This window comes from Manihot esculenta, chromosome 12, assembly GCF_001659605.2.
Source record: "Manihot esculenta cultivar AM560-2 chromosome 12, M.esculenta_v8, whole genome shotgun sequence".
Taxonomy (NCBI): Eukaryota; Viridiplantae; Streptophyta; class Magnoliopsida; order Malpighiales; family Euphorbiaceae; genus Manihot; species Manihot esculenta.
Window position 1 is genome coordinate 13582370 of NC_035172.2, and position 72089 is coordinate 13654458.

The following is a 72089-nucleotide window of genomic DNA, read 5'->3' on the forward strand; positions in this document are numbered from 1 at the left end:
ACTTCCTTTCGCAGTGCATTTTCGCGCAGCCTTCCTTCTGAAGCCGAAAAGCGCGATTCTTTCCTTTTCAGACACATCTTGGGCAGAAAATACCTCTTGGGCAGTAAGTATGACCTAGGGCAACACTTTTCAACTATAAAAAGCCACATAAGAAGCCTCTACATGGTCTTTACACTCCCCCTGGGAGACACCTACGGGATTACAAGTGACATCTTCTCTTTTTCTTCCTTTCTTTATTTTTAGTTTTTGTTTCAGCCATGAGTGGCTGAAACCTTTTTTCTAGTTGAGGATTTGGTGAAACTTTGGTTGTATTTTTGGATTGAGAGACTTGAACTACATGGTTAATCTTTAGTTGCTTTTCAATATTCATGTAATTTGGTGCTTTAAGATATTATTGCTTTGTCGTGCGGATCTCTATTGATCTTTGATTTCAAGGTAATATATTGTTGTTTGAATAATCTTAGTCCGTATTTGCTTGGATTGCTCAAATATAAGAACACTTGGTGTAAAAACCAAGGAAATTGCATGATCTAGTGTTGTCTCCATGCATGTGGGTGACTAGAATTGGTTCTCTCTATTTATTTATGCGATTGACTATTGTATAAGGCCTGTGGCTCAAAGACGTTCTTTGGCAATTGTTAATTAGTAATTAATTGGAGGACTATCCCTAATTGATTTAACCTAAAAGAGAGATAATGGATGTGAGAAGCTTCTTCAATCTCCATGGCCAATTTATTGAATCAACAAAGGAACATATGAGTCAATGATCAATCCCATCAACTTAAAGTGAATCCGAATCTTCAACTAGAGTTTTTCTCTTATTTGTTTTCTCTTTATTTTTATTATTTGCTTTACTTTATTGTTTCCACCATTAGTTTAATCAAATCAATCTCAAACCCCCCTTATTTACTTTACTCGCAATTTATTTTCATTGTTTATTTATTTTCTGTTTGTTCATTTGGTCTACTCAAGGAAGGTAAATAAGTATCAATTCCCTGTGGATACGATCCTTTTACCACTGTCTACAGTTTCAATATTGTTGGTAGTTAAAAAGGTTATTTATTTTGACCGGCTTCGACAACCGTTCTGTCAAAATTGGCGCCGTTGCCGGGGAGTTGATTTAACTTATTTGTTTTTCTTTAGGACCAAATTTAAAAAAAAAAAAAAAAAAAGAGAGCACGTCATCGCAGACCATCTTCTGAAACATCTCAATTGCACATCTGAATCATGAATGAGGTAAGTAGATCTGATCTTTCTTTTCTAACATCTTTATTGAAAGATTTAACCATAGAACAAGACGCGGTAAGTACACCTTTCCGCCTTGTGGAACTTTATGAACAAATCGCTGCTATGAGAAGTTTTGTTATAGACCAAGCTGAACAAGCTTTTGAAGAACAACAACTCCAACAAGTACATGCATGTGAAAGATTCTATGGACAGCCGAGATATGCAATACCTGAAGATACCAGAACTAATCTTTATAAGATGTTGGAGACTTTGCACAATTTCCAACAGGAAGTGGATCGAGTAGCCGCCAAATGGAGAGAAGACATGGTAAGAAAAGAGGAAGAGCGTCAAGCTGATGATGAAAGATGGCAAGTACAAGAACAAGTTGCTGAAGAAACCCAACCAGAAGATAGTTTGTCCAATCAAACTGATCAAACAGAACTTGTTGCTTTAGATATCATTGATTTTATGAGCCAAGATGTTTTTTATGTAAATCAAAATGATATGCTAAATGATGATCCTTGCAGGAAAGAGAGCCAGAAAGAGCCAGAACTGAAAGAAACTGACTGTTGCATCCAACAGGTGGACTGCAGCCATGCGCAGAATGAACAGAAGTAGATCGCACCACTTCAGCTTGGTGCGCAGATCAACCTTGCGCAGGACAGTCCTGCAACACTTCCAGTCACACTTCTTCAGCTTCCATCGCATGAAACTCCTTCCAGCCTCCCATTGCAGACCAACCTTGCGCAAGAAGGAGTACCTGAAAGCCTTTCAGTTGTGTCCTTTCAGCTTCAATCGCAGATCAGTGGTCTTCTGCCTCCCTTTCAGGTAAGTTCTGCGCAGAAAGAAGAATCTGAAACTCCTTTCAGCCTTCCAATGCAAACAGCCCGGGCTCACAAGGAACAAATGGTATTCCAAGCACCCAAACCAAAGGAGCATGCAGATCTATGCTTGCCCAAGCCTCCAGATAAGGTAGAATTTGTTTTGCCCGAACTCAATGCTAAACTGCAGCTACATATGGAGAAATATCAATTGAAGCCCGAAGTGCTAAAAAATGCAAACATAAGGGCTAGAGGCACACCTCATCTGAAAGAGGAGAAACTGATCATGTTACTTCACGAGTACATGAAAGAAATAAGATGGGTTAAGACTAAATCAAAAGGCGTGCTACACTATTCACTTAATTCTGTTGGGACCCTTTTTCCTCCCCCAATTACTTGAGGCAACTTGCCAAGTGGATCGCACCATACAACACCACACCAGGGGAGTACTCAGTTTCCTTTGTTCTTTTATGTTTTCTATACATTGAGGACAATGCATGATTTAGGTGTGGGGGTGCGGATCTCTGAAATTTTTAATTTTTTTGCTTTAGACACATTTTTCCTTTCAGTTTGCATTTTCCTTTCAGTTTTTTTGCTTTCAGTTTGCGTTTTCTTTTCAGTTTTCCTTTCAGTTTGTGTTTGATCATCCACAATCTTCTTTTTGATTTGCTTTACTCAAACTGATGAACTATGTTGGATGAGCTTTCTTTCCATGACCCCATTGATGTAATGACTCTTTAAACCTAGGTTGAATCAATTGCAATGAGATATATTCATGTTTGGGAATTGCCTTTGAATTGAATCTTTGAGCTTGCCATGGTGAAAAATATATTGATGACACTCATTTGAGAGAATGAATTGAGAATTGTGTGAATGAACTTAACATGACTTGTTTTAGCAATTGGTGTTGATTTGCCTAAATCATTGAGAGAAAGAAATTCAGAAAAGGCCTAGACTTCATAAGCACAAATTGAAAATTGTTCCAATGGTCAAAAGACTATGAATAGAGCTAGTAGCCACTTGGACAGGTGACCAACTGAGTAACTGGGGGTGGGTATCACCAATATGTACCTTCACGTCAAAAGGTTGGTGACTTCTTCAAGCAAGTTTAAAGTGTAAAAAGGCTGAATAAAGTACTTCAAGGTAAGGGCAAGTCACTCTGAAAGCTAGAACATGTCTTAACTGAACAAATGAAATGTGCATGTATGATCTCTCTCTTGAGGAAAACCAATCCTAGCCATGGTAAGTAAAGGGAAACAAGGAAAGAGGTAAGTAACCTTGATGCATATATTCTTTATTGCAATGCTTCAAAATAGGGGTTTAGAGTAAGAACTTAAGTGGACATAAAGGATCAAAACAAAGAGAGCTTGTTTAACTATGTTTGTTTGCTTGAGGACAAGCAAAAGGCTAGGTGTGGGGGTATTTGACAGAGCATAATTTAGCCCACTTTATCATGATAATCTTGATGTTTATTTACACCTTTTCTACCTAATTTTGTGGTTTTGTTCATGTTTTGCAGAAACTAGGTGTGAAAAGACAATCTGGAGAAAATGCTCTTAAAACTGCCAAAAAGTGCCAAATATGGAAAGTTCCAGAAAAGGAAAGTTTTCATATATGGAAAGTTCCAAATAAGGAAAGTCTTCATATATGGAAAGTGCCAAATAAGGAAAGAGTCAGAAAGCACAGTCAGCAAACTGTCCGAAATTCGAACTGCAGAATCTTTCCTGCCTTATTTAGAACATGTGCCAAGAAAGGAAAGTTTTCAAATAAGGCAGGTTTTCAGAAAAGGAAAGTCTTCAAATGAGGAAAGTGCATAGATAAAAGCAAATAAGGAAAGCTCAGTCAGGAAATTATTTGAATTTCGAATCGCAGATCTTTCTTTCCTTATTCAAAGATGTGCACGTACTGCAGCAGTCAAATCTTCCAATTTAGGCAGCAAGGTCTCATCAAGGCACACTTGCCTCTTCTGCATTCAGCGTTTAAAATTCAAATGAAGACTCCACCTAAAAAGGAAAGACTGGACATATATCTTTCCACTTCTGCACATTAATGACTGCATTCTCCTGCCTCTTTTGCAATCAATGCGCGCGCCACCTCTTTTGGAAGCATGATCTGCGCGTCCTTCCTCTTCTGAAAGCCTTAGTACGTGCATATTTCCTTATGAACATCAAGCCACGACTTTTCTTCCTCTATTGGCAGCCTTGGATCGCTCTTCCTTCCTTTTCAAGCACAAGGTACGCTCCTTTCCTATTCTGAAGGCAATCTGCGCGCCAACTTCTTTCTGAAGCCTTGCAGTCCGATTCTTTCCTCTTTTGCAACAACTTGGGCAGCAAGTTGCACATGGGCAGCACCTTGGGCAGCCTCTACACTAATTAGGAAGCAAGGTCAGCATCTAAACTTATTTAGGAAGCACAATCTGCGCCTCCTTCCCTTTCTGAGACCAAACCGCGCGCATCAACTTCCTTTCGCAGTGCATTTTCGCGCAGCCTTCCTTCTGAAGCCGAAAAGCGCGATTCTTTCCTTTTCAGACACATCTTGGGCAGAAAATACCTCTTGGGCAGTAAGTATGACCTAGGGCAACACTTTTCAACTATAAAAAGCCACATAAGAAGCCTCTACATGGTCTTTACACTCCCCCTGGGAGACACCTACGGGATTACAAGTGACATCTTCTCTTTTTCTTCCTTTCTTTATTTTTAGTTTTTGTTTCAGCCATGAGTGGCTGAAACCTTTTTTCTAGTTGAGGATTTGGTGAAACTTTGGTTGTATTTTTGGATTGAGAGACTTGAACTACATGGTTAATCTTTAGTTGCTTTTCAATATTCATGTAATTTGGTGCTTTAAGATATTATTGCTTTGTCGTGCGGATCTCTATTGATCTTTGATTTCAAGGTAATATATTGTTGTTTGAATAATCTTAGTCCGTATTTGCTTGGATTGCTCAAATATAAGAACACTTGGTGTAAAAACCAAGGAAATTGCATGATCTAGTGTTGTCTCCATGCATGTGGGTGACTAGAATTGGTTCTCTCTATTTATTTATGCGATTGACTATTGTATAAGGCCTGTGGCTCAAAGACGTTCTTTGGCAATTGTTAATTAGTAATTAATTGGAGGACTATCCCTAATTGATTTAACCTAAAAGAGAGATAATGGATGTGAGAAGCTTCTTCAATCTCCATGGCCAATTTATTGAATCAACAAAGGAACATATGAGTCAATGATCAATCCCATCAACTTAAAGTGAATCCGAATCTTCAACTAGAGCTTTTCTCTTATTTGTTTTCTCTTTATTTTTATTATTTGCTTTACTTTATTGTTTCCACCATTAGTTTAATCAAATCAATCTCAAACCCCCCTTATTTACTTTACTCGCAATTTATTTTCATTGTTTATTTATTTTCTGTTTGTTCATTTGGTCTACTCAAGGAAGGTAAATAAGTATCAATTCCCTGTGGATACGATCCTTTTACCACTGTCTACAGTTTCAATATTGTTGGTAGTTAAAAAGGTTATTTATTTTGACCGGCTTCGACAACCGTTCTGTCAATGCCCAATGGGCAGCTTACTTTGGAGCCTTTCATTATGTCATCAAACATAAGGCTGGCCATAGTAATAAGGTGGCAGATGCTTTGAGTAGGAGGGCTGCTCTGTTGATTACAGTTAATCAGGAGGTTGTAGGTTTTGAATTCCTGAAGGATTTGTATGCTACAGATGATGATTTTGCTGATATATGGGCTAGAGTCCAGACTCACCAGCCTACTGATGGGTTCTTGATACATGATGACTTTCTTTTTAAGGAGAACAGGTTATGCATCCTTCGATCTTCCTTGCGGGAGAAGTTGATTCGCGAGATCCATGGAGGAGGTTTGAGTGGTCATTTGGGGCGTGACAAGACTATTGCTGGGTTGGAGGAATGTTTTTACTGGCCTCAATTAAAAAATTATACAGGTCGAATGGTTCAGAAGTGCCCAGTGTGTCAAACTCAGAAGGGACATTCGCAAAATACAGGCTTATACACTCCACTGCCTATTCCAGCCCATCCTTGGGAGGACTTATCTATGGATTTTGTTCTTGGTCTTCCACGTACTCAACGTGGATCTGATTCCATTTTTGTTGTTGTTGACAGGTTCTCTAAAATGGCGCATTTCATTCCCTGCAAGAAAACTAATGATGCTTCCCATGTAGCAAAACTGTTTTTCCAGGAGATTGTTCGCTTACATGGTGTCCCCAAAACCATTACTTCTGACAGAGATGTGAAGTTTCTAGCTCACTTCTGGGTGACTTTATGGAAATGCTTCGGGACTGAACTTCGATACAGCAGTGCTGCTCACCCCCAAACTGATGGACAAACTGAAGTGGTAAACCGCACGCTTGGCAGTCTTCTACGCTGCATCTGCAGTAACAAGAAAACTGCTTGGGATCTTGCTCTTGCCCAAGCAGAATTTGCTTACAACAGTGCAATTCACAGCTCCACAAAGATGTCACCATTTGCTGTTGTGTACAGGAAAATCCCAGCGCATACAGTTGATCTTATCGCACTTCCCACAGGTTATCACAACCGTCTTGCAGCAAGCAACCTGGCAAAGCAGCACGTGGATGTTTTCAAGCAAGTACAACAATGCCTTACGGAAGCCAATGATAAATATAAAGCTACAGCTGATAAATATAGGCGTTTTAAATCCTTCAATGTCAGTGATCAAGTTATGGTGTATTTACGCAAGCAGCGTGGTGGAGGACAGAAAAAGCTTGACACCAAGAAGATTGGTCCATTCCGGATCATTCAGAAGATTAATGACAATGCCTATGTTCTTGACCTTCCACATGAGATGAAAATTTCCAAGACGTTTAACGTGGCGGATCTATTTCAGTACTATCCTGCTGAAGACAACTCGAGGTCGAGTTCTTTACAAGTGGAAGGGAATGATATGGAACAGTTAGACTCCTATTAGGATTAGGATTATTTTTGCATATTAGGATTTTATTTCTATTGTAAATAGCCTCCCTTAGCTATTAGGATTTTAGACTCCTATTAGGATTAGGATTATTTTTGCATATTAGGATTTTATTTCTATTGTTAATAGCCTCCCTTGGCTATTAGGATTTTAGACTCCTATTAGGATTAGGATTGTTTTTGCATATTAGGATTTTATTGTAAATAGCCTCCCTTGACTATTAGGATTTTAGACTCCTTTAGGATTAAGATTATTTTTGCATATTAGGATTTTATTTCTATTATAAATAGCCTCCCTTGGCTATTAGGAACTCACTTTTCAATCTTTGAGAAATTTCAATAAGACTTTTCGTCTTTTAGCCTATCTTTTCTCTTATTTCGTCTTAACCAAACGATATTGGTTGAAACTCCTGACGGAGTCTAAATAGTCATGTATCACCATCGCAAATTCGTCGCAAATCCATCAAAAAATTATTCATATTTTTAATAATATTCATAGCCTTCAACAAAATAATATTCACAACTTAGTAATCTAAATAATTAACAATTCAATCATATTCATAATAAATGAAATATTATCTCTCATATTTCTTGAGTTCTAATAAAATTCAATGCATACGTGAAAAAGTACTTAACATATCTAAAATTAAAAATTTTTCAAAATTCCATAGTTTATAATATTTAAAAATCAACAATATATAAACAACATAATATTGATATCCTTTTTCACTTCCTTTTACATCTCCTCTAGTATCTTTGCTGATTTACTCTCGTTCTTATTTAAGTTTCTTCTATTATTCATCACACATGCTCTAAGGGTACCCTAAAATAATTTTATTTGTCTTAGTATAGACAATATCCTTTACAACCCCAATCCATGAGAATTAAGAATATATAATTAATAAGTTTACAACCGAGGAAATAAAAAAAAAATGAAGCAAATAAAAGGAAAAAATGTGAAAATTGAAAAGGATGTAAAAATTTACAAACTAAAGAACATAGTATTTACTAGAATAGGGATCTTCCTTAAACTCTACGATTTTGAGTTTAATCATATTAATTATATAATTTAATGAACTCAACCATATTTCTCCTTGAATCAAAATAAGAGTAAAACTAATATAAAGAACTTTGCATGGGTTTAGGATCGTAAATTTTGTAAGAGGGAAAAGAAAAACTCAGAAATTCATTTGATAAAAATTGCAAAAATAAGTGAAATTAAACATTAGAAACTGAAACTTCTTTATGCATATGAATTAAGTAAAAAGGCCCTCACTTGATTGGTTGAAAATATTTTACAAAATCTAGTAATCATTAACATGTATATAAGACAAGCAATAACACTATAATACAAAGACCATAATTAATTCTCTCCCTACTTACTAGATTGATGATGTTAAGCAGGCCACTTGGATGAATAATAAATACTTATCCTCAATGAGGAGTAACTGAGCTAAGATTTTCACTATGTGGAAAAAAGTAGATATGAACAAAATTCACCAATCATTAAAATGAGACACATAATTAATAATGATATACAGTAATATCTAGACATTCTTAAGCATGTAAGGTAATTTCAAATGTACGCTTCCAGCATTGTTTCAAATTCCTTGATGACGTTTCTAAACCACTTGAATATATAAATGAATAAGACTATTCTGAAAACTTATTCTAAGATTTGAAAAAAAAAACTCATAGCGTCCCTCTTACGGCTATAACTTAGGTCAATAGATAAATTATCATCATGACTATTCAGCCATAATTTTTAAAATAAAAAGGAATAAGGCCATAAGAAAAATTACCTTGCCCAGATTTTCAGGTGTTAACTCTTGGTATTATGGCACTATTCTTCCACCTATAAAGACAAGATACCAATATACCATCATATTGCTGATAATCATTTAAATCCCTATAGCAGCTATATTTTGCTTAAGCACTTAACCTAAGATTGCTAAGAAGCTGAATTGAAACAAACCTGTGGCTATTGCTATTGGCTTTTACTCCATACCACTAACCCATCTGACAGCAAGCAAGTTCTGGTGCATTAATAAATGATTTGCCTCATCATCAAACTCCCATTGACGGATAACCAAGGTTGCATCAACATCCTGTACTCAAATTTTTAGAAAGAAAAAGGTGTAAGCAAAATGAATAGATGGCAAGCCTCTGTCCAGTTATTTCAAAAATAAAAAATGAACGAGTTCCTATCACAATTAAATTTAATAAACTGCGTCACGATAGGGGCGATAAGAGAAGGGAGGGACGATGGCTACAAGTGGTAGTGGCGCACGATGGGGACTGTCTAAATCGCATCGCAACTGCTGCAAGGATAAATGAGCATCACAAAAGTTGTTGCAGAACATCGGCAGTATTGTAGAAGGCTTCGACCGGAGCTCTATCAGCATCGCCAGCAGTCAGAGAGGCTAGGAGGAGCAGTTGTCGCATGGGGAAAGAGAGAAGATAGAGTCTGGCCGCTGGTCTTCAAGATGGACAAAGAGATTTTGTTTTAAAATTTATGATGGATTAGCAATGGACAAAAATCATTGCTAATTAATTATTTTTTCATTGCTAATCCATAAAAAATAGTTTATTATATTATTCGTCGCAAATCCATCACTAATGTCGTTGGTAAAAATTATTTTTCCAACGGAAACAAAATCAATCGCCAATTCCATCACAGATACCTTATTTTTTTTAGTGAATACCCGGCTAAAATCCAGTATCAGAAATTTAAATTTTCGATGGAATCTCCGTTGGAATCAAGAATCTCAAAACTAAAAATTTTAAAAGGGTAAAATAGAATTTTACAAAGAAATGTTTAAGTATATTTGAAAATGTATTTTAAGTATTTTAAAAATGGACTACATAAAATTTAATATTCGACTGCCAAACAGTAGTTGGTAGACCCACCTATAAATAGAACCTCAAACCCCAAAATAGGAAAAAACTCTCCTCATTTCGAGCGAAGGTAAAGCTTTACCATCCTCTTTGAAATTTTTGGTCATCCTAGATTAAAAAAAAAAAAAAACTAATTATAATAGGATTTATGTTGAGATTGTAGATTTGCAAGTTCTGAATCCAAGTTTGACACGTTTTAAAGTTTTCTTTAATAATTCTTACCTTTTCTCTATTATTATATTTGCTCTAGGCCATTATCTTGGATCTTTTTGTATGTCATTTTGGTTATTAATAAAATAGGTTTTATTATCATTATTATTTGTTTGCATGTTACATAATAATGATTAACATCCTTGGTTACTTATTATCATTATTATGGTGATAATAATAAAATATGACTTGTAATACCCGGCTAGACTCCGGTATCGGAATTCCTACCGTCCGGTGGAATCTCGGATGTTGGAAACCTCTAGAAGGGTAAAACCATGTTTTCATAAAATGTTTTAATGTATTTTATGGTTTTAAGAAAGAAAGGAAATGAGTTTTGTATGAAAATAACCTTGGAGGAAGACCCAGGTTCGGCTGCCGAACATGCATGCATTTCGGGAGTGCTTTAGGCCCCCGAAGGCATGAGAGAGGAAAGTCCAGGTTCGGCCGCCGAACATGGCATGCATGCGGAGGCACGTTAGGCCCCCGAAAGTGGCCTGGCCAGCCACCTATAAAGGGGTCCCCATGTCCGAACGGGTGAGCTTTTCTCCCCGTTTTCGGTCAAGGTGAGTTCTCCGCCGTCCCTCATCGATTTTGAGCTTCTTCCTTCGAATCTTCATGATTTTCTTATGAGTTTTCACTTGGTTTGAAGATATTTGAGCAAAAGAGCAAGTTTTGAAGCTTGGAGACCAAAGAGGTGATTTCTCCCCATCTTCAAGCTAGGATCGTCTTTCCTCTCGATCTTCAAGAGGTAAGCTTAGATCCAACCTTCCTTGTATGTTTTAAACAGGTTTTATGAAGATCTATGGGGTAGAAATGCATGTTTAGGTTATTGTTGAGTTTATGGGTTTATGTTATGTTTATGAGCAATATGGGTTGTTTGAAGTGTTTTGGTTGGGGTTTAAGTTAGTTTGAGACCCCTATGTGCTTGTTGGCTTGAGTTTGCATGTTGTAGACTAGGTAAATGCATGATGGAATGGATTGGGAGGCATTTGTGCATGAAAGAGGCTGAGTTCTGCCCTTTGGAAGAACTCAGGTTCGGCAGCCGAAGGAACTTTCGGCCGTCGAACCTGCCTGTGGAGGCAAGCCTTCGGCTGCCGAACCCTGCCCCCGAAAGTGGACTTTCGGCTCTGGAAGGGAGTTTCAGCCGCCGAAGGTGCCGCCGAACATGCATGAGTTTCGTCTCTGGAGGGAACCTTCGGCCGCCGAAAGTGCCGCCGAAGGTGCATGACTTTCGGCTCTGGAGGGACTTTCGGCCGCCGAACCTGCCGCCGAAAGTGCCCTGTTCAGCCTTCCTTTGCATGATTTATGTGATTGTTTTAAGGTGTTTTAGGGGGTTTTTGGGGAGTATTTTAGAGTCATGTTCATGGATGTTTGGTCCCTCATTTGAGTCCACCTGTGTAGGTTCGGACCCGAGGAACCGAAGACCTCAGCAGTGAGATAGCTGCTTCAGAGTCATTAGAGCTTCAGCCAGAGGTGAGTGGAATAACTCTTTACGTTTCAAAATAAATAAATAAATTTTGAGCATGATACATGCATCACGTATGCCATGAGATATACTAGGTTGTTTGCATTAGAGTTCACGAATATGTTGCATTGCATAACTTGATGATGATGTGGATGGATGTTGAATGATCCTTTAGTCCTCGTATGTTATGGTATGATGATGATACGGTATGGATAGCCAGTGAGGCCCATTCTATGCCCCTGGCACTATGTTAAGAGAAAGACCAGTGAGGCCCATTCTATGCCCCTGGCACTATGGAATGTTATGTTATGTTATGTTATGTTAAGAGAAAGACCAGTGAGGCCCATTCTACGCTCCTGGCACGATTGGACTATGTAGAAGACTATTGGTGACAAGTCCATCCTTGATGTGATTTGTTTGTGTTGTGTTGCATTTCATGAAAGCATGAAATTTAAATTGAATGTTCATTTATTCTGCTCACTGGGCTTTATAGCTCACCCCTCTCCCCTAACCCCCAGGTTTGCAGGTACAGGGTAGACCAGGAGGTCAGCAGGAGTAGAGTCATGTTTTATGTAATGGATACTTGTGGACATGATTATGATGTAATGTAAAAGTATAGTATAGAAATGTAATGTATTGATGCTTATGGAAGTTTAGAGTTGTGCTTGACCATAGTATGTTGTTAATCCCTTTTCGGTACATGATCTTAAATGTTTAATGATGATTATATAAACCAAGCTTAATGTATATTATGATACCCCATTGGAGTATTTGATGAGGACTCCAGTGAGAGATTTTATGTTATGATTTATGCAGGCACAGGTTAAGCTTGGTGAAGGAATGAATGAATGAACGAATGAATGAATAAATGAGAAAGTTTTAAATTTTTATGTATGTGTTGATCATGTATGGGATTAAATAGGTATACAGGATGAATGTTTGGCTTGCTACGGGTCCCGGCGGCCTTAAGCCGATCTGGATCCTAGCACCGGTAGCGGTCCGGTTTCCGGGTCGTTATAGATTGGTATCAGAGCCCTAGGTTCATATGGTCGGACCTAGAGTGTTGGGCTTATAGATGTTCTAGAAGGTCAAGCACAATAGGAAAATCATGTCCACTAGGATAGGATGTGGAGTCCTGTCTTGAATAATGATGTGAAATGCCATAATAATATGCATGTGCATTAATGATATGTTATGTATGCGATGTATGTGATGCGGGTTCATGTGTTTGCATATGAACCATTTGATGCTAATGTTTATGTGAAGTGTACTGTTTTCCAGTAAGCAAGATGAGAGGAACTCGTCGATCTGCACGATTGACTGGAGTACCACCCCAGGATGAGGGCACAGATGCCCGTCCTCCAGCATTGCCTAGGGCAATGTCCTGCAGGTCAAGCAGGGAGAGAACATCAAGGGACCCTAGAAGGTCTTTTGATGTGAGCAAAAGGGGAACAGTGCAAGGAGGAATGTCAGAAGATGTGGGGGATGATATGGATGTGGACTAGAGGAGGGATGGCAGTCTTGGAGTGAGTATGTCGGAAGAGGGCATGGGAGAGTCCCAAGGAGGCACTCAGGCCTCGGGATTTATTCAGCCACCCCAGTACCCACCCTTTTCTCAGAATCCCGGGTATTCGATGGGAGGTACATCGGATTACCCCAGCTTTAGCCCTTACCACTCACACATGCCATACCCACCTTTCTACCCACCATACCCACAGTACCCTATGTACCCACCCCCATCTTTCTACCCAGGTACAGCAAACCCTACCCCAGGGGATGTTGCACCTCCTCCACCATCAGCAGTACCTACTGTCCCAAAAACCCAAGTACCTAAACCTACCTCATCTGGAGGGAGCAAGGTCAAGATGACCGATTACATGAAGCTGGGTGCTCCCCAGTATGAAACCGGTGATGACCCATTTGTGTACCTTGAGAGGGTCAGAATGATTACAGATGAGATAGGAGCTGATGACAAGAGAGCCATTCAGATGGCTGGGTTCACGCTAAAATGCAAGAAGGCCCGTGAGTGGTTCAAGAACTATGTGAACTCGAGATTGGACAGCCTATCATGGGAGGAGTTTGCAAATGAGTTTGCAGGATGGGCTTTCCCTGACAGTTCAAGGGAGTTGAAGATGATTGAATTTGAGCAGTTGAGGCAGACGGATGAGATGAGTGTGGATGAGTATACAGACAGATTCTTGGAGTTGTTGCCGTTTGCTGGGCAGAGTCTGGACACAGATCAGAAGAAGTCAAGGAGGTATATCATGAGGCTCCATTTGAGGTATTCCTCCTTGATTCAGTCAGCAGAGAGGGAGAGTTTCCATGCCATAGTGGATATGGCTCGGAGAATGGAGGCTAGTGCAATAATCGAGGAAAAAGTTAAACAGTCAGTGGCACAGCCTTCTGGTCCCAAGACCCAGGGGGAAGGTTAGACCCTTCTTCTTTGAGTTTAGGCAGTAAGAGGTGGAGCAGTACCACCAAGAAGTCAAAGAAGAACAAGATCTAGAGCAAGATCAAGTCAGGTCTGGGATTAGGAAGTGGCTCGAGCTCAGGTGCAGATAATGCAGTATGTAGGAAGTGTAGGAAGCCGCACAAGGGTGTATGTCTGGTTGGGACGACAGCCTGTTCCAGATGTGGGCAGGAGGGACACATGGCACGGGAGTGTCCTAGAGCAGCTTTTGTGGCACAGTCCCAGCAGACAGCTTCTGGTAGTGTGGCTCAGCCAGCAGCTCCAGCCGCGACTCAGGCCAGTGGCAGAGGCAGAGGGAGAGGGGCAGCCTCTTCTTCCGCGGGTTTCAGGGGTGAAGGTCCATCAGCTCCAGCACGGATCTTCACGATGACTCAGCAGGAGGCAAATGCATCAAACACCATGGTGTTAGGTAATCTCATCATTGGTTGTTCAGATGTTTATGCCTTAATGGACCCTGGTGCATCTCATTCTTTCATTGCTCCGAGGGCCGTCGAGAGGTTGGGATTGATGGTCTCTGGGTTAGAGTGTCCCCTATGGGTCAGTGGACCCAAGTGCGACCCATTAGTGGCAGAGTCAGTCTGCCAGTATAGTCCAGTTTTTGTTGAGGGAAGATGCCTTTCAGCCGACCTTGTGGTTCTAGATTGGATACCTAGGGATGGATTGGCTATCTACCCATGGTGCTACCTTGGACTGCAGAGACAAAGTAGTCAAGTTCAGATGTCAGGATGGGTCAGAGGTTGTCTTTAGAGGAGACAGGGGGAGTACACCTAGAGGTTTGATATCAGTCCTTCAGGCTCGTAGGTTGCTCAGGAGGGGTTGTCAGGGTTTTCTGGCTCATGTGAGAGAGCTGAATAGTGATGTTAGAGAGCCCGCCTCAGTGCCCGTGGTCAGTGAGTTTTTAGACGTTTTCCCAGACGAGCTGCCAGGTCTACCACCTGCTAGGGACATAGATTTCAAAATTGAGTTGATGCCTGGAACTAGACCGATCTTTATCCCTCCCTAAAGGATGGCACCAGCAGAATTGAAAGAGCTTAAAGAGGAGTTGCAAGATTTGGTAGATAATGGCTTCATCCGACCGAGTACCTCACCTTGGGGTGCTCCAGTGCTGTTTGTGAGAAAGAAGGATGGATCCCTCAAACTTTGTATCGACTACAGGCAGTTGAACAAGGTCACTACCAAGAACAAGTACCCATTGCCAAGGATCGACGATCTATTCGACCAGCTAGCAGGAGCAGGTTGTTTCTCCAAGATAGATCTGAGATCAGGGTACCATCAGCTGAGGATAAGAAAAGAGGATGTACCGAAGACAGCATTCAGGACCAGATATGTGCACTATGAGTTTCTTGTGATGCCGTTCGGGTTAACCAATGCCCCTGCAGCATTCATGGATCTCATGAACAGGGTTTTCAGTCAGTACCTGGATCACTTTGTTATTGTCTTCATAGATGATATCTTAGTGTATTCCAGGAATGCAGAGGAGCATGCCCATCATCTGAGGTTAGTCTTGCAGACCTTGAGGGAACATGGCTTGTATGCCAAGTTCTCCAAGTGTGAGTTCTGGCTGAGGAGCATTTCATTCTTGGGACACATTGTGTCAGAAAATGGAATCGAAGTGGACCCCATGAAGGTGGAAGCCGTAGCTCACTGGCCTAGACCCACCACAGTAATAGAGATCAAAAGCTTCTTGGGTTTGGCAGGTTACTACAGGAGGTTCGTCCAGGATTTCTCTAAGATTGCAGCTCCTATGACCAGACTGACTAAGAAGAACCAGAGGTTTGTGTGGACCGACCAGTGTGAAGAAAGCTTTGAGGAGCTCAAGAAGAGGTTGACTTCAGCACCAATGTTAGCTCTGCCAACTAGTAATGAAGACTTCACGATTTTCTGTGATGCGTTCCGTGTGGGACTGGGTTGTGTGCTGATGCAGAATGAAAGGGTGATTGCTTATGCTTCTAGGCAGCTGAAGAAGCACGAGTTGAATTACCCTACACATGACCTAGAGATGGCAGCTGTAATCTTTGCACTCAAGATGTGGAGTCACTACCTTTATGGGATAAAATGTGAGATCTTCACAGATCATAAAAGCCTGCAGTACATCCTGAGTCAGAGCGAGCTGAATTTGAGGCAGAGAAGATGGGTAGAACTGCTCAGTGACTATAATTGCAGAATTCAGTACCATCCGGGTAAGGCGAATGTTGTGGCAGACGCCTTAAGCCGGAAATCACTTGGCAGTTTGTCCTATATTTCCGCAGAAAGGAGGCCAGTGGTGAGGCAGTTCTTTGAACTCATTAATGAAGGTCTACAGTTGGAGTTATCTGGTACAGGTGCTTTGATAGCACAGATGAGAGTGGCACCCGTGTTTCTGGAGCAGGTGGCTCAGAAATAGCATGAGGACCCAGAGTTAGTAAAGATTGCCAGGACCGTTCAGTCAGGCAAGAACGAAGAGTTCAGATTTCACAGTAAGGGGATCCTCCGCTATGGGAATAGATTATGTGTACCAGATGACGTGGGTCTGAAAGGAGACATTATGAGGGAGACTCATAATGCCAAATACAGTGTTCCCCCTGGAGCCACCAAAATGTATCAAGATCTGAAGAGAGTGTATTGGTGGCCAGCTATGAAGAGAGAAGTGGCACAGTTTATGTCAGCCTGCGAAATATGTCAGAGGGTGAAGCTGAAACATCAGAAGCCGGCTAGAATGCTTAACCCACTACCTATTCCAGAGTGGAAATGGGAGAATATAGCTATGGACTTCGTGGTGGGGCTACCGGCGGCGTCCAACAGATTGGACTCCATATGGGTGATTGTGGACAGATTGACCAAATCTGCTCACTTCATCCCTGTCAGGAGTGGCTATTCTGTGGACAAGTTGGCGCAGGTGTATGTAGATGAGATTGTCAGGCTGCATGGGGTTCCTATTTCAATAGTGTCTGATAGAGGGCCCCAGTTCACCTCCAGGTTTTGGCGGAGTCTGCAGAGTGCTATGGGTACCAGGTTGGATTTTAGCACTGCTTTCCATTCGCAGACGGACGGACAATCAAAAAGGACCATCTAGACAATAGAGGATATGCTCAGAATGTGTGTGCTGGATTTTGGCGGTTCTTGGAGGCATCATCTACCTTTGGTGGAGTTTGCCTACAATAACAGCCATCATGCTAGCATAAAGATGGCTCCATATGAGGCTTTGTATGGAAGGAAGTGCAGGTCACCTGTTTGCTGGGAGGAAGTTGGAGAAAGGGCCTTGGCAGGGCCTGAGCTTGTAGAGATTACCAGCAGAGTGGTGCCCATAATCAGAGAAAGGATCAAGACTGCTGCAAGCAGGCAAAAGAGTTATGTAAATATCCGCAGAAGGCAAGTAGAGTTTCAGGAGGGGGATTTGGTATTGCTCAAAGTGTCTCCAATGAAAGGGGTGATTCGGTTCGGGAAGAAAGGTAAGCTAGCTCCACGGTACATCGGACCCTTTGGAATCTTGCAAAAGATCGGGAATGTATCGTATAAGTTGGACTTACCTGCTTCTATGGAGAGAATCCATCCGGTTTTCCATGTTTCCATGTTAAGAAAGTTCGTGTCAGATCCGAGCAAGGTTCTTAGTGAGCCTGATGTGGAGATCCAAGAAGATCTCACCTATGTTGAGCAGCCAGTGCGGATCATAGACACCCAGATTAGAAAGCTAAGAAACAAGAAAATCCCGATGGTGAAAGTCCTTTGGAATCACCACAACATCGAGGAGTGTACCTGGGAGACACGGGAGTCCATGCTCCAGCAATATCCTCATCTCTTTTAAAGTAAGTGTTATGTGTTTTATGTGAATGTTTATGTTTTATGCCATGCTATGTTTGTTTGGTGAACATTCGGGGACGAATGTTTTTAAGGGGGGGAGAATGTAATACCCGGTTAGACTCCGGTATCGGAATTCCTACCGTCCGGTGGAATCTCGGATGTCAGAAACCTCTAGAAGGGTAAAACCATGTTTTCATAAAATGTTTTAATGTATTTTATGGTTTTAAGCAAGAAAGGAAATGAGTTTTGTATGAAAATAACCTTGGAGGAAGACCCAGGTTCGGCCGCCGAACCTCAAGTTCGGCTGCCGAACATGCATGCATTTCGGGAGTGCTTTAGGCCCCCAAAGGCATGAGAGAGGGAAGTCCAGGTTCGGCCGTCGAACCTTATGTTCAGCCGCCGAACATGGCATGCATGCGGAGGCATGTTAGGCCCCCGAAAGTGACCTGACCAGCCACCTATAAAGGGGTCCCCATGTCCGAACGGGTGAGCTTTTCTCCCCGTTTTCGGCCAAGGTGAGTTCTCCGCTGTCCCTCATCGATTTTGAGTTTCTTCCTTCGAATCTTCATGATTTTCTTATGAGTTTTCACTTGGTTTGAAGATATTTGAGCAAAAGAGCAAGTTTTGAAGCTTGGAGACCAAAGAGGTGATTTTTCCCCATCTCCAAGCTAGAATCGTCTTTCCTCTCGATCTTCAAGAGGTAAGCTTAGATCCAACCTTCCTTGTATGTTTTAAACAAGTTTTATGAAGATCTATGAGGTAGAAATGTATGTTTAGGTTATTGTTGAGTTTATGGGTTTATGTTATGTTTATGAGCAATGTGGGTTGTTTGAAGTGTTTTGGTTGGGGTTTAAGTTAGTTTGAGACCCCTATGTGCTTGTTGGCTTGAGTTTGCATGTTGTAGACTAGGTAAATGCATGATGGAATGGATTGGGAGGCATTTGTGCATGAAAAAGGCTGAGTTCTGCCCTTTGGAAGAACTCAGGTTCGGCAGCCGAAGGAACTTTCGGCCGCCGAACCTGCCTGTGGAGGCAAGCCTTTGGCTGCCGAACCCTGCCCCCGAAAGTGGACTTTCGGCTCTGGAAGGGAGTTTCGGCCGCCGAAGGTGCCGCCGAACATGCATGAGTTTTGTCTCTGGAGGGAACCTTCGGCCGCCGAAGGTGCATGACTTTCGGCTCTTGAGGGACTTTCGGCCGCCGAACCTGCCACCGAAAGTGCCCTGTTCAGCCTTCCTTTGCATGATTTATGTGATTGTTTTAAGGTGTTTTAGGGGGGTTTTGGGGAGTATTTTAGAGTCATGTTCATGGATGTTTGGTCCCTCATTTGAGTCCACCTGTGTAAGTTCGGACCCGAGGAACCGAAGATGTAACAACCCGAAAATCGGACCGCTACCGGCGCTAGGATCCAGATCGGCTTAAGGCCGCCAGGACCCGTAGCAAGCCTGACATGTAACCTGTAAACCTGTTTAATCCCATACATGATCAACAATCATACATAAAAATTTCAAACTTTTCTTTTATACATTCTATCATACACCAAACTCAACCTGTGCATGCACTGAACATATACATAATCATAAACTTGACCCCTCAGTGGGATCTCATCAATGCCCCCAAAGGGTGGCATAACAAGTGTTGAGTTGGCTAAACATGGACATCAATAACATTAAGATCATGTTTCAAAAAGGGATTACATTATACTATGGTCAAGCACACTTCTAACCTCAATATCCTTACATTACATATCTATACATCATTATACAATCTGTCATGTCCACATTCTAACTATTACATACATATGACTTCATTACTCTTCTTGACTTCTCTGTCTAACCCGTACCTGCAAACCTGGGGAATTTGGGAGAGGGGTGAGCTACTGGAGCCCAGTGAGTAGAATCATAAAGTATTTAAAACACATGCTATCATGGAATGCATCACATCACAACTAATCATATCAAGGATGAACTTGTCACCATTTAGCCCTCTACATATTCCAATCATGCCAGGGGCGTAGTGCAGGCCACACTTGGTCTATCTCTTATACATAACATAACATAACATACATATTCCATGGTGCCGGGGGCGTAGTGCAGGCCACGTCCGGTCTTTCTCTTACATAGTGCCAGGGGCGTAGTGTAGGCCACATCTGGACTTCCATATCATATCATCATGTCATAACATATGAGGGCTAATGGATCATTCAACATTCATCCACATCAACAACATATTATGCAATGCAACATATTCGTGATTTCTAATGCAAACAACCTAGAATATCACATGGCATCCGTGATGCATGAACATGCTCAAAACTGATTTATTTATTTAAAAGCATAAGAGTCATTCCACTCACCTCTGGCTAGCTCTGACACTGACTGAAGCAGCTGACTCACTGCTGAGGTCCTCGGTTCCTCGGGTCCAAACCTACACAGGTGGACTCAAATGAGGGACCAACATACTAGAACATAACTCTAAAACATCCCCCAAAACCCCCTAAAACACCTCAAAACAAACATGCAAAAACATGCAAAGGAAGGCTGGACAGGGCAGGTTCGGCGGCACCTTCGGCGGCCGAAAGTCCCTCCAGAGCCGAAACCCAGGCAGGTTCGGCGGCACCTTCGGCGGCCGAAAGTCCCAGACAGAGACGAAAGTCTCTTTTCGGGGGCAACTTCGGCAGCCGAAAGGCCTGCCTCCCCAGCCATGTTCGGTGGCCGAAAGTTCCTTCGGCTGCCGAACCTGGTTTCTGCCAAAGGGCAGAAACTTGGCTCCTTTATGCACATTTGCCTCCCAAATCTTTCAATCATGCATATAGTTCAACCAAAACATGCATACAAGCTCCTAGGGGTCTCAAACTACCTTAAACCCCAACTACAACACATCAAACACACATTACAAGCCACATTGTTCATGAACATACATTTATACCCATAAACATAACTATAACTTAAACATGCATTCTACCCCCCATGAACTTCATAAAACTTACTTAAAACATAATATAAGCTAGAGATCGACTCTTACCTCTTGAAGATCGAGAGTAGAGGCGACCAAACTTGGAGTTGGGAGAGATTTGAGTTCTTGAACCTCAAAGCTCCAAAACTTTGCTCAAAAGCTCAAATCTTCAAAACAAAGTTAAAACAAATGAAAAACTTGAAAGATCTAGAGGAAAAACATCAAAGATCGGTGAGGGACGGCGGAGAGCTCACCTTGGCCGAAAATGGGGAAAAGCTCGCCCGTTTTCGGCTAAGGGACCCTTTTATAGTGGCTGTCCAGGCCACGTTCGGGGGCCGAATGTGCCTCCGCATGCATGCCATGTTCGACGGCCGAACTTGAGGTTCGGCGGCCGAACCTGGGCTCCCCTCACTTATGCCTTCGGGGGCCTAAGGCTCACCCGAAATGCATGCATGTTCGGCGGCCGAACTTTGAGTTTCGGCGGCCGAACCTGAGCTTTCCTCCAAGGTTGTTCTTATGCAAAAACTCATTCCCTTTTTACTTAAAATCATCAAAAGCATTAAAACATTTCATGAAAACATGGTTTTACCCATCTAGAGGTCTCCGACATCCGAGATTCCGCCGGACGGTAGGAATTCCGATACCGGAGTCTAGCCGGGTATTACAGAAGACCTCAGCAGTGAGATAGCTGCTTCAGAGTCATTAGAGCTTCAGCCAGAGGTGAGTGGAATAACTCTTTACGTTTCAAAACAAATAAATAAATTTTGAGCATGATACATGCATCACGTATGCCATGAGATATACTAGGTTGTTTGCATTAGAATTCACGAATATGTTGCATTGCATAACTTGATGATGATGTGGATGGATGTTGAATGATCCTTTAGTCGTCGTATGTTATGGTATGATGATGATACGGTATGGATAGCCAGTGAGGCCCATTCTACGCCCCTGGCACTATGTTAAGAGAAAGACCAGTGAGGCCCATTCTATGCCCCTGGCACTATGGAATGTTATGTTATGTTATGTTATGTTAAGAGAAAGACTAGTGAGGTCCATTCTACGCTCCTGGCACGATTGGACTATGTAGAGGACTATTGGTGACAAGTCCATCCTTGATGTGATTTGTTTGTGCTGTGTTGCATTTCATGAAAGCATGAAATTTAAATTGAATGTTCATTTATTCTGCTCACTGGGCTTTATAGCTCACCCCTCTCCCCTAACCCCCAGGTTTGCAGGTACAGGGTAGACCAGGAGGTCAGCAGGAGTAGAGTCATGTTTTATGTAATGGATACTTGTGGACATGATTATGATGTAATGTAAAAGTATAGTATAGAAATGTAATGTATTGATGCTTATGGAAGTTTAGAGTTGTGCTTGATCATAGTATGTTGTTAATCCCTTTTCGGTACATGATCTTAAATGTTTAATGATGATTATGTAAACCAAGCTTAATGTATGTTATGATACCCCATTGGAGTATTTGATGAGGACTCCAGTGAGAGATTTTATGTTATGATTTATGCAGGCACAGGTTAAGCTTGGTGAAGGAATGAATGAATAAATGAGAAAGTTTTAAATTTTTATGTATGTGTTGATCATGTATGGGATTAAATAGGTATACAGGATGAATGTTTGGCTTGCTACGGGTCCCGGCGGCCTTAAGCCGATCTGGATCCTAGAGCCGGTAGCGGTTCGATTTCCGGGTCGTTACATGACTAGTATGATTATTGATTGATAATCACGAGATGATTATGTTTATGTTGATATAATTCAATAATCATAGATACTTGTTAGAGAATAAAGTTTTGGATGGACCCATATTGAGATCACTACATAGGTTGTTGTCATAAGTGAATATCAAGATAGTTATGTTTTAATCCTTTAACTTGAGATTCTCATAGTTTTCAACATAAGGACTGTTATGTTTTGACATAACCAAACATTATCTTTAATCGGATAATCATAAAGGTTATGATTGAGCATAATAGAAATTATGTAGGGGATATTGACAAATCAATATAGAATTTGTCCCTCTCTTTGAGAGAGATATCTTTTGGGCCCTTTGATAAGTGAGTCTGAGAAATGCATGGCCGTGCTCAAATAAATTGATGGTGTGATCAATATCATTTAGTTTTATCAGTCTACTTAGAGATCGAGAAATCATAAGTTTGAACATTATAAGTTTGACATTGACCATGAATTATGTTCAAACTAGATATCGTGTGACAAAGGGATTAATACATGTTCTATTTGCTAGGCTTTATCGGACTATCGATACTCATATTAATTGGGTAGTCATAATGTCTTACTAGAGGCCACTTATAATTTATGGGTCTTGTGGGACTGGACCTATTTCTAATTAATATGAGCCTGTTGGGTCACACATAAAAGAATGTCGTTGATGTGCTATGTCATATTAATGGACTAAAAGCCCATTAGTATAATTAATAATAATAAATATGTTATTATTATTAATATTAATTATTTATTATTATAAGATAATAATATTTAAAAGATCTGCAGTCTATCTGTAACTGTTACAGATAAATGATTTTTTGATTTTTCTTTTCAAAATGGACTTATCACATAGATATTCGAGTATCTGCGAGATTGTGATAGTTGGTTATGAACATAACTCTTTTACGAAAAGAAGTGTGGAAAAACAAAAAGACTGAAAAACGAATAAAAGACCTTCGTTTAATCGCAAGAGCAAGGTTTTTGGAGTGATCATTTTTCTGAGTTGCAGATTAGTGAGCACATAGCTTATCCATCCATTGAGAGAGCTAGCATTCCAGACAGAAATGTTCATGTGGATACCATTGAGGGTGTTCGTTTTAGAAGCAGCACCATCAGTCCAGAACTTCAAGTCTAACAAGTTAGTCTCTTATCATTCCTTTCGAAATAAACGAAGCACTTGAATTCTAGAAGGAAAATAAAGATTTTATTTTCCGCTGCACGTTTTGGATTGCAGTAATCTCTGGGTTTCCTAACATTCTCTCTATTTTATTGCTAGATTGATCTCCCAATAGGTAAGCTTTATGCACTTTTAGAACTTGTTTTCTTTTAAGATTTATCCTTGATTGTATGCTGTTTAGGGCTTATCTTTTTTTGTATGCATGCATGATAAAAAAAATTCTGATTTAATCTCATTTTGGGATGCATGTTGAGTCTTTTAAAGTTTAGACTTTCAGATCTATAAAGGAATTCTATGCTACCGAACCTGCCATAGAAAGTCTCCTGGTCCGCTGTTTCTAGTCCTTTTTCTATGTGTTTTCTTGTAAAAGTTGTAAAAGTTAGGTTTTGTCCCTCATTTAGGTTCATCTGTGTAGGATTGAATTTGAAAGACCATAGAAGCCAACAGTGAGGTAACTGCTATAGAGAGAGGCTTGTGTCTACAAGAGGTGAGTAGAACCAAATTAAATTCTTATTTTAATCAAACCAAATATTTTACGCATCCTCATGTATCATAAATGCGATGAAGTTTAACAAGTTATCTACATTAGATTCATGAATATATTGCATTGCATATTTAATTATTATTGTGGATGGATATTGGATGACTCATTATCCCTCATGACTCGATATAATATATTTTTGTACGATGGATATGGAAATCCAAGTTGAGACTCATTCTACTTCCTTGGCATTATGTAAGAGAAAGACTAGGGTGTCCATTCTATATCTATGAAACTATGGATATTTTATATTTAAGAGAAAGTCTTGAGGAGCACCCATTGTGGACTGGGTGCTATTGGATTTATGGAGGTTACTAATGAAAAGTTTATCTTGTTGTGAATTATTTGTGCGATGATGCATATATTTGAGCATATGTTGTATTAAACTGTTTTATAACATGTTTCTACTCACTAAGCTATACTATCTTATTCCTTTCTCCAAACTCCAAGTGTGCAAGTTCAGAGTTAGCATGGAGTTCAGCAGATCCCCTTAGGTATAGTTCTCTATGTAATAGCTTAGTTGTGGACATATAAGGTTGTTATGCTTTAGTATTGCGCTTTGCGCAGAGTTCTTTTATAATCCCTTTGTCAATGATCTTAGCATGTAAAAATTTTAAATTTCAAGTTTTGTTTGAATCGAATTGTGGTATATAATGATAATTGTACTAGAGCATTTATTGAGGGCTCTAGTATAGATTTATGTCTGACAGTTATGTTTTTATGTACATACTGAGTTTGATACATGATGATGTTTTATGTAATTTTTTTTTAGTTCATGTTGGGATTAATCAAGTCTACCACGATGTATAGTAGGCTTGCTACGATTTTCGAAGACCTTAAGTCGATCTGAACCCTAGCGTCGCTAATAGCCTGGTTTCCAAGTTGTTACAAATTGATATCAGAGCCTTAGGTTTTTATATAATCAGACCTAAAGTGTTGGGCTTATAGATGTTAGAGGGCAAGCACAATTAGGAAAATACATGTCCATTAGGGATAAGGCATGGAGTTCTGTCTTTATATATTCATGCTTATGTGTAATAACATGAACATGTACATGTGAATTAATGATATCTTATGTTTGTTATGGGTTTATGTACATTCTCATGAACCATATGATGCTAATGTTTCGATTTGTTGTTTTATAGAAGACAAGATGTGTAAATCACATTGATCTGTACGGTTGACTGGTGCTCCACCTGAAAATGAAGGTATGGATGCCCTTCCCTTCACTACTCCATCGAGAGCTTGAGCAAGTAGAAATACCAAAAGAGAAATATTGCAGGACCCTAGAAGGTATTTTGATGTAAGTAGAAGAAGGACAGATCTAGGTAGGATGTCTACAGATGACAGAAAATCAGAGGGAGATGAGGAAAGGAGAGATGAAAGTTTAGATATGAATTCAAAAAGAGAGGGTGTGAGAGAGTCTGAAGGAGGAATAGGAGGCGCTTAGGCTTTATGATCAGCTTATCCACCTCAATACCAGTTTTACCCATAAGGACTTGGGTATCTGATGGGAGGATCATCAAATTACTCTATCTACCACCCTCATCCCTCATACATGCCCTACCCTCCATATTACTCACCTTATCAACCCTACCCTATGTACTCACTTTCACCATATTATTAGAATCCAACAAGCTCTAACCTAGGGAATGCAGCACTACCACTACCTCCTCCCCTAGCAGAAGTGGTAGTTCTAGAAAGACAATCACCTAGACCTAACCCATCAGTAAGGAGCAAGGTGTAAATGATAGATTACCTAAAGTTGGATGCTCTTAAGTACAAAGAAGGAGATGGCCCATATGAGTCTATAAAGGTGTTAAAGATGATAGCTGATAAGTTGGAAGCCACTAAAAATAGAGCCATTCAGATGGCAAGTTTCACTCTGAAGTCCAAGAAGGCTAAGGAGTAGTTTAAGAACTATATGCAACCTAAAATGGATAATTTGTCCTGGGAACAATCTTCAAATGAGTTTGTAGGATGAGCTTTTCTAGATAGTTTGAAGGATCTAAAGATAATAGAGTTTGAGTAGCTGAAACAGACCGAAGAGATGAGTATGAATGAGTAGACAAATAAGTTCCTAGAATTGTTGCAATATGTAGGTCAGGCTTATAACATATAGTAGAAGAAAGGTAAGAGGTATGCCATGAGGCTCCACTCTAGGTATTCCTCTTGATCTTAGTAGTAGATAGAGAAAGTCTGTAGCTAGGAAGATGGAGGTCAGTGCCATAGTTTAGGGGATAATGAAACAAAAGGTGGCACGGTCACCAGGTTCCAAGGCCTCAGATATAGGAAAATTTGATCTTTCTTCTCTAAGTGCAGCCACCACAGAAGGCAAGAAGTGTAGTAAGTCCACTAAGGAGACCAAAAAGAACAAATTCTAGAATAGGTTGAAGTCTAGTATAGGAATAGGAAGTGGTTCAAGTTCTGGTTCAAATAAATCTGGATGTGTCAGATGTGGGAAGCCACACAAAGGGCCTTATAGGTTTGGGACTATAGCTTATTACAGATGTGAATAGGAGGGATACATGGCACGTGAGTGTCCAAATATAGCAAGAATGAGATAGTCCCAGCAGGTTCTGATGGTGTGGCCCAACCAGCAGCCTTAACCACATTTCAGGATAGAGGGCAAGATAGAGGAAGAGGACAACCTCTTCTTCAATAGGTTCCTAAGGAGAAGGCCCTTCCACACTAGTATGGATGTTTACCATGACACAGGAGGAAGCCAATGCATCAAACACAGTGGTGTCAGGTAAACCTATTATTAGGTGTTTTAATATGTATGCTTTTATAGACTCTAGTGCCTCGCATTCTTTTATTTTTTCAAGGGCCATAAACTAATTTGGTTTGATAAATTTTAGGCTCAAGTGTCCTCAATAGTTCTATGGGCCCAAGTGTGATTTGTCTTTGATTGAGATAGTCTGTTAATTCAGTCCAGTCATAGTTGAGGACATGTGCCTTCTAATTGACCTTGTGGTTTTAGAGTTTACTGATTTTGACATCATTCTAGGAATGGATTGGTTCTCTACTCATGATGGTACCTTGGATTGTAGAGATAAGATAGTTAGGTTCATAAGACATGATGCATTAGAGATTATCTTTCGAGGGGACAAGTCAGGTATGCCTAGGGGTTTGATATCTGCTTTATAGGCTCATAGATTACTTAGGAGAGGTTGTCAAGGGTTTCTTGCTCATGTGAGAGAGTTGAACGGTCAGGTTAGGGAACAAGCTTCAATGCTCGTGGCTAGAGAGTTTATATATATATTTTTCAACTAATCTGCCAGATTTATCACTTGATAGAGAAATAGAGTTTGAAATTTAGGTGTTACCAGATACCGGACCCATCTCCATTCCTCCTTACAGGATGACACCTGCAGAATTGAAAGAGTTGAAGGAGCAGTTACAAGAATTAGCAGATAAGGGTTTCATCCGATATAATACCTCACCTTGGAGTGATCCAGTGCTATTTGTAAAAAGAAGAACGAACTTTTAAGACTTTGTATTGACTACGGTCAATTGAACAAAGTCACTACCAAGAATAAACATCTTTTATACATGATTGATGATCTATTTAATAAACTAGCAAGTCCATGTATCATTAGTTGAGAATCAGAGAATAGGAAGTGCTTGAGACAACTTTTAGGACAAAACATGGGAATTATGAATTCTTAGTAACGTCGTTTGTGTTGACTAATGTCCTTATAGTATTCATGAACCTCATAAATAGAGTTTTCAATCCGTTTTTAGATCACTTTTTATTATCTTTATTGACGATATCTTAATTTATTCTAGTAATATAGAGTATGCACATCACCTAAAGAGAAGAGTATTGTAGACATTGAGGGACACTATAATAAAAAAATAGCAATAAAATTTACTGATCAAATTATTAAAAAAGTGATGGCTAAAGTAAATTATAGACGATTTTTTTTAATTTATTATTAAATCAGCTTCTCTAACAGTAATTTTATTTTTCTCTATTTTGTTTTAAATTATTTTTTTTCTCCATTTTTATAAAAATTAAACAATTTTAAGGTTTTTGTAAAATCACAAAATCTTTTAAATCAAGAAAAAGAAAATCAATTTTAAATCAATGAATTTGATTTCCTAAATAATTATGGAATGGAGGGAATAATAAATTATTATAATTTAATTAAGTGATTAAACTAATGAAATTATTGTAAATTAGTATTTTTTTAATGAATTAATTTTTATTTTAAAATTAGTATTTTTTTCTCGATATATGATATTATGCAAGTAAAATAATAAATAAATTATCTTAAAAAAATAATAATAAAATTTACGATTAAATTATAAAAAAGTAATCAATAAAATAAATTGTCAATTATTTCCTAATTAATTATTGGTGATTTGAAATACTGATCATTTATGAATAAAATTTTATACCTATTTTAGTTATTTTTTAAATATTTACTACGTTCTATAATTTTTATTCTCTTTCTTTGTTAAAAATAATCTTTTATTAATTTTTTAATTATATTCATTTTAAAACATAAATTTTTATTAAATATTAAAAAACATTTTGAAAAAAAATTAAAAATAAAATAAAATTAAATAAGATTACAATAATTATTAATTTAATTTTAAATAATTAAAAAAATAATAGACAAAAAAATTATGAGGTTGAGGTAATAATTTTCGAGTCTTTTAATTAACATGAGATGAATGAAAACAAAAAAAAAAAAAGGGGGCTACATAACTCAAAGTTAGAATATTTATATTAATTATCTTCTTTGTACAGTTTCCCAGGTTGCACAAGATATCTCACTCTGTACAAAGCCAATGCATATGCATCATAAAACAGAAATTATAACGAGGAAAAAAAGGTCAAAAAAAAAAAAAAAAACAAAAACAAAAAAGAGAGAGAGACAGAGAGAGAGAGAGAAAGCTGTAGCTAGCCAGAATCTCCAAATTTAAACCTGAAGAATCTGGTTCCTATTGAAACCTTATTCTTTCCCATGTTTTCTCCCTTTGCCCTAGTTAACAACATTAAAATGTTTATACATAGTTATTTATTTCTCCATTCCAAGATAAGTGGAGCCTCTGTGTCTTGCACGACCACCACATCATGCAAGCTAAGCTTGTCTTCTCCACAGTTTTCAGGTGGTGCCTTTTATTTTTCAAGGGATAAAAGAAGACCCATCATGGACTGCAAAATGTTGAAGCAATTGAGGAGGAGGAGGGTTTCCTCTGGTATGGCTCCCCTGATCAAAGGATATAAAAGGACTGTAATACTCAACAACACTGGAATTCTTAAGGCTATTAGCCCCTTCATGACCACTTTGACCCTTCAACTTTGAAGTGAAAGAGTCTTTCATAGATGAACCACACTGTCTAGGCTGTGTTTGGTAGAAAACTTTTGAAACCACGAGCTCTCCTTCTTTCTCTTCCTCGTTATTACCAAGATGGTATTGATGCATTACCCAGTTGGTCTTCTCAGGCTTTTTTTGCTTCCCGTAGTTGGTGTAAAGCACTAGAATCTTCTTGTAGCCTTTCAACTTTCCACTTACGAAAACTGGTCTTGTCTTGCCTGTTTTGTGCCAACGAGTCTCGCCACCTTCTGTGTCTGTGTGTACCTTTCTTCTTTTTCTTGTTCCTGTTGTGTATGCTTTTGAAGGCCGATGAAAGAAGTGGCGAACTAGGCCGTCCTTGCTAACTCCTGTACATAGTCACATATGGGCAACAAATGATTTTGTATTCTTAAACTATTAGAATATATAATTTTTTTTTATTGAGTATAGAAACTGGAAGGTGTAGTATTTGTAATGGTAGTAGCATTCTAAAATTTTTTTGAGTACAAGATGAAAATGACCAAAAATATTTTCTAGTATTAGAAAATGAATGCTTCTAAGCATTCTATTGTGCAATATTAGGGTTAGTTGGAGGGTTTCTTCGTTTCTGTTTCGCGGAGATTTTCTACTTTCTTCTAATCTAATGGCGAATGCTATATATGTAACCAAAGTTAGTTGGTGGGTTTTATCAATTGATAAATATACCAGATCTACATGAATTTATAAAATAAATATACGAGTTTTCGAATGGATTCACTATCATTTTACACTACGAAGTAACCGGTGATAATTTTTCTCATACATTTTTCATTTTCAGAGACAAATCAAGCTGGTCCGTATGAAAACTGTACACTCCACTTTCATGCATAGACATGTCTTCTCCAGATTGTCTACAAGTTCTATAAAAAAAAACAAAAGAAAAAAAAAATCCTACATGGGTTACCTAATAATAACCTAGTTTTCCAAACATCAGAAGACCTAAATTTATGTGATTAACCATGATCATGAAATGTGATGAGGATTTGGGGATCTTTACGCTGTAATGAACAAGAAATGGTTGGATCCTTGTAATATTTTCACCTGGCAACTTTTCTGGGTGAGTGTAGCAAATTCCATTCTCTCCTTCAATTGTGGGGATGAACTCATCGATTAGAGGATGAATCTTACGAGAATCAGACTTCACCTGTCCTTCCAAATGCTCAAGCAGTTCTTGATCAGTCGGATCAAACTTCACTCCTGCAGGCAGCCCTGGCAAATCATGGATTCTCGCCTATAAATAATACACACATTTACAATGTTAGAACAAAGACAAGACCATAAGAAACGAACAAAAACGTTTAGAAGATTATCATGATAATGTGAAGAGAATAGAACCTGATCTTGGCATTTGATCTGGTGACCACAAGAAGGGCAGCTTCTGAGTAGGCTGTCTTTATGTCTTTGAGCAATGTTAGAACTTGTAGTTGAAGGAACTGGGGAACTTCTTTCAATGGTTTGAACATCGTTACAGTCATTGCACCAAGTCATTTCTTGTGTTTCCTCTTATGCCCATCACACAGTGAATCCTTTCTTCTCCTCTCTCCTCCTCTACTGCTTCTCCAAAATAAACCCAACAAAAATGGAAGATAAGATCCTATGGGGGAGAGAAAGAGAGGGAGAGAACGATAATGGGAGAAGGAGAGAGAAGAAAGAAAAGCAATTTGTCTCTTCTAAAGCATGTCCCTCAAGCAATTTCCTCTTGAGGGTAGGGAGGAATTAAATTCTTGCTAACTTTTTAGTTCTTTGCATGATTGAATAAAGGGAAATTAACTATATTTAGAGTTAGATATAAAAAATTTATTATTTAATCTTTCAATTTTAAAAAAAATACATTTTATTGAGATAATTAATCTTTATATTAATTTTAATTATTAAATATTTTATTAATCAGTATTTGTAGTATGAAAAAATTTATTGGTTAATTCTTTAATTTTGTAAAAATATTCATAAATTATAGTCTTTTAGCATAAAGAGTATTTGAAATTTTTTTATAATATTTAATGGTTAAAATTAATTACAGATTAATTAATAAATTTTTAAAAAATTAAACATATTTTAATATAATTTTTAAAATAAATAAAATAATTAACGAGTTTTTTTATACAACAATCACCAAATAGTAATTTTCACTTGAATGAACACTCCTCCTCTACCCTCTCTGTCCTTTCTCCCACAGATCTACCTAAAAAATAAAATTAGGTGAAAAAAATATTTAATAAACATAATTTTTAAAAGAAATAATTAATTAAAAGAAAAAAAATTAGGGGTTGCTTGGATTTTAAGTTTGGTTTTGTGCTTGTGTATTGCACGTGTGAAAACTTGTAGAAGAATAAATGTAGTTTTGGGGTCTTTTTTACCCAGTGTCTAAAGGCAGCTTTGTTTCTTGCAAAAATAAGTTTACAGAAATTAATAAAATAAAATTAGAAATGAAAAATCAAAGACTTAATGAGGGTTGAGTGGAGATGGGGCAATCTGCTATTGCTCTCACTATCTTTGATCTTTTGTTTCATCTCATTAGATATAAGAGATTTCAGGTCAAATGTCAACCTAGAGTGCTTATAAAGCTACAGATAAATTCTTATATCCAACTTTTTTAAAAAAAAAAAAAAGAAAAATAAATACATAACAAATTAATATTAACATTCAGCAACCATTACTCTATTTCTTCACGTAGACTTCTCATGTAAAGCAGAAACCTCTCTCTCTCTAAATTGACACCACCCTCCATATTACTTTATTTCAACTCTTTTTATTATTTTTATTTTTATTTTTATTCTAAGTGATTTTGGGAGTTTTCTGCCACTTGGCTAAAGGGGGAAAGAGAGGAATTTGTCCATTGACCCAAAGCTTGTGCTCCTCTGTTCATAATAATCTATAGCATCCAAAAATATTTAATTTTTCCTGTTATTAGCTAGAGAAAAAAAATGATATAAAATATATTTTCCACGGGTTATTATTCCAATTAAATTAGTAATAGTAGAAATTAAATTTTAATGTAATTGATAATTCATATTATCCGTCCAATATAAGTCGCGAGTTGTCACTATAAAAAAAAAGTCATGTGGTAAGAGTTAGATACATAGAAAATATGGTCTATCCTGAAAAAGGAAGATCCAGTATCTCAAACATTCAAACTGATGACTAGAAGACTCGACCTTTCCTCAACAAAGCGAGTCTCGACTTGAAGTTACTGTTATCATGCACATTACGTCTCTAATCGCGAGATTCTCACCTATTAGTTAGAGACGTCCTGTATCAAGCAGACGACTATATTACTGTGAGTTATCAAAAAAATATCATATTCATCTCTACCTCTCATAGTATAAAAAGAGAAGAATTACAAAGACAAATGTACGCTATTTTCTAACACTAAAGTTTCAGACAATTCATTGCATTCTCTTACTCGTCAATATACTGACTTGAGCATCGTGGCTGCCGTGAGCATCTACCATCATCTCACATTTTCTTTCTTGCAGGTTCTAACCAATCATAACACAGTTCTATTCTAGCATCATCATTCGTCTAAGCTCAACAAATATCATTTAGTTCCGTTGCTGGAAAATCATTTGAATTTCCACTATTTATTTAGATTGCAACTGGCCTCCTACCCATGTTCTCGAAAATAAATCTCTCTCCTTTCACCATCAAAATGGCCGGTAGTTCGCGAGCTGCTGCTAATATTGCTACCAACGAAGGAGTCATCATTTCCTCTGCCCAAGTGGAAACAATAAATAATACTCTAGTACATTCAAAGGCTGTAGGCTATCTTCTGGTAGTGTAAGGCTTGGGAAGAAGTATCTAAAATGGATCTCAGAAGAAGAGAGAAAGCCTCTATAGACACCCCAAAGGCACGAATAGAAGCAGTCAAAATGCAGCCCACGGGGAGGGCTGAATCCGAAGATGAATCAGGCGAGGCTTCGAAAAGCATTAATTGGAAGCTACTATAGACCGTGCAAAGGTACCAAAAGGAACAAGAAGAGGATTTCAACCTAGATAGTGTTTCGCCTCTTTCAGACGAGATCTTAGCAGAAATCTTTCCCAACAAGTTCAAGTTGTCTAGTCTGAACAAATGTGACGGAACGACAGACCCCGAATGCCACCTGGCAATCTTCAGAATGACCATGCAACTTTAGGATGTGGACGATTTTGTGTTATGCATAGTGTTTCCATCGATACTCACAGGTTTAGCTCAGAAATGGTACCAATATCTGAGTCTAGGTTCAATATAAAACTTTACACAGTTTGTCACATTATTTAAATTCAGATTTATGAATTGCATACTTCGTAAAAAACTTTCCTCTGACCTGTGGAAGATCCACCAGGGAGAGGGCGAGTCTTTAAGGAGTTTTATTTCACGTTTCAATATTAAAGCCATATAGATGGAAGAATTAAATCATGAGATAGCATGTGAAGCGTTAAAGAAAGGAACCCACAATGTCAAATTCATGGATTACTTAATTAAAAATCTAGTTGTAACGTATCAACAATTAATAGGCAAAGTCCAAAAACATATCAGGTTGGATGATGAAGTTCAAGCATTAAAAGAGGACAAGAGGGCAAATCAAAAGCAAAGTTAAAAGTCTGAGAGATGAGGACATGCAGAATCCCATCTCACAAAAGAAGGATGATTAAAGCAAGTATAAAAATTACACTCTGTTAAATGACTCACAGACTCATATTTTAATGTGGATCAGGAAAAATGATAAGAAATCAGGTGGCCGTCCAAGCTCAACCCTGAGAAAATTGAGAAACAGGATAGGACGAAGTATTGTCGCTTTCATGAAGATCATGGTCATACCACAGAAGAATATCGTCAACTAAAAGATGAGATTAAAAGACTGAAAAAGGACGGTACCCTTTGGAAATTCACAAGGAAGGAAAGGGAAGGGAAGAGAAGAGAGCTGAGCCCGAGGAAACAACCCTTGAGACAACTCCTGATCGAGAACCTATAGGGGTCATACATGTAATAACGGAAAGACCTGAGGAGGGTCAAGGAAAGTAAGTAGATTGCGAATAAAATTATTGGACAGGAAAGAAATTTTTTAAAGATCCTGGAGCTCATTCACCCAGAAATTTCATAAACTAGCTATCTTGGGGATCCAAGTGGCCCCCCACTCTCAATATATATGTAACATAAGGATATTATTTTAATAAAGTTAAAGAGGTATTTTCATATGTTATGTTCTTCAAATATAGAAATGATGGATTACCTTCCTCAAAAGTGGAAAAATGATTAGGGAGATAAGAAGAGGTCACAAGGCAGGTTCTGCCAGACCATTCGGGCATTGGTCCACTAAATAAGACCACAAGGCAGATTTCGCCAAGCTAGATCACAAGGCGAGTTTCGTCAGACCATCCAGGCACTGGTCTCAAAAAACAAGGCCATAAGGTGGATAGCGCTAGGCCAGGTCACAAGGCGGATTCCGCCAGACCATCCGAGCATTGGTCCTATTAAACAAGGCCACAAGGCGGATCCGCCAGGCCAAGTCACAAGGCAGTTTCGCCAGATTATCTGGGTATTGATCCCACTAAACAAGGCCACAAGGTGAATTTTGCCAAGTCAGGTCACAAGGCGGATTCCGCCAGACTATTCGGGCATTGGTCCCAATAAATAAGGACACAAGGCGGAAAACTGTCAAGCCACAAGGCAGGTTTCACCAAACCATCCGGGCATTGGTTCTAATAAACAAGGCCACAAGGCAGATTCCCCCAGGTAAGGTCACAAGGCAGTTCCGCTAGACTATACGAGCAATGATCCCACTAAACAAGGCCACAAGGCAGGAAACCACCAGGGTCATGGCCGAGTAACGGTCTTGATTAATAAAGAAATACCCTAATGCAGTAGGGCGAGCATCTGCCATACCACATGTCTAGGCATTAGTCTCATTTTGCAAATTGGCTAAGTCTTTTATTTTATGGCCACCAGTCAGGCCAGCAACCAGGTGTCACAACTGGGTATTAGCCCCCTAAGCAATCTTTTTTAGAGATTATTTGCATAACATATAAATACTTAATGAAAAATAATGGCAAAACATTCTAATTAAAGTCATGAAAGACTACACAGGAGCAGAGTCTTCAAGTTCACTCATTCGAGTCTCTATTATATCGATATTCTCTATATCTATTACATTATCAAGAGAAATCCAGTCGGAGGGAGTATCTTCAGCATGCTCCCCTTTGATGGGAGTATCTTTCGCACACTCCCCTTCACCCTTATCTTCTTCCTCGGGGAGGATGTCATTTATCTAAGAGAAATCCTTAGAAGGAAAATGCTTTGCCAGCTCCTTCTTCATTAAATTTTGGCCTTGAACAAACATCTCCCCGCCCTGGGCCACTGTCTCCTTAAGCTTTGCCTTGAGCTCAGTAACCCTTGTAGAGGCAACTCGGGCCCCTTCAGCTTGAGCTTGTAGCTCCAAGGCTTGACGCTGCAATAGGGCCACCTAATTCTTAATAGATTTAGCATAATTCTCAAGGCCCAAATTGGAAGCAAGGGCCTCGTCCAGATCAGTCCGAAGCTTGTCCACCAATTCTAGAGCCTCTTTCTTGGTACCCTCGACTTCAGCAACCCGAGTCTTCAATCTTAAACATTCCTTGGCCAAGAGCCCCCTGTCCATCTCGTTTGCACCAAATTCCTACCTCAAGGTCTTATATTGCTCCTTGGCCACATAGGTGCAAAAAGCACCCTCTAGCACAGAATGTAAAGCATTAACAAACAACTCATCCATTTCAACCTCATTCAGGTGGCTACATCTAGGGGTGAGTAGTATTCGGTTCAAACCGAAAAAATCGACCGAACCGAACCGATTTGAAAATTTGGTTCGGTTTTTTATATATTTCGGTTCGGTTCGGTTTTTAATTTCAAAAATTTCGGTTATTTCGGTTCGGTTCGGTTTTGATAAAAAAAAAACCGAAAAAACCGAACCGAACCGATTAGTAATAATAATATGTTTTTTCAATAATATATAGAAATTAAATCATATTAAAATTAAAATATTTTAATTAAATTTTAAAATATTAAAAATAAAGTGTAAAAAATAAAAAATTTATTAAAAATCAAAACCAATCAAACCGAACCGAACCGAACTGAATCAAACCAGTTCGGTTCGATTCGGTTTCTGACCAAAATTGGTTCGGTTCGATTTTCATAAACACTCAAATTTCGATTTTTGATTTATTCGATTCGGTTCGGTTTTGAACCGAACCGACCGAATGCTCACCCCTAGCTACATCTATAGGCCTCAAGGCACTTTTGATTAGCAAGAGGAATAGAGAAGGGTCATCAAGGAGCGAGGGCATTCGGTTTAGCGCCAAGGCCAAGCGCTGGATGCTTGGAGGCCAGGAAGACTCAACCCCCATGGTTATAGGAATGAGTACAAAAGGGGAAGGGACATTAGTAGGGAGCCTAGAAGCTAGGGCAAAAGAAGAAGAACCTAAGGCTGAAGACTCAGGCTAAAGGAGCACCAACTCCTCAGCCGCAGGTCGGGGTGGGGGAGGAGGAAGCACAATCACCTCTTTTGCGGAGCGAGCGTGCTTGGTAGGGGGACTAGCAACCCCAACAACAATAGCCTTGCCTTTGCGAGCAGCACGTGCCGTCTCGACAAATTTACTTGACCCAACCATATCTGCAAACAAAAGGAAAAGTAAGTAAGAAAGGTAGTTCAAAAAATAAAGAAAGTAGAAAGAGAAGTATTTTGATCCCGAGCCAGGGGAGTGCCTTCAGAAAGGCCGAAAAGACGACTCGGCCAAGACAAAATGGCATTTCTCACCGCTTGGGTAATGTCAATTTTCTTTAAGGTTTTAGCCCTCGTTAAGAAAAAGGCTAAAGTTTCATCTTCCTGTCTCCTTGGATAGACCCCATTCTTCTTCAATTTCACCTAATAATGTCAGCTGGTTTGAAGGCACCTAAAACTCTCCGGAGTCCAATCACGGAGGATAAAAAATTTATTCTTCCACTACTTCAAGGAGGAAGGCATCCGGTAAAAAATATTCAAGTACTTTCGACTACAAAGTACCAAACCTCTTCATTTGTTCGTGTATCCAGTTGGTATAACTTGGAGAAAAACACTACACTTAGTTCAATGTGATTGTTAAAGCACATGAACCGAAAAGCCACTAGGATTCTCCAGCCATTGGGATGAAGTTGGGCAACTAAAAGCTTGTGAAACCGAATGACCTTCACGAAAAAGAGTCCAAGGAGAAGCAGAGGCCCACCTTCAAATGGTCTTCAAAGATAATGATATTATCCTCAATAAGGATCAAACATTGGGAGAAGGAGCCAAAACTCAAAAAGACTCTCAGGAAATGTGGTAAGTATCGTACAAACAATTCATGTCGCACTCCGAGACCATAGATGGGGTATCATTGAATAGACCACCTTCATTCTTTGGAGTCTCCCTTAACGGAACGATAGGGGCTAGCACTCGAATGAGTCAATCGGAGGAGGAGCTAAAAAAGGAGACCCATTAAAATTAGAAAAAAAAAATTTAACTTTTTAAGTTTCTTCCAAATTTATTTGTCAAATAGGGATTTGATCGTCTACGTAGCGATCAAACCCCTCATTTGGCGCTTGTCCGATAAATGCTAGACAAGGGCGTATGTTAGATAGACGCCCCATTAATTTTTTTTTTAATTAAAAACAAGCTGCGGCTTTATTTGAAAAAAATATATTTTATTTTTTAATTTTTTAATTAATATATTATAATAATATATTTATATTATATTAATTTAATAATATTATTTATAATATAATTTTTTATAATAATATAATTTTTATAATAATAAATTTTATTATTTTTAACGTATTAATGTAGTAATATTTATAATTAGCAGTTATTGGATATAGGATAATGTTATTTCATAATTCTAAATACTTAGATTGTAGTTTTTTTTTACCGACTTTTATAGTATCTCTATATGAGTTATATTAAAAATAATAAAATATATTAAATATAATAATTATGTATCAATAAATTCATAATTGATACTATTTTTAATTATAATGCTATTACACTAATATATTAAAAATAATATTAAAATATTTCGTACTTAATTTTTATAACTTTAAATATTCATATTAATTTATTTATGGATTATAAACAATCCAGTAATACTGTACAGGACTAATGACAGGATAATATATTTTGTAAAATTAACTCAATAATATCGTATAAATATATTTACTGATAATTTTTTTAATTTATTATTTTTAATATATCAATAGACTGTAATTAAATAATACCAGTAATTTGGTACACGTTTTAATATCATTTCATAATTCTAAATATTTTTAACATAGTTTCCTTTATTATTGATTTTTTATAGTATCTTTATATATTAAAAATAATAAAAGATATTAAATATAGTAATTATGTATCAATAAATATAAAATTAATACTATTTTTAATTACGGTGTTATTGTACTAATATATTAAAAATAATATTAATTTATTATTATAAAATATCATATTATAAATAATATTAAAATATTTTAAGTTTAATTCTTATAATTTTAAATATTTATATTAATTTATTTATTTATAATTTTAAATGGTATTATTATTTTAATATATTAAAATATTTATTATTATAATATAAGATAAACACTTCATATCGGATTCCATTCTATTCATTCTCTTTCTCATGCAACGTGTTTCATATGGACTCTAGCGCCACACTGGCAATCAGCATTTTCTGTGGGACCCTTTTTTTCCTTTTGCCATGGATTATATATATGGAGAGGTATCGTTTCATGGGAAAGCATAAAATAATTTTTATAACAAGATGAGAAATTAATAATTTATTGATTATTAATTGAATATAAATCTATTTTAGAGTTTGTGATTTCCCTCATCAATAATATTTTCTCTAAAAGAATAAAGGGGAAATAGCATGGCGATGTTTGAGAAAGAGGCGTTTGGCTATATGATATATCATTGTCAGCTGCCGGGAAACATACATGAAAAAAGAGAAAACAAGTAGACATTTCTCTTTTGAATATGCTTAGTCCCAGCATCAAGCTAACGTAGGTAACATGTGATTCTAATTAAAATTTAAATTTCAACATTTTCAATGATTATAATTTAATAATTGAATAACGATTAATTTTTAATATTTAACAATAAAATTTTCCCAATTAATAAATATTTATTTTTTAGTGTTAATATATCACACATTAATTATTATTTAACCCATTTAAACTCCATATTGAAGTTCTCATATTTTATTTACAAAGAAATATTTTAATATTTTTATTTTATATTATGACTCTATTCGATATATTTTTAATATTTACAAAGGAATTCTCTAAGCCTAATGGGGCTGAAGCCTAAAAGGTGTATTATTGGTCTACCAACAGGTTTGGGCCAATAAGTTCTATTCCAAGGAGTCTGAGTCGCACCGTTTTGGTTAATTACAGAAGATTAGCGATTTAACCATCATAGCCTAGCTAAATGAGCAAAACAATAAATGACAAGAAAGCGAAGTGGATCTTTTAGTTCTTTGTGGTTCTTGAAGGTGCTTTGTTTTGATGAAATTGTCTTTATACCCTTTAGTTTTTTAAAATAGAAGTCACTGTCTTAACAATGGACACTACACTTATTGTGAAGAAGATAGGATGTAACAGTATTAAAAAACAACTTTTTTGGATCCATTAATGAAAACTTCTCTAGTCAAACTTGGTCGGCCATATTGTCATTTTCCTGATAAATGTTGTGTTGGATCCTAATTCAATTAAATTCAATCCACTGCTTACTCTTGCATCATCTTTTCTATGTAATGAGGGACGGCCTTGGTGGACAGGCAAATTGCTTACAGCTGCCTCCATTAATGCTATCATACTGATCTGATGGTTAAACGTATATCACTGGTTTAGTCGATCTAATTTTTTTCTGGTGCTGCAGCTGTCAACTCATTTCTCCACGTCATTGATGGAACCCAGAAATATACTGCTATATTATATAAATTCAGCAGATTTCTATACTTCAGGGGCTGAATTTCAGTTAGATCCAATTATATAAAAAAAAAATACAAAAAAGAAGAAATCTTTTGAAATTTAGATTGATGATACTAATGTATAACAACTGTTGCTAAATGGAAGCTTGTGCTTCATTTGTTGACAAGTTCCATGTTTTGCCATGTTACAATTACCTAACTAAAGAGGAAGGCCAACAACTAAAATTGCAGGCTCAAATAATTACAAACTTTTTCTTGTCTTAATCACTGGTCTTAAATATATAGGCTAAATTTTCAAAGGGAGCATGTGGAGAGATCTCTTTCATGTCATTTCATCGATCATTCCCTTTGCCCTATGAAATCAAACATCAACAAGAGGCAATAATGACAATTTCACCACTGATTAACTCTCTACTCTCAACTGAACCTCATCACAGACTTCTTCATGGTAATATGGAGAGAGCTTTCCATCCTTGTTGCTGGATTTAGGCATGCTCTTGCTCTTTGCACCTGCCTCTTGCAGCAGGTTCACCACCCTGCGCATCGAAGGCCGGCTTATGGGAAGAGAGCTAGTGCAACGAAGACCAACTTCAAGAACCCTGCAAATGTCTTCCTTCAAATTAGAATCAAGTTTGGGATCAATCACATGATCCACTCCTTTTTGATCTAAGGTTGAGTGAACCCATTTCACCAAGTCCTTTTCTCCAAATTCTGGATCCATAGGCAGCCTGCCTGTTACCAATTCTAATATGACTACTCCAAAACTATAGATGTCACTCTTCTCATTCACCCTCAGAGTGTAGGCATATTCTGCATCAAAATTAAGAAAAATAAAATCAATTTTAATAAAATCAAGATGATATATATGATTCTAAGTGAAGAGGAACTCAATTTGCTTGACACAGAAGATATATATATATATATATACATATATATACCTGGTGCAATGTAACCATAAGAACCTGCAATGACAGACATGGATTCTGTCCCCTTGTTAACTCCTTCAACAACTTTAGCAACTCCAAAATCTGCAACTCTGGCAGCAAACTCTCCATCTAACAATATATTGTTCGATTTTACATCCCGATGAACAATTGGAGGAACACAATCATGATGCAAGTAAGACAAGCCCTCTGCTGCATCTAAAGCTATTTTGTATCTTGTTGGCCATTCCAACAGGCCAGATTTGCTACTATGCAACAAGTCACCCAAGCTCCCATTTGGCATATACTCATAAACCAGAAGCTTGCAGTCACCATTGCTGCAGCAACACCATAATCTCACAATATTCTTGTGCCTGATCCTGCCTAAAGTTTCGACCTCTGCTTCGAATCCGTCGTAGTTGGCACTTTTCTTGCTCCCTCCACTTAGTTTCTTTACTGCCACTGTCTCGCCGTTACTAAGGATAACCTTGTATACTTTCCCAGAAGCACCACTGCCAATCACATTATCTTCCTTAAGGGAATCAGCAATCTCAAATTCACTGAAACCAAGCTTATGGAAAGATCTCCACTTGGATATTGTAATCACTTTCTTGCCTTTCTTAAAATTCATGTACTTGAAGTAGAACCAAACAACTCCAACAACAAAAACTAAACCAGCAAGTATAAAAATTGATCTGAGAATCCACAAATAGCTCAGCTTCTTTGAACCTCTTATCTGAGGACAAAGACCCTCCAAGTCACCACACAACCCTGGATTTCCCACAAAGCTATTCTTATAAAACTCCTTGGCAAAAAGAGGAGGAAGCTCCCCAGAAAGCATGTTATTTGACAAGTTCAACACATTGAGCTTTAGTTTCTGCAATTCAAGTGGGATTTTCCCAGAAAAATGATTGCCAGAAAGATCAAGGTAATTAAGCACTGGCAAGTTCCCAATTTCATCAGGGATGGGACCAGATAGTTTATTATCTGCTAAATTAAGCTCATTTAAACTCTTCCAACCTTGAATTCCTGCGGGGAACTCACCAGATAATTCATTACCATTAAGGACAAGCCTATTTAACATGCTCAAATTGACCAAGCTTCCTGGAATTGGACCTGTAAACATATTATTACTTGCAGAAATTTCAATCAAATTGCCAAGAAAACCAATCTCCATAGGCATATGCCCAGAAAACTTGTTGTCTGAAATCAGCAAAATAGAGAGATTATAAGCGGAAGAAATTCTCTTGGAAACTTGCCCAGATAATGAGTTCCCCACAAGCTCAACCAAATACACTCTTGGAAGCCCCCAGAAATCTTCTGGAACAGTCCCAGAAAGTTGGTTATTCCTTAACCGAGCACGGCCTAAACTGTGGCATTTTCCTAGACTTTCTGGGATTTTCCCGGAAAATGAATTGTATATCAAAATGAGGTCTTCTAATACCCCCTTTGCACACAAATTCTCGGGTATTTCACCAGAAAATCCATTGTATGACACATCAAGCGATTTCAATGGCGATTTCTGGCCTAGTTTGCTCGGTAATTGACCAGTTAGCTTGTTATTGAACAATTTGAGCTCAAATAAGTTGGGAGAGTTTGCTATACTCTCTGGTAAGGTCCCTTCTAGCCTGTTCTCGTACAAATTCAGTGACTCGAGCTCTAACTGGCATAATTCAATTGGAATCGTCCCAGTTAACTCATTCATGGAAGCATCGAATCTTCTCAGATTCGTCAAGTTTGCAAATCTTACTGGTAGCGTGCCAGACAAAGAGTTGTTAAACAACTCAATTTGGACAATACTCTTCAATTCGTTGAGTGAGATCGGGATTGACCCAGTGAGTCTGTTCTGAGACAAATCCAAGTTTTCCAACCGAGATAAACGGCTCAGACTTGTTGGAATGGGACCAATAAGCTTACAGTCAGAAAGCCAGAGCTCTTTAAGATTTGTTAAGTTGGCGAGTTGAGTTGGTAATGGACTCGGGGTGAAGGGGTTATAAGCGATAAAGAGTGCTTCAAGGGTCGAAATGTTACCAAGCTGACCAGGGATAGTTCCGTTAAGGAAATTTCCGGCAAGCAATAGCGTCTCAAGCCGACGAAACTCCCCAAATTTCACCGGTATCTCACCGGTTAAATTGTTTCCCGCCAAATTCAGGTACCGGAGATTTGGCAGGTGAGCGAGAGATTCCGGGATGGTACCCACTAAAAGATTCTGGCCCACGTCCAAGGACTCGAGATTCTGACACAGAGAAAAATCAACGGGTAGGGAGGAGTTGATAGAATTGTTGTTGAGAGAGATGAAAGTGAGAGAAGGGAGGTGGCAGAGAAAGGTAGGGAAGGGACCGGAAAGAAAAGACTCGGAGAGGTCAACTGAGTGGACTCGTTGAGTTACGGAGTCGCACGTGATGCCGTACCAGTTGCATGGAGTTTGGTCTCGTTCGTTCCAGTTAGAGAGGGCGTGAGTTGGATCGGAGAGGCCTAGTTTGACTCGCTGGAGGAAGAGACCTTCCTGGTTGAGGGAAAGAGTAGGGAAGGGGAAGGAAAGAAAGAGAAGGGAAAGAAAGAGTAGCATTGTTAGAGTGGGAGAGTAAGGGAGAGAAGAGAGGGAAAATGTGTTTGAGTTTTTGGTTTGATGTGTTTAAGACTTAGAGTTTCTGTCGGTTTAAGAAGATGAACTGAATAAAGAGTCAGGTGAGAGGAGATTTTGAAGCCTAAGGTGGGCACTAAATTAGGGATAGCGACTGAGTAGAGCATTTTTGGCAGTAATTACTCATTTTCCGAATTCGTTTTATAAAATAATTTATTTAATATAAAATATATATTTTATAATAATATTTATAACTTTTTTTTATATTTTTATTTAAAAATTAAAATTTAATATTTTAAATAAAAATTATTAATTTGGTGATTAAAAGCAAATCATAATCATATTCATATATTGAATATATATTAAAGAAGCTTAAGTATAATAATTTTTATATTCAATTCGTCTTATGAGAGTTTAATTAAATCGAATATTTAAAAATATTTAATATTTTATCGTCTCCATTTTAGAAGAATTTTTCATAAGTTAAAAAATATTTTTTAAGTATAAAATTGCTTTCAAGGAAAAACCTATAATAAGATAAAATGCTGTTATTATATAATCATTTTAATTTTAAAAATTATTCTGAATTTGTGCATTTTATATAAATTTTCATTTAATTTTGTATATAATTTAAAAACTTATTTTTCACAAGAAAAAAAGATTATATTGAATGCCTTCAAAAAATTATGATGTTGTACTCGAACGCTTTGTTGAGTTGTAGATACATTTGATTGAATTTTAAAATGTATTAAATCCAACACTCCAATAGCTTATCCGGTGAAAATAAAGAATAAGAAAAAAAATCATGTATTGGTAAATCAGACAATGGTCAATATGAAAAGGACAAATACAAAAGCAATTAGGAGCCGAATATTAATTGGCAAATGAATTGGATGGGACCAAGCACTTAAAAGCTCGAACTTTGAACGTTGAAATTTTTTTTTTTTTAATCACCAAATAAATTAAGAGCGAAAAACACTAGGAAAAAATTTTCTATAGTTCTTTTATAATAAGAATATTTATAATAGAGTTTAGAGACTCAGACTAAATGCCTTTACAAGACTATGCAATAATATTGATAATATTGACTTGCCTCCATACTCAAGACTAGGTCGAATCAGACTTTCGAGTGAAAATAAAACGACAATCTATAATTAGTTAATCAAACTTAAATTAATTATCATATTTTGAAAGACAAATATCTACAACCATCTCAATATCGATATCACAAAATAAACAACTATGCAATCAACTCAAAACCTCTCTTAAAAGAAAATTCTACTAAAGCAAGTAAAAGGTAACGATTGTAAGTACCAGACAAGTAAGAGACAAACATATCATTAGAATCCCTAATAACGAACACAAAGTAGATACATCTCAAATTTCTATATACACAACATCCACATTACATTTCAACCTGCTAACTATAGATTTTTGCCAACCAAAAAGAACCATAGGGTTATAAACTCAAAGACTACTCATTCGAACAGACTGTCATTCAGTCAAAAGGGAAGAACCCACTCGAATAATATTAGTAGCATCAGCAATTTTTCCCTGCCACACAAGCAAATTCCTATGATATCACATACTCCATATGAGATTTTATGAATAGTTAATAGTGACAAGTTCATCTTGATATAATTTGTTTGTGTTATGATGCATTCATACGAGTATATGCTTTATTAAATTGTTTTATGCCATGTTTCTACTCACTAGGCTATAATAGCTTATCCCTTCCCCTAGCCTCAGGTTTGTAGGATTAGAGTTAGCGTGCGAGTTGACAATTTCCTTGAGTATAATTCCTTGTATAATAGTTTAGTTGTAGACACCTACTATTATTGTGGACTAGTCTTGTGCTTTGCCCGGTTTTCTGTTATGAACCTGTAATGACCCAAAAGTCGGACTGCTATCGGTGCTAGAATTCAGGTCGACTTAAGATTGCCGAATCTCATAGCAAGTCTACTATACATTCCGTTACATCTAATATAATCCCAAACATGACCTTAAAAACATACATAACTGAAAACATAAACCCTCGTTAAATGCTCCAGAATTGTCGTCATTACATGCCTTAGTTTGGTTCAAACATAGCTTAAACTTTAAAACTTTAACATAAGAAGATCATGAACAAGGGGATCATAAAAGAAAACTTGGGCAAAGCATAATTCCAAACCACAATATATTACATCTCCACAACTATACTGTTATATAAGAACTATACCATAAAACATGCTAACCTCCCGAGCTAACTCTGATCTTACAAACCTAGGGTTAGAGGAAATAAATAAACTACTAGAGCCTAGTGAGTAGAAACATAATTATAAAATAGTTTAATAAAGCATATGATCGTATGAATGTGTTATAAACATAAACAATTCACATTAAGATGGACTTATCACTAGTAACCCTCCATAATTTCAATAGTGTCTTGTTCACAATGGATGCTCTTCAGAACTTCCTCTTAAACATAACATAATATATCCATATTGCTAGAGGCGTAGAATGGATACTCCAATCTTTCTCTTGTATAGTGACAAGGGTGTACAATGGGTCTCGACTTGGACTTCCATATCCATCATACATAACATAACATGTTCGAGGGCTAGTGGGTCATCCAACATCCATCCGCAACAATAATTAATTATGTAATACATTATATTCGTGAATTCTAATATAAAATAATCTATTCATAAACACATGGCTCTCATGTTACATGAGCATACTTAAAATGTTTGATTTCTTTTTAAAATAATAGTTTAATTTAGTTCTACTTACCTCTGACTGTTATATATTCAATATATATATATGTGGGGGCTCCCAGAGGATGTAGTAGAGCTACTGGTAGAGGGGCTTGTGCGGCATCTAAGGCGGCATCGGGTGTTGGGGAATTATGGTGAAAGTGTTGCAGCAGAACGCTTCTGTCCGTAAGGGAGAGAAGCCAAAGGTGACACTTGGTGCATTTCTGCATCATCGGTCTGAGGTTCAAAAGGCATTGCCTTAGGTAGGGCATATGGACAACACTGGAAAGTTTTTATGACGAGGAGTTGTGGCGGAGGAGTTTGCGATGGTGGAATGACCGACGACTGGGCATTAGTGGTAGTGTCCTTGATTGGTAGAGGGATATTGATTGGCTCATCGTTGCTGTCACTGTACACTCGCACCAGCCTAAGGAGGCCAAGGCAATGCTAAAGGGCAAGGCCGGTGGTGGCAACCATCTTTCGTCAAACCATGCCATTGTCGGTGGTGTTTCTTTAGAGAGAGTGAACTAACACAGAGGGTAAAAAGTGAAAGTAAAAGGATAAAATTATGGTAAGAAGTGCAAATAAGAATAAAGCTAAATAAGTAAAAATAGAAAGGGGTGAGAGGTTTGTCCGGGATCCTGCAAAATAGTTAATAAAGAGAAACCATAAAACTATAAGATGCTAAAATATGAGTTGAGATGTAGGCAAATATCTCCCACTGAGTTACCTCCTAAAAAGCGTCCTGGTTTAAAGTTGTGGGCTGAACAATCTAGATTTGGTCAAACCGCAGAAGGAAACCATCCAGTTGGATGTCCTTTGTAACTTGAACTTCAAATCCTTTATAAAATAGTTTTAGTTGATGTCCATTGACTTTAAAAACTTTTCTCGTGTCTAAACATCATATCTCCACAGCACCATAGGGAAAAATATTTTCAACAACAAAAGGACCTATCCAGCAGGATTTCAATTTTCCTAGAAACAGTTTTAAACGAGAATCAAAGAGTAAAACTTTATGGCCAACAGTGAACTGTTTCCTGGAGATGAGGCTGTCACGGAAAGCTTTGCTCTTTGCTTTATAGATCTTGGAATTCTCATATACCTCACGTCTCAATTCTTCTAATTCTTGTAGTTGTAACTTTCTATGTGCACCTCTTTCATCAAGGCTGAGATTGCAATATTTAACATCCCAGTAAGCCTTGTGTTCTAACTCAACAGGAAGGTGACAAGCTTTTCCATAGACTAGACGATACGGAGACATCCTGACTGTGCGGTTGTTGAAGCCGGTCAAAAATAACCTTTTTAGTTATCAACAATTTTACAACTGTAGATAGTGGCAAAAGGATCGAATACACAGGAAATTGATACTTACCTATTTTCCTTATCAAGACCAAGTAAATAAACTGAAAACAAAATAAAAGGGGGGTTTTGAGATTAATGAATTAAACTAATACTGAAAGCAATAAAGTAAAGCAAATAATAAAATAAAGAGATTCAAATATGATAAAAGCTCTAGTTGAAGAATTGGATCCACTTCAGTTGTTGGGATTGATCATTGACACTTAGGTTTCTTTGTTTGATTCAATAAATTAGTTATGGAGATGGAAGACGCTTCTCACCACCATATCCCTCCTTAAGCATAAATTAATTAGGAAACGTCCTCTAACTAATCACTAATCAACAAGTTGCCAAGGAACGTCCTTGGGCCTTTGGCATCTAACAACTGTCAATTGCATTAAGAGATAGAGAGACCTAATTCTAGCTACCCAAACGCATGGTGATATTGCTAGATCATGCAATTTCCTTAGTTTTTACACCAAGAGTTACTTGTGTTTGAATAATCCATGCAATTACGGACTTAAAACTATCCAAACTAACAAATTATTACCTTGCAATCAAGAATCAATGGGCCCTATTGATCTAAACTACAAAGCAACAATGGAATTAAGCATGAAATTGCACAAATACTGAAAAACAAAAGATAAACAATGTATGTTCAGATCTCCCAATCCATAAAACAACCAAAGTTTCACCTAATCTTCAACTAGAAAAAAGGGTTTCAGACACTCATAGCTGAAATAAAACCAAAAATAAAGAAAGAGATGAAGGAGAGAGGTGGTCGAATGGTCTTCAAGGGAGAGAGCCTTGTGCGCCGAATGGAAGAGATGGATGGGTGGCACTCCTTATGCTTTTATAGTGTGGGAGTGTTGCCCTAGATGAGATGGAGCCTTCTTTTAAATTTTGAATTTTGAATTTTGAATCTTAATTACTTGGGAGGCAAGTATGTCTTCTTGATATTTGGCTTTCTAAACAAGCTGAATTTTGAATTTTGAATTTTGAATTCTTGGGAGGCAAGTGTGTCTTCTTGAGATTTGGCTTCCTAAATAAGCTGAATTGAATGCTGAGGTGTCTTCACATTTTTAATAAGGGAAAGACTTCTTGAAGATTTGAAATTTGATTTTCAAATTACTCTGCTGTCTGCACTTTCTTTATTTATCATCACTTCAGCTGCAACTTGGCTTGGGCAAACCACTTGTTCTCCTTTATCCTTTTTTAGGCAGTTTTAATAGCATTTTCACCAAATTACCTCTTTACATCGTTTTCTGTAAAATAATATCAAGACCATAGAATTAGACAGAAAATGTGTAAATTAACATTAATAACAACATGATAAATGGGTCTAAATTTGGTCTGATCAAATATCCTCACACTTAGCCTTTTGCTTGTCCTCAAGCAAATACACTTAGTCAAATAAGCACTGTTTGCTACTTGATCCTTTATTTCCACTTAAGCTCTTATCCTAGACCCCTACTTTGAAGCATTGTAGTGAAGAGTGTATGCACCAAGGTTACTCTCCTTCTTTCCTGGTCTCCCTTTACCTACCATGGCTATTAATTATTTTACTTATTAGAGAGGTTATACATGCATATATTCTTATTCAGTTAAGAATTTTTCTAGCTCTCAGAGTGATTTGCCTTTACTTGAAGCACTTTATTCAGCTTTTTGCCTTTATTCTTGCTTGAAAAAGTCACCAACCTTTTGACGTGAAGGTACATATTTGTGATACCCACCCCCAATTACTCAGTTGGTCACCTGTCCAAGTGGCTACTAGCTCTGTTCATAGTCTTTTGACCATTGGAACAATTTTTAATTTGTGCTTTTGAAGTCTTTGCCTTTGCTGAATTTCTTTTTCTCAATGAATTGGGCAAATTAACACCAATTGCTAAAATAAGTCATGTTTGTTTCACACATCTTTCATCTTATTATTCTCTCTAATGAGTAATGTCACATGTTTCTCACCATAGCAAGCTCAAAGATTCGATTCAAAAGGAAATTCTCAAAAATGAATACAACTCACTGCAATTGATTCAACTTAGGTTTAAGGAGTCATCACATCAATGGGGTCATGGAAAGAAAGCTCATTCAACATAGCCTATGTGTTCGAGTAAAGCATACCAAAACAGAAAAAAGAAAAAAAAACTGTAACTACATGTGTGTGCAATAAAGACAAAAATAACAAAAATGAAAAAAAAATTCACCTAATGTATGCTAACTAAAAATTAAAGCTAAAATGGACTTAAAAATTCAGAGATATACACCCCCACACCTATTTGATGCATTGTCCTCAATGTATTGGAAATATTAAAATTCAAAGGAAACTGAGTACTCCCCAAGTGTGGTTTGTGTGGTGCGAAACACTAAGCGAGCTGTGGAGGATGGTTCAATGGAACTTCTTCCACTACTTGCACTGTGAACCCTTCATAGTATGGTTTCAGGTATGGTTCATTCCAAACATAGTGTTTTGCACTTTTCTTTATTTTGTCTGCATACCATGGTTCATCAGTTTGGGCATGGAAGATAAGTTCATAGAAGTCACTCTCACTTTCTACACATTCTAGAAGTTGCCGCATGGAGGGCTTTTGTTTGGGCAGGCAAGATTCTACTTGTGTCAACTACATGACTTGTGTGGGCAAATAAGTGTCGGCTTGAGTTGGATTTCTGGCTGAACTGGATTCCTCTTGCTCCTTTTGTGCATGGTCTGTCTGCTGAATGCAGCAGACTGTTGCTTTCAGCTTTGGCTCCCTTCGGCTTCCTTCATCTTTTTGGCTAGCCTCCCTGCAAAAGTCATTATTTAGCATATCATTTTGATTCATATCAAAAACTTCTTGGCTCAAACAATCAATGATATCTAAACCATAAACAGGGGACATGTCATGGGGATATTTCATAGCATCATAAACATTAAATTTTATTACTTCTCCTTCAAATTTCATGGTCAATGTGCCATCATGCACATCTATCTTAGTTCTGGCTGTGCTCAAGAAAGGTCATCCAAGTAGGATGTCTGAAGTAGTGTTGCTATTGTCTTCCTCCATATCAATCACATAGAAATCTACTGGAAAGACAAGTTGATCTACTTGTTCTAGAACATCTTCTAGAACTCCTTTTGCATATACTACAGATGTAATACCCGGCTAGACTCCGGTATTGGAATTCCTACCGTCTGGTGGAATCTCGGATGTCGGAAGCCTCTAGTAGGGTAGAAACATGTTTTCATAAAATGTTTTAAGGTATTTCATGGTTTTAAGTAAAAAGGAAATGAGTTTTTGCATGAAAACAACCTTGGAGGAAAACCCAGGTTCAGCCGCCGAACCTCAAGTTCGGCCGCCGAACATGCATGCATTTCGGGTGTGCCTTAGGCCCCCGAAGGCATAAATGAGGGAAGTCCAGGTTCGGCCACCGAACATGGCATGCATGCAGAGGCACGTTCGGCCCCCGAACGTGGCCTGGCCAGCCACTATAAAAGGGTCCCTTAGCCGAAAACGGGCGAGTTTTTCTCCCCATTGTCGGCTAAAGTGAGTTCTCCGCCGTCCCTCACCTATCTTTGAGTTCTTCCTTCAGATCTTTCAAGATTTTCATAAGTTTTTGCCTTGTTTTGAAGATTTTCAAGTTTTGAGTAAGTTTTGGAGCTTTGAGGTTCAAGGAAACTCAACCCCTCCCATCTCCGAGTTTAGGTCGTCTCTCTCTCGATCTCCACGAGGTAAGAGCCGATCTTAAGCTCATTGCATGTTTTAAGTAAGTTTTAAGTAGATCTATGGGGTAGAATGCATGTTTAGCTCATGGTTAGGTTTATGGGTTTTATATGTGTTTATGAACAATGTGAGTTTCTTGATGTGTTGTAGTTGGGGTTTTTGATGGTTTGATGCCCCTAGGAACTTGTATGCTTGTTTGTGTATGATTGGGAATGTTGTAGAATAGGTTTATGTATGATTGGTTAGTTTTGGAGGCAAATGTGCATAGAAGAGCTGAGTTTCTGCCACTATGGGAGAAACCAGGTTCGGCAGCCGAAGGAACTTTCGGCCGCCGAACATGCTTGTGGAGGCAGCCTTCGGCTGCCGAAGCTCGCCCCCGAAAGAGGACTTTAGTCTCTGTCTGGGAGTTTCGGCCGCCGAAAGTGCCGTCGAACCTACCTGACTTTCGGCTCTGGAGAGACTTTCGGCCGCCGAACCTGCCACCGAAAGTGCCCTGTCCAGCCCTCTCTTGCATGTTTTTCTATAATTGTTTCATGATGTTTTAGGTGGTTTTTGGGGAGTAGTTTAGAGTTATGTTCTAGTTGTTTGGTCCCTCATTTGAGTCCACCTGTGTAGGTTCGGACCCGAGGAATCGAGGACCCCAGCAGTGAGTCAGCTGCTCCAGTGTCTAGTCAGAGCTATCCAGAGGTGAGTAGAATAAACCTTTACGTTTTAAAGTAAATCAAATTGTAAAGTTTTGAGCATGTTCATGCATCATGAATGCCATGTGATGATTTAGGTTGTTTGCATTAGAATTCACGAATATGTTGCATTGCATATTTTAATGTTGATGTGGATGAATGTTGGATGATCCATAGCCCTTGATCTATGATGCGACGATGTGATATGTACGGTACGGAATGTAAGACCAGTGGGACCCATTCTACGTTCGCTGGCACTATGTAAGAGAAAGACCAGGACCCATTCTACGTTCTGGCACAGTTGGACTATGTAGAGGGCTATTGGTGACAAGTTCATCCTTGATGTGATTAGCTGTGATGTGATGCATTCCATGTTATCATATGTTTTAATGTTTTATTATTCTGCTCACTGGGATCTAGTAGCTCACCCCTCTCCCAAATTCCCCAGGTTTGCAGGTACAGGGTAGACCAGGAGGTCCGTAAGAGTAATGAAGTCATGTGTATGTAATAGATAGTGTGGACATGATGAATGTATTAATGTTATGTAAAAAGTACAGTTTTAGTCATGTAATGATATTGAGGATTAGAGATTGTGCTTGACTATATGTATAAGATATCCCTTTTAATACATGATCTTAGATGTTTTATGATGATTATGCAAACCAACTCAACTTATGATGTATCGCCCATTGGGGCATTGATGAGATCCCACAGAGGGGTCATGAGTATGATTATGATTATGTACAGTGCATGCACAGGTTGAGTTTGGTGTATGAATGAAAGAAAAGTTTTAATTTTTAAGTATGTTGTTGATCATGTATGGGATTAAACAGGTTTTCAGGTTGCATGTCAGGCTTGCTATGGGTCCCGGCGGCCTTAAGCCGACCTGGATCCTAGCGCCGGTAGCGGTCCGATTTTCGGGTCGTTACAACAGATCTGTCAGCCAATTGAATGACTACTCTAGTGTCTTTAAGTGCACCTGCATTCAAAGAATTATAGATAGAAAGAGGCATAACATTAATTGATACACCTAAGTCACACATGACCTTTTTGATGTCCACATTGCCAATTTTACAAGAGACAGCAAACATCCCTCTATCTTTACACTTGGTTGGGAGTTCTCTCTTTATTACAGTTGTCACAACTTCTCCCACACTTACCTTTTCTTTCTCAGCAAACTTTCTTCGGTTAGTGCACAAATCTTTCAAGAATTTTGCATACCTGAAAATTTGTTTCACTGTGTCAAGCAAAGGTATGTTGATCTCCACTTTCCTAAAGGTTTCAAGGATCTCTCTTTCTTCTTTTTCTTTTTGTGATTTTTCAAATATTTTTGGAAAGGGAGGTGGAATCTTGAATGTTGCTTGCTGGTCTGCCTTCTGCTGGTATACTGGTTCTGTTTGACCAGTTTGTTTAGACAAACAGTTTTCTGGCTGTTTTTCTTCAGCAGCTTGTCCTTGCACTCTTGAACTTCCATCATCAGCCTTGATGTCTTGAAACTCTTTCCCACTTCTTAACATGATAGCACCTACATTTTGCCTGGAATTGACCTCTGTTTGGAAGGTAACTTACCTTGGGATTCAAGCTTGCTCACTGAGGCGGCTATTTGGCCCATTTGCTGTTGGAGACTTTGGACAAAATTTGCCAATGACTTCATCATCTCCTCAAGGTGCATATTGGAACTTGGAGGTGCTAGATTACTTTGATAGTTCTAGTAGTTGTTAGCCCTAGCATAGCTGAAGTTCGGATGGTCCCTCCAACCTGGATTGTAGGTGTTAGAGTAGGGATCATGTCTAGAATGGCCATTGAATCCTCCAATTGCATTTACTTGCTGGTCATCCTCTTGAAGTGTAGGACATTGATCAGTTGGGTATCCTACATGTGCACATATCCTACATGGTCTAATTTACTGAAGTTGTTGAGCTTGACCTATGACAAGACTTCTCACAGTAGAGGTTAATTTAGAAATTTGAGAAGTGAGAGCAGATGTACTTACCTCATTGGCTCTTCTTGGCAGCTGCCTTTCATCTCCATATTGTCTAGATGCTACTGTAAATGTTGAAATCAACTCTTTGATTGCTTGAGGTGTTCTATCTTCAATTGAACCTCCACATGCTACATCAATGAGTTTCCTCTCCATAGAAGAATTCTATGAGTGGTTTATCTGAAATGTCATGTTGAGGATAGCTTGTGCACATTTCTTAAATCTTTCCCAATACTCATACAAGTCTTTAGTATCTTTTTACTTAATGCCACTTATCTCTCTTCTTATGCCTATGGCTTTAGAAGTTGGGAAATATTTATTCAGAAAAGCTCTAACCATACCATCCTAAGAAGTGATCGATCCGGGTGGTAAGTAAAATAACCAATCTTTGGCATAATCATCAAGTGAGAATGGGAATGCTCTTAGTTTCACATGCTCTTCATATATGCCTTGCGGCCTCATGGATGAACACACTATGTGAAATTCTTTCAAGTGCTTATGTGGATTTTCATTCTCCAAACCTCTGAATTTAGGTAGGAGGTGTATCAAACCTATTTTGAGCTCAAAAGGGGCTGTCAATGGCGGATAGGTGATGCAAAGAGGTGCTTGATCGCCTAAAGGGGCTACCAACTCTCTCAGTATTCTTTCTCTTGGTATTGGTGCCCTCATTGCTGGATTTTCTAGTATGAATTCATCATGGATAGCAGGTTCATCATGTGCAGCAGGTTGTCTATCGATTTCAGCCATCTCCGTGGCTGTTTGGTCAAGTTCAGCAGGTGCTGATTCTGTGTCTGCGATTGCTGGTTCCTTAGGGGCAGATTCCGGTTCAGTGGTGGCTTGCTCCCAAAGTTGGGTTGCTTGCTTCCTAAGTCGCTTGATTGTATGCTCAATTTCTGAATCGTAAGGCAGAGTTTCCTTGCGTCCAGCCCTGGTCATGAAAAAAAAAATTAGTTAAATCAGTTCCCGGCAATGGCGCCAATTTTTTACTGTGCGGTTGTTGAAGCCGATAAAAAATAACCTTTTTAATTATCAACAATTTTACAACTGTAGATAGTGGCAAAAGGATCGAATCCATAGGAAATTGATACTTACCTATTTTCTTTATCAAGACCAAGTAAATAAACTGAAAGCAAAATAAATGGGGGGTTTTGAGATTGATGAATTAAACTAATACTAAAAGCAATAAAGTAAAGCAAATAATAAAATAAAGAGATTCAAATATGAGAAAAGCTCTAGCTGAAAAACTGGATCCACTTCAGTTGTTGGGATTGATTATTGACACTTAGGTTCCTTTGTTTGATTCAATAAATTAGTTATGGAGGTAGAAGACACTTCTCACCACCATATCCCTCCTTAAGTATAAATTAATTAGGGAACATCCTCTAACTAATCACTAATCAACAAGTTGCCAAGTAAAGTCCTTGGGCATTTGGCATCTAACAACTGTCAATTGCATTAAGAGATAGAGAGACCTAATTCTAGCTACCCCAATGCATGGTGATATTACTAGATCATGCAATTTCCTTAGTTTTTATACCAAGAGTTACTTGTGTTTGAATAATCCAAACAATTACGGACTTAAAACTATCCAAACTAACAAATTATTACCTTGCAATCAAGAATCAATGGGCCCTATTGATCTAAACCACAAAGCAACAATGAAATTAAGCATGAAATTGTATAAATATTGAAAAATAAAAGATAAACAATGTATGTTCAGATCTCCCAATCCATAAAACAGCCAAAGTTTCACCTAATCTTCAACTAGAAAAAAGGGTTTCAGCCACTCATGGATGAAACAAAACCAAAAATAAAGAAAGAGATGAAGGAGAGAAGTGGCCGAATGGTCTTCAAGGGAGAGAGCCTTGTGTGCCGAATGGAAGAGATGGATGGGCGGACACTCCTTATGCTTTTATAGTATGGGAGTGTTGCCCTAGATGAGGTGGAGCCTTCTTTTGAATTTTGAATTTTGAATCTTGATTACTTGGTAGGCAAGTATGTCTTCTTGAGATTTGGTTTCCTAAACAAGCTGAATTTTAAATTTTGAATTTTGAATTCTTGGGAGGCAAGTGTGTATTCTTGAGATTTGGCTTCCTGAATAAGCTGAATTGAATGCTGAGGTGTCTTCACATTTTTAATAAGAAAGACTTCTTGAAGATTTGAAATTTGAAATTCAAATTACTCTGCTGTCTACACTTTCCTTATTTATCTTCACTTAAGCTGCAACTTGACTTGGGTAAACCACTTGCTCTCCATTATCCTCTTTTAGGCAGTTTTAAGAGCATTTTCATCAAATTACCTCTTTACACCGTTTTTTGCAAAATAATATCAAAACCACAGAATTAGGCAAAAAATGTGTAAATTAACATTAATAACAACATAATAAATGGGTCTAAATTTGATCTTATTACATCCCTATAGGTATCTTGTGTGCTGTTCGATATGCCCATAGAGTATCGTCTAGGCATAGATTCCAGTCTTTTCTGTGTGGATTGATTGTTTTTTCCAGGATGGCCTTTATTTCTCTGTTTGAGATTTCGACTTGCCTATTTGTCTGCGGATGATAGGCAGTGGATGTCTTATGAAGTATATGATATTTCTTGAAAAGCGTTTCCACCACCTTATTGCAGAAGTTTGTTCCTCAGTCGCTGATAATGGCTCTAGGCATTCCACACCTAGAAAAAAATATAAGTTTTGATAAATTCAACCACTAGTTTAGCATTGTTAGTTCTGGTTGCTTTAACCTTTACCCATTTGGATACATAATCTACAACAAGTATGATGTAAATGTATCCAAAAGAAGGTGGGAAGGGTCCCATGAAATCTATCCCCCATATATCAAAAATTTCGCAAACCAATATTGGTGTCTGAGGCATCTGGTTCCTTCTGCTCAAATTTTCGGTTTCTTGGCATTTGGAATAGGACCTGCAAAAAAAAATAAGTATCATGGAAAATGGTTGGCCAAAATAAACCACATTCAAGAATTTTTTGGGTTGTCCTTCAGGGACTAAAATGTCCTTCGCCAGTATGAGAATGACAGAAATTCAAAATTGAGGCTATCTCCTAATCTGGAACGTAACTTTTAATCACTTGATCAGAACAATGCTTCCATAAGTATGGCTCATCCTAGACATAATATTTTGAATCGCTTTTACTTTGATTTTCTCATGTTTGGTCATGAAAGGAGACAAGTTAGTTTAAATCAATTCCTCGGTAATGGCACCAATTTTTTATGGGTGTCGAAACCACAAAAAATAACCTATCCAAATTTAACAAATATAAATTGCGTATAGGGTGAATAGGATCGAATCTATAAGAAATTGAAACTAAGAATCTCCTATCAATAACTAGACAAAATAAACAAGTAAAAAGGAGGAGGGGGGTTTTGATGAAAAGTGAAAATAAAATAAAAATCAAGACAATTAAAGAAAGCAATAATCAAGAGAAAATCAAATCAATGCAAATAAATTTTAGTTGAAAATTAGGATCCATTTCAGTTGTGAGAATTGATTATAAAAACTAAAATACCTTTATTCATTCCAATAAATTGGTTATAGTTACAGAAAAAGATTCAAATAACTAATCTCTCATTTGGTGTAAATTAATTAAGAAATGTTCACTAATTAACCCTGGTCAACAAACAACCTAAAGAACGTCGTCTATTGAATTTAATTTATTAACCGCCTTAAGAATTAGAGAGACTCAATTCTAACCAATAAACCAAACCGCGTGGTGAGTTTAAGGTAGGTCATGTAATTCCTTAATTGTTACTTGTTGTTGAATAACTAAAGCAATTATAGACTTCAAGCATCCAAACTAATACTATATTACTTTGAAAATATGAACAATGGGCCCTATTAGTCAAATAACAAAACAATAATAAGGATAGAAGAATAAAATATGAACAATAATGTTTAGATCTCACAATTCATAAAGAAACTGAAATTTCACCCTATTTCCAACTAGAAATAAATAGTTTAGCCACACATGGCTTGAAAGAAAATACAAAAGAAAAGAAAAGAACTTGCCAGAAAAGAATATGATTTTGAATTGCTTTGATTAGGGATCCCCTTTTTAATTTGTTTCTTTTAAGAAGAGATTTCTTGATTCATGGAAGATATCATGCCACACTTAAGGAGAGAAGATCGCTTGAAATCCAACAGTTTTAAATGAGAATATTTGATCTTTCTTTCAAATATTGAGTCAATTCCTGCTCTCTGTGGAGATCTAGCGCAGATTGTTGGTTTGCCTAGAGGTTTGAGCAAATCTTTGCTCTAATTTTTAACTGTATTATTATCAGCTTAGTTGGAGAATCTAAGCAAATTTTGTTTCCGCAAAGTATGATCAGCTAGCAGGTTTGTGCTGACAGGTTTGTGCAAATCTTTGGTCAAGTTATGTTTAATAATTTTCTCCATTATTTTCATCAAATTTGCCACTCCTATGCTTTTCTGTGAAAGAGCACCAAAAAGTATAAAATTAATCAGAAGATACTCAAATCAATACTCAGAATAAAGTAATATGTGTGCTAAAATTGTGATTTATCAGCAATACCGCACTTATCGATTTTTCATTAATCAAAATGGAATAACGGGCACTCTAGATGCATCTCATAATCAGTGAAACTCAATTAAGAGAGAAACCCATTTGCAATAGAATTTATTATAGAAAATACCACTCAACTCGATCATATTCCTTTGTCATATCCTTCAATGAAATTAAAGGCTAAGCTAAACAATTCCTTATTTTCATGTGTCGAAAAATCTCAAATGCTACTAAGACATTATTAGTAATTAAACACCCTAGAACAAAAACATTCTTCAATCTATTTGCAATCATCTTCGTAATAGTTTTAAAAATCACGTTGCAAAGTTTGATCAATCAACACCGGCTAATTCACAGCAATATCACCTCAAGCAACACATGCAATGGCAATTGAACTACATACTCTCGTACAACCTCCCAATATTTCTGAAAAAATAAAGGGGGAAAAACCATCTGATCCAAGGGTCTTATTTGGATGCATTTATTTAATTATTATATAAATTTCTTCAATATTATATGGTTGAAGTAACAAAGAATTCTTATCCACAGTCACCTTCACCGCAGAATGAAGCTTAAATCCTCTTCCACCTCTCCATCTACCTCAAAAATTCTGCCTTTTTTTTATCATGTTGTATTTCCAATTTCACATAATAATAAAAGATTGTAAGAAATGGTAAAAAGGAAATGTTTCAATAGAGAATTAAGAACTATATATATATATATATATTATAATTTGCTCATGGAGATTTGAATGCATTAGCAAAGTCACATACTAAAGACAAAGTGTTTGCGACTAGACAGAAAAACCCATGAGTAGAAAAACAGCAGTTAGGGATATGTTATTATCATATGGGTTCCCACCTCGCATAGCATTTGGAATAAGACAGCTTCAAGAAAAATTGACCAGTCATTTGTTCGGTTATGGGATCGAGACATCTTGTTATCTTAGGTTATTAATAAAAGTAAAAAATTGATAATATCAGTATACAAGTACCGTTTGAAATCATTTATTTTATAAAAATAAATTCTTACACCAATTTTATATTATTTTTATTTTTTAAAAAATAAAATAAAATTTTTTATTAAAAATAATTGGTTTTAGAAAATAGAAATTAATACGTAAATTTTATAAAATTATGGAAATTAAGCCTTTTTCTGCTTTAGAAAAATTATTTTATACGAAAACATTTTTTACTTTTTAATGTTTGGCACGTTTTGAAAAATTTATCAATAAAAATATGTTTTTAATAAAATAATTATATCAATATAAAAATATTATTTCAAATTATTTTCCATTGAAATTGTTAAAAAAAAAAATTGAATGGTGATTGAGACAATGACCTAAATTTGAAGGATTCGGTTCTTAATAAAATTCCCAGCTCTAGTGGTTGGAATTGGAGCCAATTTAAAATTAGAATGAAATCTAACCACGTGAGCTTTGACAATTCTCCCAACAAAAAGCTACCAACTGTTGAATATTGCTTCTCTAGAGGTTGCAAATGGTTTTTAAAATTAGTGAATTAGAATTTATTTTTATGTTATATGAAATGGAGATTAATAAATACATAAATAAATAAATTATTTTATTTAATAATCCAGTATTCGATCAGTTTAATTTAAAATTAAATTAAATTTAATAAATTAAAAAATAAAATTTTTATATTTATGAAAATTAAACCGAATTAATTTTGAATAGAAATTAAATTAAATTAATCTGATTTGATTCGATTCGTTTTAATTATATCCACTTCATTTTTTTATAAATTATTTATTTTTTTTAAATTTATTTAAAATAAATATATTTAAATAAATAAATTATAAGGTGTATTATTGTCATGAGACTGAATTAAGATTTGAAAGCTGCAATCATATTCTCAAGGCAACTTGCTTCTTTTTGACCAGTAAAGATTTGTTAGTGACTTTCCAAATTCATTTAAAATAGAAAAGAAACCAAATGTCTTTCCTCTAAAACCACAATAAATGCACAAGGGTTAACGGTGAAGTATAGCATTCAATTTATTTTTTGCAGAATATATTAAAAATTATGTAAATTTAAATAAAATAAAATAATTTACTAGCTATTAGATTTATGTTTATATAAAATTAAAATTATAAGAGTCAAATCTATTTTTAATTGTTAGATTAAATATTAAATTTAAATACATGAATTTATTATATATATCTATATATATATATTAATTAATTTTGTATAAATCTCAATATAATTTAGTAATTATTAAATTATTTTCATTGTTAAATTTATATATTAAATATATTTTTAATTATATTTTTGAAACAGTCTAATCTAAATTGATTTAAATAATTTTTGAATTCATTTTTTTACTTGATTTAAAATGATTAATTCAAATTATTTAATATTCGTGCTATTTATTTTATACGATTTCGATTTTTTATGAATCGTGGATGGATTCTTTTCCAATCAGACAGATACACTTTTACGCATATTTTATTATTCTAATTAATCAAAATAAAGGAAAATTGATTGATGAAATAATTAATTATGAGGGAATTCCCCCTAAAATCAAATAAAAGGAGGTGTCTAAATCAGTCTAACTAAAAATTGGAAAAAAGGGTAGCATTTGGTAGAATTTCTTCACCTAATTTTTGTTGTCATCACCAATCTTCAAGCACTAGCTAGGCAAGGTCATTGATTTATTGAGACATGCTTTAAAGTTTTTTTGTTTTTTTTTTTAATATTATCATGACATTCATGGACAAAGTTTAGATTCCTTCCTTTTGTAAGAAGGCCAAATTATAATTCTTTTGGGTGTAAATAGACAAAGAAATTGTGTTTTTTTATAACTTATAAAAATTCTCTACTATCATATAAAATGATTTTGATTATAGATTTTTTTTAATTAATAATAAATATATTTATAAATTATTTATTAATAAACATGTCAACAACTTACAAATATTTTAATTAAATACATAATTATTTAAAATTTTAAAATTTATAAATTTTAAATAATTTATTAATACAAAATGTTTATAAACTAATTTTATAAGTTAAACCAAACACAGGCAATGGAGGCAACAAGCAGTAGATAATGAAAAGCAGCTAAAACTTTCTAGCTATGGCGTTAAACTTGGACCTATGTGCAAAATAAGATGAAAACAAACAAAGGGATCCAACTACTTTTGAGCGTATGACAGTCATGAACAGAATTGTGTAGTATTTGAAATGGAGACTTATTCTAATGAAGATGTGCTAATACTTTTTTTTATTAGAAAAACTAATAGTAGGAGAATAGAGACGATAATAGATGGATATTTCAGCTATTTGATTCAATCAAATTTTAATAAAACAGATTTGAATAATATATAGCTAAATTTATAATGGATTTGAGTTTGAAAATTAATATCCGTTGTTGATTATTGGATTTAAGTTTTATATATTAGGTATTTATTATTTTATCTTAAATGTATGTTTTAAAATAATTTTTATAATTTTTATAATTTTTAATATGTTTTTATTTGAAAGTTAGAATTTAAATGTTTTTTAAATAAGGTATTAATTTTTAACATGAATATTATTAATGAAAAATATATTTTTACAGAAATTATTAATTCAAAGATATAAAATTAAAGGAGTTTTGTATAATTTAAATAATAATAATAAGATTTGGGTCGAATTCTAATGGTTTAGAATAAATTTTAATCAAGAATTGATAATATTAATGAATTCAAATTTAAATGCGGTGATTTTCGCACGTAATCTACTCAATTACTTCACTTTTATCTCCAAAAGGTTTTGAGTGAGACTGAGGGTTTGGAAAAAAAATTAATAAATTTGAACCGAATTGAATAGACTGAAAATCAAAATTTAATATTTATAAAAATTAAATTGAATTAAATCAGAGGAGAAATTTATATAAATTAAATTGATCTTATTTGATTTGATTTGATTCAATCGATTGGATTTTTATTTTTATACTTTATTTTTAATGTTGTAAGGTTTAATTTAAATATTTCAATATCAATTAAAAATCCTTCTTCTTTCTTTTTGCTTATAATTGATGTCTGCGAAAGTCCTGACGCTCCCCTTTCCCATTTTTACTCTCTTGTTCTAGAATATTTTCTAGAATATTTTCTATTTACTTCTTCTTCTTCTTCTTCTTCTTCTTCTTCTTCTTCTTCTTCTTGAAGGTGTGATTGTGACCTAAAAGCATACTGTTCAGCTCTGTGTATTGGCTAGGGATTGCAATAAGTCTGACTATATTAAACTTATGAAGGGGTTTTGTTATGACCATGGTGTGAGCCTCTTTAATGGTTTCTAATGTTGAGACTCTTGAAGGGGATTGGATTGTGTAAGATTGATTTTGAGGAAAACTCCACCTGCCGGATCTCTTCTAATAATGTTGTAGATATAGGAAATATTGATGTAATAGAGACTTGAGAGGAGGAAACTGGAGACCTCCTTCTTCCCCTATGATCTGTTGTAATAAAAAAAATATATTTTGCATAACTCATCATTATTTTCACTAGGTGTTTATATGTTCCATATTTGTCTCATATCCTCGTCTAATTGTCGCTACTAATGACTTACATAATCTTTTAACAATTGGCTAACGGGTTACCGCCCAACCAACCTAAGAATCTAGACATGTGGCCTAGCGGATTCACGTCTTTTGCCTTAAAAATTTTTGCAATATGGGACTTACATCTGATTGCGGGTCTTGAGGTTTGGTCATTAGAATCACCCCAATAACTTTTAATCTCTGACCGACTCCCTTGCCTTTTAAGAATTGGCACCCGCAAGTTCGCCTGTTGGTTTGTTCGCCCGGTAGCTTAGCATAAGATGCTTTGTTTTGTGAGACTATCACCTAGATTATAGCTTAGCGGAATCCACCTTATTGTCTGTGGTAAGATGCTTTGATTGATGGGATCAATGTCCAGATTGTGGCATGGCAAAACGTCCATTATGGCCTTGATTAGTGAGACCGATGTTTGGATTATGGTTTGGCAAAATCCACCTTTTGACCTGGCCTAGTAGAACCCACCTTGTGGCCTTGATTAGTGGGACTGACACTCAGATTGTGGTATGGTAGAACCCGTCTTGTGACCTATCCTGGCGGAACCCACCTCGTGGCCTTGATTAGTGGGCTCGATGTCCAGATTGTGGTTTGGTGGAATCCGCCTTGTGACCTAGCCTGGCAGAACCCACCTTGTGGCCTTGATTTGTCTCCTTAATCTTCTTGAGGAAGGCAATCCCATCGTTTCTTATCATTGAAGAGCACAACATATGAAAAAATACCTCGATAACTGTTATTGATAAAATTTTCTTAGATGACAAATATACCAGAAGTGAGGGATGACTCGGTCATCTAACTTGGCCAACTTATAGAATCCTAGGTAAATGACCTTCGAGACCCTGAACGGTCCTTTTTAGTTTTCTCTCAACTTACCAGACCCTCCATTATCCCTTGTTACATTTTTTTCTTTTAAGAACTAGGTCCCCTATTTTAAAAGCACGTAGCCTAACTTTACTATTGAACATTTTAGACATTTTGTTTCTGTAAATCGTCATTCTGATTGTAGCTTTTTCTCGTAGAAACTCGACTTGATCTAAATTGAATTGCATTTCTTCAGGATTTTCTGAAATCTCAAGGTATTGTGTTCTAAAACTGCTTACTTGGATTTCCATAGGAATAACTGTCTCAGCCTCGTATACAAGAGAAAAGTGGGTTTCTCCGGTGGCTGTCTTCGGGGTTGTTCTGTATGCCCATAATATGTGAGGCAATTCCTTGTTGCCCTTGATTTTGTTGAGCCTTTTCTTTAGCCTGTATAGGATGGTCCTGTTTGTTATCTCAGTCATTCTATTGGTCTGTGGGTGATAGATTGAGTTGAACCTCAAGTTAATATCCTATTTTCTACAGAAATCTTTAAACCTAGAGCTTGAAAACTGAGTTTTGTTATTGATGATTATTATCTTTGGGATTCCAAACTGAGTGAAAATATTTTTCCTAACAAAGGAGATCGCTTGTTGGGTGGTGATGGACGCACTGTCTCAGCCTCGACCCACTTGCTGAAATGATTCGCTGCTACAATTACGAACTTTCTCAAACCAATTGCCTTAGGGAATGGGCCAAAGATGTTTATCCCTCACTGAAAGAAGGGCAAGGGGCTTCCCATTTCTGCTTGCATCTCTCCCGAGGTCCTTGGAATATTTGCATGTACTTGACATCTTTAACTCCTCTAAAAAAGTTGCTTCGCATCTTGCATTATCATTGGCCAGTAGTATCTTTGTCTAAATGCTTTCCGGGCGATCGTCCAAGCTCTTTTATGGCTCTTGCAATCTCATCCATGAATGCCCTTCAGGATTTCCTGGCCTTCCTCCTCCATAACATAATGCAACCATGGCTGAGTTGAGGACCTCCTGTACAACCAGCTATTAATTAGTGCATATTTAGACGATTTTCTTATTACCTGTTTGGCTGATAATTCATCAGCTGGCAGATCATCTTGTGTCAAGAACTTGTATACTGGTGTCATCTATGATTCCCCTTCTTCTATAGGAAAAGACTCTTCTTCGTCAGTTGCTAGAGTGTGCAGTTCCTCAAACTGAAACGATTGAGTCAGGTGTTGTTCACCCGTCGTTGCCACTTTGGCTAGAACATCCACCTCCTTATTGTCTCCTCTCGCCACCTAGCAAAGCTCACAGTTGCCCTTCCCATCCTTGATTCTCTCCATTAAGGAACAAATATTTTCCTCGTATTTGACAAAATTTGATTCTCGAATTTTAAATTATCCCTGGCACTAATTAACAATCAATTGTGAGTTACTAAAAATAACAGATTTTTATATACCTAATTTCTTGATGATTCTTAAGGCTATTATTACAGTCTTGTACTCGGCTACATTATTGGTAGCGTTGAAGGCAAGTTTTACTGCATACCGAATCTTTATATCAATTTGACTCTGCAGCAGGATCTCGATTCCAAGACCCCTGGCCCCACAAACTCTATCTATCTAAACCTTCCATTCCTCCATGGTTGATTCAAGGGATTCCGAAGGCTTTAACAGTGGAGTCATTACTGCAAAAAAATCAGCTATTACATGGGCTTTCATAGCCTTTTATGGAACGTACTTGATATTAAAGGCTGACAATATTATCGCCCATATGGATAGCTGTCCTGACAACTCCGGCCTATGTAGAAATTTTCGTAAAGGATAAATCGTCCTGACTTCTATAGTGTGTGACTCGAAGTATGGACATAGTTTTGTGGCTGACATCAGGATTGCGAATACCAGCTTTTTGAGTGGAGGATATTTCAGCTCTGCCCCCTTCAAGACTTGGCTGGCATAATAGAATGGGCTTTGTTCCCCATTGTTCTCACGAACGAGTATCAAGCAAACTGTTTTCTGCATTACAAAAAAATATAGAAATAAAACCTCACTTTCAACAGGCAAGCTTAGCAATGGGGGAGGTGATAAAAAGATTTTCAAACTTTCAAATGCCTCTGCACACTCTTCCCTCCACACAAACTTACCTTTACCTTTTAAGGCTTTAAAAAATGGGAGACACCTCCTAGCCGAGCATGATAGGAGCCGCCCCAAGGTTGTGACTCACCCATTCAACTTCTGTTCTTCATTAATAGTTTTGGGTACTTCCATATTTTGGATGACACTAATCTTTTTAGGATTTGCTTCTGTGCCTCTTTTTAAAACTATATACCCCAGAAAATTCCCTGCTTTTACCCCGAAGGTGAACTTTGCAAGCTTTAATTTCATACCTGCCTTGTCCCGTACATCGAAGACTTTCTAGGTATCATCTAGATTGATGCGGAACCCAAGATCAACCGTGATAAAAAATCTCATCACACAACTTAACAAAGAATGAGGTGAAGATATCTTCCAGAGGTTGCTCTACTACACTCCTAAGCAACCAATGTGATTAGAAATATAGTGTAATACCCGGCTAGACTCCGGTATCGGAACTCCTACCGTCCGGTGGAATCTCGGATGTTGGAACTCTCTAGAAGGGTAAAATATGTTTTTCTAAAAGGTTTTCATGTATTTTATGATTTTAAGTAAGAAAGAAATTGAGTTTTGAATGAAAAAGACAAAGGGAGAAAATCCAGGTTCGGCCGCCGAACATGGTGCACTTTAGGGAGCACCTTTGGCCTCCGAAGGTGGTCTGACCAACCACCTATAAAAGGCCCCATGTCTGAAAATGGGCGAGTTTTCTTCCCCATTTTCGGGCAGAGATGAGTCCATGCTCTCCCATGGTTAGTTTTGATGATTTTCTTCAAATCTTTCAAGTTTTAACAAGTTTTAACTTGGTATTTGAAGTTTTTGAGCTAAAGATCAAGTTTTGGAGCTTGGAGACCCAAGGAGCTAGATTTCTCCCATCTCCAAGTTAAGGATCGTATCTCCTCTCGATCTTCAAGAGGTAAGCTTAGATCCTACCCTTCTTGTATGTTTTATGAAGTTTTGAGGGGGTTTTAAGAGGGTTTATTGCATGATTAGAGTATATGCATGATGTTAGGGTTTATGTGAGTTTTATGGATAATGTATGTTATATGTGTTGTTAGATGTGTTGTTTGTTGGGGTATAGGATAGTTTGAGACCCCTATATGTTTGTGATCATGTTTGTGCATGTTTTGGAAGGTTTGGGAGGCTAAATGTGTATAAGGGCTGAGTTCTGCCATTTCTGGAAGAACTCAGGTTCGGCAGCCGAAGGCATTTTCGGCCGCCGAACTTGCCTGTGGTGGCATGTTTTGGCTGCCGAACCCTGCCCCCGAAAGTTGGACTTTTGGCTCTGGAAGGCAGTTTCGGCCGCCGAAGGTGCTGCCAAACATGCATGAGTTTCGGCTCTAGAACCACTTTCGGCCACCGAAGGTGCCGCCGAAAGTGGCTGAGTTTCGGCTCTTGAGGGACTTTCGGCCGCTGAACCTGCCGCCGAAAGTGCCCTGTTCAGCCTTCCTTTACATGTTTTCTATGATTGTTTTAGGGTGTTTTAGGGAGTTTTTGGGGGGTAGTTTAGAGTTATGATAGTGTATGTTTGGTCCCCCATGTTGAGTCCACCTGTGTAGGTTCGGACCCGAGGAACCGAGGACCCCAGCAGTGAGCTAGCTGCTTCAGAGTCAGCCTGAGGTGAATAGAATGGATCTTTATGTATCAAATTAAATCAGTTTTGAGCATGTTCATGCATCATGAATACCATGTTATTTACTAGGTTGTTTGCATTAGAATCCACGAATATGTTGCATTGCATATTATGATGTTGATGGATGTTGGATGACCCATTTGTCCTCGATATGATGAGATATGATATGATATGATTTGGAAGTCCAGGTGTGGCCTGCACTACGCCCCTAGCACAATGTAAGAGAAAGTCCGGGTGTGGCCTGCACTATGCTCCCGGCACGATTGGATATGTATGATATGTTATGTGTAAGAGAAAGACCAGGTGTGGCCTGCACTACGCCCCTGGCATGATTGGATTATGTAGAGGGCTATTGGTGACAAGTCCATCCTTGATGTGATTTGTTTTTGCTGTGATGCATTTCATGGAAGCATGAGTTTTAATATAATGTTTTACTATTTTGCTCACTGGGCTCTAGTAGCTCACCCCATTCCCTTAACCCCCAGGTTTGCAGGTATGGGCTAGACCAGGAAGTCAGCAAGAGTAGAAGTTTAAGTGTGTAATAGTTAGTTGTGTTCATGAGAATTAATGTAATGTAATGTAAGAATTGTATTAAGGATTAGTATTGTGCTTGGCCCTAATGTATGTGAATCCCTTTTTGATACATGATCTTAATGTGATGTTTAATTAATGTGATGTAAACCAAGCTTGAAGTATGTAATATTGATCCATCTAGAGCATTTGATGAGGGTTCTAGTGTGGGGTTTTTTATGTTTATAGCATGGTACATGCACAGGTCAAGCTTGGTAGAATGGAAAGTTTAAAGTTTTTATGAAAATGTTTGATCATGTATGGGATTTATCAGGTATGACAGGTTGTATGTTAGGCTTGCTACGGGTCCCGGTGACCTTAAGTCGATCTAGATCCTAGCGCCGGTAGCGGTCCGATTTCGGGTCGTTACAGATTGGTATCAGAGCCCTAAGTTCATATGGTCGGACCTAGAGAGTGTTGGGCTCATAGATGTTCTAGAAGGGCAAGCACAATAGGAAAATCATGTCCACTAGGATAGGATGTAAAGTCCTGTCTTGAATGATAATGTGAAATGCCATGATTTTATGCATGTGCATTAATGTTATGCTATGTATGTGATGCGGGTTCATGTGTTTCAACATGGACCATTTGATGCTAATGTTTTATGTGATGTATTGTTTTTCAGTAAGCAAGATGAGAGGTACTCGTCGATCAGCAAGATTGGCTGGAGTCCCACCAGAGAATGAGGGCATGGATGCCCGTCCCCCTGCATTGCCAAGGGCGATGTCATGTAGACCAAGCAGAGAGAGAGTGTCAAGGGACCCTAGAAGGTCTTTTGATACTAGCAGTGTAACGATCCGAAAACCGGACCGCTACCGGTGCTAGGATCCAGATCGGCATAAGGCTGCCGGGACCCGTAGCAAGCCTAACATACATTCTGTATACCTGCCAAATCCCATACATGATCAAACATATACATAAAACTTTAAACTTTTTCATTTCATTTACCAAGCTTAACCTATGCATGCACAAACTCATAAACATAAAACCCCACACTGGAGCCCTCATCAAATGCTCCAATGGGGCAACATATCATACATTAAGCTTGGTATATATAAACATCAATAAATCATTTCCTTAAAAGATCATGTACCAAAAAGGATTAATCAACATACTAGGGTCAAGCACAGCTCTAAACCTCAATAAACATCATTACTTTACATTACTGTACTATACTTTACATTACATTGTCTTTCTCATGTCCACAACTAGCTATTACATAAAACATAACTTTACTCTTGTTGACTTTCTAATCTATCCCGTACATGCAAACCTGGGGGATTAAGGGAATGGGGTGTGCTACTAGAGCCCAGTGAGCAGAATAGTAAAAACATTATATTAAAGATTCATGCTTTCATGGAATGCATCACATCACAGACAAATCAGCTTAAGGATGAACTTGTCACCAATAGCCCTCTACATTTCCATTAGTGCCAGAACATAGAATGGGTCCTGGTCTTTCTCTTACATAACATATCATAACATTCCAAGGTGCCAGGGACGTAGAATGGGTCTTCTTGGACTTTCTCTTACATAGTGCCAGGGACGTAGAATGGGTCTTCCTGGACTTTCATACCATATTATCATCATATCATATCATACCATATGAGGGCTAATGGATCACTCAATGTTCATCCACATCAACAACATAATATGCAATGCAACATATACATGAATTCTAATACAAACAACCTAATATATCTCATGGCATTCATGATGCGTGAATCATGCTAAAACTTTCATTATTTGCTTTGAAACATAAAGAGTCATTCTACTCACCTAAGGCTAGCTCTGACAAGACACTGAAGCAGCTATCTCACTGCTGGGGTCCTCGGTTTCTCGAGTTCGAACCTACACAAGTGGACTCAAATGAGGGACCAAACATACATGATGACTCTAAACTACTCCCCAAAAACCCCCTAAACACCTTAAAACAATCAAAGAAAACATGCAAAGAAAGGCTGAATAGGGCACTTTCAGCAGTAGGTTTGGCGGCCGAAAGTCCCTCCAGAGTCGAAACTCAGCCACTTTCGGCGGCACCTTCGACGGCCAAAAGTGGTTCCAGAGCCGAAACTCATGCATGTTCGGCGGCACCTTCGGAAGCTGAATCTTCCTTCCAGAGCCGAAAGTCCACTTTCGGGGGCAGGGTTCAGCAGCCAAAAGCTTGCCTCCACAGGCAGGTTTGGCAGTCGAAAGTCCCTTCAGCTGCCGAACCTGAGTTCTTCCAAAGTGGCAGAACTCAACCATTCAATGCACATTTGCCTCCCAAACCAATCCAACATGCATTTAGCTATTCTACAACATGCATACACAAGCAAATAAGCATTTAGGGGTCTCAAACTATCCTAAACCCCAACACAAACACATAAAGCAACTCAAACATCATACTTTACCCAAAAATTTAACATTTATCCTAACAACAAACAACTAACTTACACATGCATTTCTACCCCATAAACTTTCATAAAACTTGTTTAAAACATGAAATGAGCTAAGGATCTACTCTTACCTCTTGAAGATCGAAAGGGGAAGCGATCTAAACTTGGAGATGGGAGAAATCTAGCTCCTTGGGTCTCCAAGCTCCAAAACTCTTCAAAACCAAATTAGAACTCGTTAAAACTTGAAAGATTCGAGGAAAATCATTAAAACCAACCATGAGAGAGCATGGACTCACCGTTGGCCGAAAATAGGGGAGAAAGCTCGCCCATTTTCGGCCATGGGTCTTTTTATAGGTGGCTAGCCAGGCCACCTTCGGAAGCCGAAGGCGACTCCAAAACGCATGCATGTTCGGTGGCCGAACATGAGGTTCGGCTGCCGAACATGAGCCACATTCAGAAACCTAACGTGCCCCCCTAAACTATCCCACATTCGGCGGCCGAACTTGAGGTTCGGCGGCCGAACCTGGAAATGCCTTCATGGTCTTTTTCATTTAAAACTCAATTTATTTCTTACTTAAAACCTTAAAATACTTTAAAACATTTTATGAAAACATGATTTTACCCTTCTAGAGGTTTCCGACATCCGAGGTTCCACCGGATGGTAGGAATTCTGATACCGGAGTCTAGCCGGGTATTACATTCTCCCCCCCTTAAGAACATTCATTCCCGAATGTTCACCAAACAAGCATACATAGCATAAAACATAAACATACATACAAAACACATAACACTTACCTTAGAAGAGATGAGGATATTGCTGGAGCATGGACTCCCGTGTCTCCCAGGTACACTCTTCGATGTTGTGGTGATTCCAAAGGACTTTTACCATCGGGATTTCCTTATTTCTTAGATTTCTGATCTAGGTGTCTGGGATCCGCACCGGCTGCTCAACATAGGTGAGATCTCCAAGGATCTCCACATCAGGCTCACTAAGA

At 37.5% G+C, this 72089-nt stretch overlaps 3 protein-coding genes across 3 annotated transcripts; all 3 read right to left on the minus strand.

Annotated features, from left to right (window-relative positions):
* Window positions 1-28948: 28948 nt before the first annotated feature.
* Window positions 28949-31320, minus strand: LOC110628027 (NAC domain-containing protein 73). Its single transcript, XM_021774466.2, has 3 exons — window positions 30918-31320; window positions 30624-30813; window positions 28949-29911 (listed from the first exon to the last, which is right to left on the minus strand). The coding sequence occupies exons 1-3, from the start codon at window positions 31068-31070 to the stop codon at window positions 29373-29375; spliced, it is 882 nt and encodes a 293-aa protein (XP_021630158.1). The 5' UTR covers window positions 31071-31320; the 3' UTR covers window positions 28949-29372.
* A 9285-nt stretch (window positions 31321-40605) lies between these two features.
* Window positions 40606-44147, minus strand: LOC110628475 (receptor-like protein kinase HSL1). The gene is made up of 2 exons (XM_021775138.2): window positions 41471-44147; window positions 40606-41342 (listed from the first exon to the last, which is right to left on the minus strand). Exons 1-2 carry the CDS (start codon window positions 44022-44024, stop codon window positions 40936-40938), a joined length of 2961 nt encoding a protein of 986 aa, XP_021630830.1. The 5' UTR covers window positions 44025-44147; the 3' UTR covers window positions 40606-40935.
* A 3531-nt stretch (window positions 44148-47678) lies between these two features.
* Window positions 47679-48038, minus strand: LOC110627561. The gene has a single exon (XM_021773909.1). It carries the CDS (start codon window positions 48036-48038, stop codon window positions 47679-47681), a length of 360 nt encoding a protein of 119 aa, XP_021629601.1.
* Window positions 48039-72089: the final 24051 nt, after the last annotated feature.

Coding starts and splice junctions, on each gene's coding strand:
- LOC110628027 (XM_021774466.2), bottom strand. CDS start 31,070: ATGACTTGGTGCAATGACTGTAACGATGTTCAAACCATTGAAAGAAGT. Junction 30,814..30,917: donor AGATCAAATGCCAAGATCAG/GTTCTATTCTCT, acceptor TATTATTTATAG/GCGAGAATCCATGATTTGCC. Junction 29,912..30,623: donor TCACCCAGAAAAGTTGCCAG/GTGAAAATATTA, acceptor GACTATGTACAG/GAGTTAGCAAGGACGGCCTA.
- LOC110628475 (XM_021775138.2), bottom strand. CDS start 44,024: ATGCTACTCTTTCTTTCCCTTCTCTTTCTTTCCTTCCCCTTCCCTACT. Junction 41,343..41,470: donor TTATGGTTACATTGCACCAG/GTATATATATGT, acceptor ATTTTGATGCAG/AATATGCCTACACTCTGAGG.
- LOC110627561 (XM_021773909.1), bottom strand. CDS start 48,038: ATGTCTCCGTATCGTCTAGTCTATGGAAAAGCTTGTCACCTTCCTGTT.